The sequence below is a fragment of the Cucumis sativus genome, chromosome 7, assembly GCF_000004075.3.
Source record: "Cucumis sativus cultivar 9930 chromosome 7, Cucumber_9930_V3, whole genome shotgun sequence".
NCBI lineage: Eukaryota > Viridiplantae > Streptophyta > Magnoliopsida > Cucurbitales > Cucurbitaceae > Cucumis > Cucumis sativus.
This window is the reverse complement of record NC_026661.2, coordinates 17,610,225-17,676,532: the sequence shown is the minus strand read 5'-3', so window position 1 is coordinate 17,676,532 and position 66,308 is coordinate 17,610,225. Positions and strand designations below refer to the sequence as shown.

General features: G+C 31.7%; 8 protein-coding genes across 21 annotated transcripts; 5 read left to right on the top strand and 3 right to left on the bottom strand.

Annotated features, from left to right (window-relative positions):
* The first annotated feature begins 12,057 nt into the window (after nucleotides 1-12,057).
* Nucleotides 12,058-17,663, top strand: LOC101210206 (protein TIME FOR COFFEE). Of its 2 annotated transcripts, none has more exons than XM_011661000.2 (12): nucleotides 12,058-12,374; nucleotides 12,452-12,823; nucleotides 12,983-13,119; nucleotides 13,212-13,521; nucleotides 13,640-13,889; nucleotides 13,969-14,020; nucleotides 14,108-14,188; nucleotides 14,286-14,502; nucleotides 14,615-14,684; nucleotides 14,803-14,869; nucleotides 14,953-15,330; nucleotides 15,420-17,663. In XM_011661000.2, exons 1-12 carry the CDS (start codon nucleotides 12,269-12,271, stop codon nucleotides 17,178-17,180), a joined length of 3,801 nt encoding a protein of 1,266 aa, XP_011659302.1. In that variant the 5' UTR covers nucleotides 12,058-12,268; the 3' UTR covers nucleotides 17,181-17,663. The 2 variants fall into 2 exon arrangements, with proteins under 2 accessions (XP_011659302.1, XP_004147004.1); XM_004146956.3 differs by having other exon boundaries at nucleotides 12,947-13,119.
* A 1,336-nt stretch (nucleotides 17,664-18,999) lies between these two features.
* On the bottom strand, nucleotides 19,000-22,102 carry LOC101204632 (fatty-acid-binding protein 1). Its single transcript, XM_004146934.3, has 4 exons — nucleotides 21,671-22,102; nucleotides 19,813-20,059; nucleotides 19,605-19,696; nucleotides 19,000-19,409 (listed from the first exon to the last, which is right to left on the bottom strand). Exons 1-4 carry the CDS (start codon nucleotides 22,047-22,049, stop codon nucleotides 19,270-19,272), a joined length of 858 nt encoding a protein of 285 aa, XP_004146982.1. The 5' UTR covers nucleotides 22,050-22,102; the 3' UTR covers nucleotides 19,000-19,269.
* A 1,011-nt stretch (nucleotides 22,103-23,113) lies between these two features.
* On the bottom strand, nucleotides 23,114-27,272 carry LOC101204385 (N-terminal acetyltransferase B complex catalytic subunit NAA20). 2 transcript variants are annotated; one of them, XR_004218318.1, is made up of 7 exons: nucleotides 27,115-27,272; nucleotides 26,894-26,984; nucleotides 26,446-26,578; nucleotides 26,270-26,339; nucleotides 23,781-23,841; nucleotides 23,531-23,696; nucleotides 23,114-23,304 (listed from the first exon to the last, which is right to left on the bottom strand). XR_004218318.1 is itself a non-coding variant. In XM_004146933.3 (6 exons), the coding sequence occupies exons 1-6, from the start codon at nucleotides 27,190-27,192 to the stop codon at nucleotides 23,605-23,607; spliced, it is 525 nt and encodes a 174-aa protein (XP_004146981.1). In that variant the 5' UTR covers nucleotides 27,193-27,272; the 3' UTR covers nucleotides 23,339-23,604. The 2 variants fall into 2 exon arrangements, 1 of the variants encoding a protein (XP_004146981.1); XM_004146933.3 differs by lacking the exon at nucleotides 23,114-23,304 and having other exon boundaries at nucleotides 23,339-23,696.
* A 765-nt stretch (nucleotides 27,273-28,037) lies between these two features.
* LOC101204146 (pre-mRNA-splicing factor 18) lies at nucleotides 28,038-32,073 on the top strand. The gene is made up of 2 exons (XM_004146932.3): nucleotides 28,038-28,985; nucleotides 31,017-32,073. The coding sequence occupies exons 1-2, from the start codon at nucleotides 28,140-28,142 to the stop codon at nucleotides 31,431-31,433; spliced, it is 1,263 nt and encodes a 420-aa protein (XP_004146980.1). The 5' UTR covers nucleotides 28,038-28,139; the 3' UTR covers nucleotides 31,434-32,073.
* Nucleotides 32,074-38,028: 5,955 nt separating this feature from the next.
* Nucleotides 38,029-45,620, top strand: LOC101203898 (F-box protein SKIP17). Of its 4 annotated transcripts, XM_011660999.2 has the most exons (13): nucleotides 38,045-38,453; nucleotides 39,032-39,207; nucleotides 39,980-40,153; nucleotides 40,232-40,342; nucleotides 40,875-40,960; nucleotides 41,042-41,163; nucleotides 42,411-42,475; nucleotides 42,555-42,627; nucleotides 42,701-42,763; nucleotides 42,861-42,925; nucleotides 43,134-43,208; nucleotides 44,194-44,458; nucleotides 45,043-45,620. In XM_011660999.2, exons 1-12 carry the CDS (start codon nucleotides 38,121-38,123, stop codon nucleotides 44,405-44,407), a joined length of 1,557 nt encoding a protein of 518 aa, XP_011659301.1. In that variant the 5' UTR covers nucleotides 38,045-38,120; the 3' UTR covers nucleotides 44,408-44,458; nucleotides 45,043-45,620. The 4 variants fall into 4 exon arrangements, with proteins under 4 accessions (XP_031744886.1, XP_011659301.1, XP_031744887.1 ...); XM_031889026.1 differs by lacking the exon at nucleotides 39,032-39,207 and having other exon boundaries at nucleotides 38,029-38,453; XM_031889027.1 differs by lacking the exon at nucleotides 43,134-43,208 and having other exon boundaries at nucleotides 38,113-38,453.
* A 1,063-nt stretch (nucleotides 45,621-46,683) lies between these two features.
* LOC101209956 (COMPASS-like H3K4 histone methylase component WDR5B) lies at nucleotides 46,684-49,579 on the top strand. Its single transcript, XM_011660998.2, has 2 exons — nucleotides 46,684-47,418; nucleotides 48,888-49,579. Exons 1-2 carry the CDS (start codon nucleotides 46,768-46,770, stop codon nucleotides 49,176-49,178), a joined length of 942 nt encoding a protein of 313 aa, XP_011659300.1. The 5' UTR covers nucleotides 46,684-46,767; the 3' UTR covers nucleotides 49,179-49,579.
* Nucleotides 49,580-52,049: 2,470 nt separating this feature from the next.
* Nucleotides 52,050-53,798, bottom strand: LOC101203661. The gene has a single exon (XM_004146930.3). It carries the CDS (start codon nucleotides 53,185-53,187, stop codon nucleotides 52,228-52,230), a length of 960 nt encoding a protein of 319 aa, XP_004146978.2. The 5' UTR covers nucleotides 53,188-53,798; the 3' UTR covers nucleotides 52,050-52,227.
* Nucleotides 53,799-59,127: 5,329 nt separating this feature from the next.
* On the top strand, nucleotides 59,128-63,907 carry LOC101209713 (pentatricopeptide repeat-containing protein At2g03880, mitochondrial). 9 transcript variants are annotated; one of them, XM_011660997.2, is made up of 3 exons: nucleotides 59,128-59,425; nucleotides 59,938-60,056; nucleotides 60,732-63,907. In XM_011660997.2, exon 3 carries the CDS (start codon nucleotides 60,756-60,758, stop codon nucleotides 63,723-63,725), a length of 2,970 nt encoding a protein of 989 aa, XP_011659299.1. In that variant the 5' UTR covers nucleotides 59,128-59,425; nucleotides 59,938-60,056; nucleotides 60,732-60,755; the 3' UTR covers nucleotides 63,726-63,907. The 9 variants fall into 9 exon arrangements, with proteins under 9 accessions (XP_011659299.1, XP_011659298.1, XP_031745037.1 ...); XM_011660996.2 differs by having other exon boundaries at nucleotides 60,714-63,907; XM_031889177.1 differs by having other exon boundaries at nucleotides 59,938-60,079; nucleotides 60,730-63,907.
* Nucleotides 63,908-66,308: the final 2,401 nt, after the last annotated feature.

Genomic DNA, 66,308 nt, shown 5'->3' with positions numbered 1-66,308 from the left:
AGGCGTAATTATTAGTTTTAGACAACCGATACATTCTCGACAATTAAGATATAATAAATGTTCTTTTTTATATATCTTTTTATTGGTATCATTTATAAATTCACAAAAACATACAATTGCAATCAACTTGAATATATCTCAAACTAACCTCAAAGTTAATAATATATATATATAGTATATTTATAGTGTCAAAATATTCTCTTATTTATTTATTTATTGAGTGACAATGATGAAAAAATCAATTTGTCAAAGTAAGCTTAACTCAACGATAAAAAATGACATGGCTTTCTTTTCAAGACTTCAAGAATTTGATTATGTTTGTTAATTGTTGGAGGTTTAAAATTAAATCAACCAAAATTTATAAGAACTAACCTTGATTTAATTTGGTTAGTTACCATTGACTCATTTTCCTTCTTGTTCTAAAATCATCACTAAAAACATATTGTTATTATTATTATTTTGAATTTATTAATATTTTTGGTCAACAAATTGATTTTTTGATGGTAAGGTCAAATTTAAAAATTTTCTTGCTCGAAACTAATTATAGCTAGATTTGAGTTAAATCAATCACCCTCCTATAACAATAGAGGAGAGACTTTTCTCTCATTTATTTTTATCCTTAAAAAAATATATAATAAATAATAAACTCCCAAATCATGCTCTTTAATTTTTTTTAAAAAAATTGTAGACAATACTTTATAATTGATTGTTTGTTATTCTTAATTATTTCTTCATTTTCTTGATAATTAACTCAGAGAAAAATGGTGTAACAATTTTCCCTCCTTGTAATTAAAATGTTACCTTTCCTTTAATTTTAATTAACAACTAATCTGAACTTGCTTTGGTTAATTAATTCAAGTAGGTTAGAGGATAAGCTTTATTAAAATAAATTGCAATTACTCGGTTATGACATCATTTTAGTCCATACATGCATTTTGTATAATTTAGTATTTTAAAGTTATTTTTTCTTTTATCAAAATTGGTCAAAATTGGTAATTTCAATGGTAAAATGGTAAGTAACAAATAGGACTTTGCCAAGATGAGATGTTCTTATATTTATAAGGCACTAAATTTAGATACATTAATCAATACCCTCACCTTCTTGTTTATTTTCCAAAATCTAAGATTTTTCTTTTCTTTTTTTTTCTTTTTTTAAAATATAAAATTGACAACTTTTTAACAATAATTCCATATATACAGATATAAAAAAATATAAAGGTAAAGTTGAAAATAGAATGATTAAGAAGATATTGCATGGATTTTTCCTACTTTAGAGGGAATATAAATAATGCAAATGGGGGAAACACATAACCTTTTCTTTTTTCTCAAAATGTTTGGGTTTCATTGGCTAATATTTCCTCCACTTCTTTTATGCTATTCATTATTCCAAACAAGGTTAAATTATGATTCCATTACCAATCAATGGTTAAAATTTTATTTATTTATATATATATATATATATAGATCCAAAAGAATTATATTATTTAAAATCAATATCATCATGATAATAATAATAATAAACAAAAGTGGTGTTTTTCTCTTTGATATTTTTCCCAACATGGAAAAAAGGGAATTGATGCTTAGAAAAGCCATCATTCTAGAGAAAGAAAGATACATAAATAAAAATTCTAAATTCATCTAATCCTTTGTATTTTTATGTTTTTTTTCTTCCTATTTTGACCCTTTTTATTATTAATTGCGTGGAAAAACTAAAATAATTAAAAATATAATAAAATTTTAAAATTCATTGTGTGTATCATAAATAAATTTCAATAACAAAATCAAACCTATTTATTTTTTAAAAAATTAACATAATTGTGCTATCAATAGTACGTTTATATATATATATATTAGAAGATAAAATATTGATAGTGAAAATACAATTGAAAGAATATATATAAAATTTGAAATTGTGGAATGGAGTTTCTAGGAAGCTTCCATTAATCAAATGATGATATATAGTTTTATATAGTGATGACAAAAAAGTGGTGAGTTGCTTCAATTCTAATTAAAGCTATTTTGAATTAATTAAATCCTTAAAAGTTAAAAGCCCTTTTATTAGATTAAATTAAATTAATTGGATCTCTCTCACTCATACAATATATTTATGGGGTCCAATTATAATATATATATATATATATTCAAACTTGTATCCATTAAAACGGTAAACTAACAAATTTAATTATTCACCTACTAAATTAGACCTAAATTAAATTAATTCTATATAAATTTTAAAAGCTTTTACCGTATTTAAAAAATACATTAGTGAAATTCGATCATCATCATTTTCAATAAAAACTATAATGTTGTATATTAGTGACGATCGAATTATTCATGTATTGAATGATAATGTTTCGTAATAATGTTCTATGAACTTTTTTTTCTCGATAAATAAAGTTGTGAAATCTTTTTAGAAAGAAATTGATAAGAAAAAGCATCAAATGGTTATTTGAAACTAAAATATTGCATCGCATCCTAGATTAAGTTTGGTTTAATTAGAATATGTTTTAGATTGTTTTGCATAACTTTATTTAAATATTTATTCAATATGTATAGTCTAACACAACAACAACTTACGCTATAAATTTTCTATCCATTAACAAAAGCAACCTAAAAATCAAAATTAAGAGGTCTTTGTTCAAATTATCTCCCTCTTATTTATACTTTTAAAAAACAAATTAATCTTCAATTAAAAGTCTGTGAGTTGATTATTTCATATCTAATGTATGATAGTTGAGTATTATAATAGTTTATACATAAAATGTAATAAATATAAAATAGTAAAAATCGCACCAAATAAAAGGTTTTAAAACATTGTTTACTATAAACTAATTTGAAGGTATAGAACAATATTTACTATAACAAAAATGTGGTTATTACAATAGTTTTAGATATCCATTTACTGGCTTAGAACTTAGTTGACAATGGATTTATTTAGTCCCTACTGTGTAAAATATTGTAAAAATTTTAAGTACTAATTGAAAATCAAATTTATTTATAAAATACAAAAATCAATTACATATAATAAAGTTTGACACCTAATTCTCACCATATAGTACAAATTTTAAAGTATAAAAATTAAATTGTCATAAATTTAAAATTACATTGACTAAACTAAAAGTTTGACTAAATAAATGTTGTTTAAACAAATTAACAAAAAAAAATCAATCTATAATAATAAAAAAATGACGTTTAACCTATTAAAAATGATTGTTTAATTGGCTAATTAGAATGTAAGAATAAAATTTTAGATTCAAATTTTAACTTTTAACTTCAAAAATCTATAATTAAAACATACTTTTAAATTACTTATAAGTAAATATTCTAAGCCAAAAACTACATTAGAAAAAAAAAACAATGTGATTAGTTTAGAACAATTATATATATATAGAAATACATAGAAAGCAATCATGGGCCATTATTGCAATATAAAATGAAGATTACAAGATATATATCTAATGGTAACTGAATTCTTTTTTTAATTATTGAATAATCAATATTTTAATAGAGTACTATTAAATAATAATATGGTCTTTCATATAACAATGATATAATAAAGGGAGGCTAAAGATCACAATTTGAATAATCATATATATATATATATATCATATATGTATGTATGTATATTATTTAACTTTTTTAAGTGGAATTGTTTATGGCTACTTGCCCCACCACTATTTTTTTTTTTTTGTTGCACCATATTATATAATCTTTTTTATTTGAATATTAATATAGTGAGAATATAGTGTAAAATAATAGCAATAAAATATGTTGCCCCATTTGAATATGTAATAGAGCCCATATCCCAAGTCATTGCATACCAAAATATTATTAATAAATTGAATAGTACTCAATAATTTATTCTTTTACACAACTTTGGCTAATTCTATTTTTTAAATTAAAAAATTTATTGTTCTTGGAATTTATAAAATATTGAAAAAGATTGACATGTTAAGATTTATTTGTTTACTTAATTATCATATGAATAATAAAGTATTTGTGTTTTTCTTAATTTTTTTAAAATTTTATTTTAATCCATCATCGTGAACAATATTATATACAATAAAATGAAACTAAAATATTTATAAAATATATCAAAATTTTATATTTTACCATTAGACTTCTATAATAAATTTTTTTTTATATTTGATAAATATTTTTATCAATTTCACTATTTACAATAATTTTTCTTTAAAATATTTACACGTGTTGTAAGGAAAAAAATGTTAAAATTAAATAAAACGAGAAATAATTTATAGACATTTACAAAAATAATAAAATCAATTAAACTGTTTGCGGTCTTATTTTAATTTTTTCCCTATATTTTGTAAATATTTCTTTATTATTATATAACACGCATTTGTTTTATTTATAAAAAAAGTTATTATTTTGAGTATAGTTTTTATTTAATTTTTATGTTTTAAAATATTATACTTTTAATATGGTAGTTGCTTTAGTTTAGTTTTAATTTTTTGAAATCCCAATTTATATTTTTGTTTCAATTTCATCCTATATTTTCACATCTATACTTTCTTATATTATTTTTTCACACCAAAACTAAAATAGAATTCTTTCTATTGATGCTTATGAGCTACTTACAGATTGAAATTGAAAAGTTAGATTGTTTGTTCGTGATCGTCAAAATAATTGTGATAATTCTAAACTTTAAGGTTATATCTATATTAAATTGATAAATAAACGTCAACCATCAAAATTAAAGTGATTATTTAAAGAAATTTTAGAGTTAAAAACTTAAAATTTTTAAACCTAGATATCAAATTAAAACATGGAAGTTAACTATAAATCTAAAATGAATAGGGATAAAAGTTTAATTTAAATAAAATAAAACTGGAACTTTTATTATGATAATACTCCATGGATATGTGTGGTAACAAACAAGACAACTTGCCAAAAATACAAACCTAAGGTCCAATTTATATAATACAATATAACATAAGAATAAAATAAGCTATTAATATAGTTTCAATTATTTTAATATTTTTTTGCTCTTATGAATAATATTATATGATAATGGTGAATTTGTCTCCATCCACTAATATATAAAAATATTTAAACTCCCTTCCAGTCCTATATATGTATTAAAATAATATACCAAACCAAACTTAGGTCAAAATAAAATAATTGAAATGATTACATTATTTAAAAAGCAAAAGGAAAAAGAAAGGAAGAAGATAAAAAGTAATGGCATTTGTAAATAATCACGTTTAGTTGAGTTGAAATCTATTATTTAAATACTAAAAATCTGATCAAGATGCGCCTAAACTCCTTTACTAAATTTAATTAAGGATAATTATATTATAATATTTGTTCAAATCCCTTTTCATTATCTACGTATACAATTAATTGATATTTATGTTATTTTATTGTCCAAGTGTTCGAATTGTTTTATTTCATTTTATTAAATTTCAACTCAATACGAATTTAGTTCAATTGAAAGATTTTGTATCGTTAACTTCTATATATAAGGTTCAATTCTTCAACTACATAGCGAGTGAAATCTATTTTAAAAATATCACATATATATATAGCTTTATTAAAAGTGATTTACAAATATTGACAAAGTATATGAATACAAATAAACACATGTTGATATAAGATTATAAAGATTCATTTGAATACCAAAATATATTATCAAATGTATACAACGTCATTAAAGTAAGGTTGTCACTCTAGTCAAGCGTGAGTGGTTTTCATCTAGACGAGCTTTTGGTTGTGTTTGTTGGTGAATCGTGGCTAATCGTCATTTAATCTAACTTTTTAGAAGTATTCATCGTTTGAATTGAAATGATGTTAGTGTTGCCAACGCTCTACAAAAATATATAGGATTGGTAGATTTTGACCTAGAAAATGATGTGCCTGAATGGCGTTGCTAATATGGTGGGTTGGCGAGGACTATGCAAACTTGGTTTAACAATTGTATTGGCTTTTGGTCTTGATTGATGGGGGATGTTGTGGACTTGATTTAATTAGCATGCATGTCGTTTCTTTATCTATTATATTAGTACAATTTGTGTGGAAGATTTATTCATTAACACATATTTATTGCCAATTAAGTTATCCTCATCTTGAAACATCGTTTATTTATTTAAAAAACAATGAAATTAAAATATCTATTCCAAAGCAACATTTATTTTTGTGGACAAACTACAATTGTAAAGGTTGATAATTAAATTTAGTCATATAATTGTTGAAGAGAAAATAAATGTATGTAAAAATATTAGAATAATAAAAGTATGTTTGAAAATTGGGCAAGTGGGAGAGAGGATGGATTCTTTTGCCTACTGTCTTGTTTAATTCATATTAAAAATTACCAATAATAATAAAACCCTAATGGGATGTTGTTTTCTTTTCATTTTTTAATTGAAAAAAATATATTGTATTATTTTTTTAGTGAGAGGAAACATGGTAAGAGAAAAGATAATGTTTGTACTTATAATATTAATTATTGAATAAAATAACCATTTTTTAATATTATCAATAAAATAATGTCTCTTTGGTCATCCTTTTTTATTGCCCAAAAGACAAAGGAAAAAGATAATATTATTTTAAATACTAAACAAATTGTCAAAGCTAATCTTTCTTTTTAGTTTTTATTCATTCCTTTTATTTTATTAACTTATTCAGACTTTAATATTCCTCTTTCTTTTTTTCTTCTTTTGAACCATGAGACTTTAATATTCTAAAAAATAGTTTTTTATTATTTTTTGTGTAACCATGACTTTGTTTTCTCCGAGGCATATTTTGAGGCTAACAAACAAGTTCCTTAATTATTAAAAGAAAGAGAGAGAGAGAGAGAGAGAGAGAGAATTATTTTTATTTTTAGGTAATCATTTTTGACCCATTCGAAAATCTCTACCCAATTATTTATTATCTTTTACCATCACTTTATTTATTGATTTAAATAAAAATAAAGAATGAAAATAGTTGATTTTTATTAAATTCAATCACTTTTTTATTCTTATTATGTGTATGTGTGTGTGTATATATATAGTGAGAATTAAATAAGTGAAGAAGATGATACGATAACGTAAGTTACGAGTATTGTATTTAATATAGTATAGCTTATAATATATAAATACTATACAATTTAAATATTCATCTAATTACTATTTAAATAGCTGCAATAGTTATTGTTTATCTATATTCATTAGATTAATATAAAACTTATCATAGACATCATATTAATATACAATTTTTTCAAGAAAAAAATACCTCCCATCTCTAAAAGAAAAAACAATACATTTTTCAATATGCTTAATAGATGATTGAATTTTAAACATTTAAAAATTAATTAGATGATTTTTTAAAAAAACTGCAAATTTATCAAATGTTTTTTTTTTTTGGAGTTTGTTCAAATATGAGAAAAATAAATATTTACACTAAAAAACTTTGGTCAATTTTTTTGTATTTTTTAGATACTAAATAAAAAAATTTACCTCACTTTTAAAAACTATATTGGAGAACAAATGAAAATGTGAAGTTGTAATAGTTTGGATCAATAATAAATGTTTTAATAATTAGTCTAGGCTTAAACATACTTTATATTGTGAGAATTAAAATTGGTTTTGACTACATTGAATTGTTTTTTATTTGACTGTTATTTATTAATGACTACAACTATTTGTCTTCTAAGTGATTTATTTATTATACTATCCAACATTAAATTCAAATTTTAAAAACTAAATTTGATTATTAACTATGAATGCTTCCTCTTAATTGTTTCTACTATCACGAGTTTCACTTTTTTTTTTTATATAGAAATATTTGTATAATGGGTAAAGTTGGTAAATAAAAAGAAAACCTGCTGTTGTGTTTTTTCTTTCTTTCCGTCTCTAAAATATATAAAATGAATCCTAATCCAATATGGTTTGTTTGTAATAATTTATAAGTTTAAATGATTAAATTAGAGACCTCACACAATATCTATTAAACATAACAAAATGTAGTAATTCATCATATAAACTCAAATTTTATGAGTTAAATTGATACAATTATTTATTTATGATTTGAATCAATATAATTATGAAAAATTAGATATATAGGTTGATATTTGTTTAAAAGTGCATGTATACGGATAAGAACAAACAAAACCAAGAAATTCCACGAAGGAATATAAAAGAATGAAAATATAAATGTGGAAATGTAATGGATTCTTGGAAAAGCAAATAAAATCAAAATGAGAAATATAGGGACATGAGTATATGAGTGAAGTTCTTTGAATGGAGAATATAAAATTCCACAATTAAAATGTTAAGGAATTACACAAAAAGAAATGATGCTTTGGAATGGTGACGTGGGAGTTCCTGATTGGCCAAATTTTAAGAATTGTAATAAGACAAAAGAAAAGGAGCGGTTGAATTAAATGAATGTTGAAATATCAATAATAATAATAATAAAAAGAAAAGTGGTGGGTGTCAATAGCAAAAGTAAATAATAAAAAGAAAATATTTCTTTCTGCACACACGCCATCACTCAACCAGCTTCCATGCTGTCAAAGCGACACGTCGTGATTGACGCCACAGTTCACGTCGCTACTTCCAGGTGGCAATAAATTCCAATTCAAAGACACGTCATATTTAATCCCAACCGTGAATAAAGATTGACTTATAAAAAGTCAACGAAAGTCCATGGCCGTAAAATGTTCACACCCACAGGCTATGGTTATCGAGTTCCAGGGCTCCCATCCCCGTCAGCTTTTTTAATACGAAGGGCGCGTGAGGATAGAGAGTAGACGGCTGGGTAGGCGACCAACCGGGACCCACAATTTTTAATTTGATTCACTGAGGAGGCAGGTGGTTGTGGCTGCCAGTTCAGAGACCTTTTTTATTTTCCTTCGTTTTTATAAGCATGCCACGTCGGATTCTAATCTTACGGTTTATAAACTCCTTTTTGTTGATTTAAGTGATATCCTCCGTTGGTTTAGTAGTTAACCGGTGGTCCCCTGTGTAGATTTTGAGAATGGGGAATTGACCCGGTGGACCGGTCATCTGGGCCCGCTTGATTGTCTCTGAGTGGCTTTGTGAAAAAGTTTTGGACTTTGATCGTACTGCTACCGGCTAACACCTGTTGCAGATATTTCTTTTCTTCCACTGTTGAATTTCACGTCACCAATGTAAAATATATAATAATAATAAATATCATTTTCATGGAAATCTGATTATATTTATTTTATTTCAAAAGATAATTAATTATTTGTAGTAGACTAAAGGGTTGGAATATTTTTAGTGATTGGTTTGTTTTATGTATATATTCTATGAACTACCAATACTTGTCAACATAGTTAATTTTTAGTCAATCTCGAATTTACAAATTTTACACCATTCCATTTTTATATTTATTACGTATTTATATTCTCTTTTTGGAGTTTAACATGTTACTCAATTTTTTAATTTCTTTTATTTTTTTATTTTTACCACAAACTCATACATTTACTAAACACGCTAAGGAAGTTACCAAGTTTATCTAAAATTAATACATAAATTAAGTTAAATTTTGGATGCGTAAAAAATAAAATTAGAAAATATTTAAAAGTTGAAGATGTCCTTTTACTTCATGAATTTTATAGACTTATTAAAAATGTGCTTTTCTAAAAAAAGAATAATAATTTTAAAAAAAGTAAAATATTTACCTTTATGCCAAAAAACCTCAAGGACAAAAATCCCATTTTGTCATCATAGATATTTTGTTAACTTCATTTTGTCATTTTTTTTTCTAATTTCTATTATAGGCAAGATTATAGAGACCAAATTGATTTACATTTAATACGTACACTTTTAATTTAAGGTTTAATAACCATTTGGATTTTGATTTGATTTTTCTTGCCTCAAATATTATAATTTACCTAAATAATGGTATGATTTTTTTTTATCACTCGAGTATCAATTATCATTAAAAATGCAATAATCATGTCGTTAACGTATTTTTTAAAACCAACTCGAAATTTCATCGTGTAAACTATAAATAAAAGTCTTGTTGAATGAATGATATCTCTATTCAGTTGAGAGAGATGTTTATTAATTATAGGAATGGATTAGTACAACCCATCAATTGTAATCCACAACCATCAATTCTAATATAAAGTGAGAAAGATTTTGACAATGAGAGGGAGACCTTGCAAGCAATTTTCAATAAGGAGATTGAGAGAGGATGAGGGTTACATCGGGTAAGAGCATTAAAGAAAATAGGTTATATATATTTGAGCGGCTATAGATGATTCTTATAAACTAAAAAATAACATAAATTTTTTAATAAAACCTAACTCAAACCTAGATTGGATTGGACTAGATTTGTACTTTGTTGGGTATGTTGTTTTTTAACGTCCTATTAAATAAGCAACAAATAAAATGTGTTTATATAGATTTGTCTCATTCTATGGACAATATATGAGATTTTTGAAGCTTTGTATACTCAAATATGAAAGAATATGTTTTACAAAGGAGGAATATGCACTAATTTGTCCTTTCACCAGTACAAAAATATACTTTCTTAATTTAACAACTATTTATGCAATAAAAATTTAATTATCAACTTTTAAAATGATAATAGGTTAATTTACGAAAAAAAATAAAAGTTATAATAGTATACAAAAGTTATAATAATATTCCTTAAATAAAAAACATTTTCAATTTAATACCTTCAAAATATAAATAGAATTAAACCAAAATTGAAATCCACAATGAAATTAAATTATTAATTTTCAAATTTATGTAGCCTGTTCAATCTCATAGAAAGCTTTATCTATTAAAAAATCAACTAGAAATTTGAGTGTTTTTCTTTTTATTATTAAGATCAACATAGTTTACAACATAAAGTTTCAAGATGAAACTTTAAAACTTCGAAAAGAAAACATTATTAAAAGAAAATTTAAATATTTGTTTATCAAACAAATTCACTGTCATAACTTTTAAACTACTGGAATATAAAAAATGAAACTATATATTAATAAAGTGTATATATATACAAATATAATAATAATTTAAATATAGATAGGTGTTCCATGTGGCACCAAAAAATAATCTCCAAATTCATATGTATTCCAATGTGATTAGCCACTAATAATTGTTTAATTATCTTTCCTAAAAAAAAACTTTTAATTATTAGTGACACCATTAAATATAAAGTATAAAGGAGAGCATACGTTTGTCTTTATTAATTAATAATTAAATATAAGAATGGAATACTCATTCATTCATTTTTTATATGTATCGTTTTTTGAATTAAATTTGTATTTAAGTTTTGAAACTTTCTGAACTTTAATACTTATTTTCATAAACCTCTCAAATATTAAGAAGACTTAAATATTTCAAATATAATAAAAAATAAAAGTATCAGTATTCTTTAATTATGATTAAACGATTAATCTAATTATAATGAGTTCCATTGTTAATAATATTAATATCAACATGACAAAAATTAAACACAAAATTATCAATGGTTACTAGTGGTAAGATTAATTTAATATATTTATTAGACTGGTCACGTTTGTTAAAAAAACACATTTAGTGCACAGCTAAATCAAATAAATAGAATGATGAAAAGTTAAATTTGTAGCGTATGAATATAATAACAATAAAGAAAAAAAATGGTGTCGTCATTTTACATCCACGTCAGCAACGGTAGAAGCGTCTTCTGACCGAATTGGAGAATCGGGAATTGAGGAGAGATTATCCGTCACGCTTTATTGAGGCGCGTGGCAAGTTAAGTGGAAAAATATTAAAAAAAGATATATTTATCGATTCGGATAAGTAAAAAAATAGATTAAAATAAAAAAAGTTACACGTGGCTTATGTGTGCAAAGTGGCAATATTCCATCGAAAAACGACCCTCTTTCTTTTCTGCCTTGCTGGCGCCGGCCAATCACAACCGTCCGATTTATTTTCCATTCCAATGATTTTACTCAGTCAGGCAGCCCTCTTGCTGCAATCTCAGCCGTCTATTTTCTCCCCCTTCCAAAGCAGGTTTTGCGTGAAAGTGTCAAATTCTCCCAAACAAAATTTTAAAAATAAAAAAATAAAAAAAGAATAGAAGAAAGTGATTAGATTAAAAGCACATAAAAGCACACAAAAATAAACACAAGGAAGGAAGCTAGAGAGAGGATTTTGCTGGGCATTTCGTCATCGGGAGTTCGCCGGAGTTTATGGTGGTTTCCGGCGAGGTTCGGTTTGATTAGATTGTAAGACTCTGCAAGACGTGAAGAGGAATCTCGATTCATTTCCGGTGGGAGAGTTTGATTTCATGATTGAGACGCATGATCATGGAGAAGAACAGAGAAGCGAGGAGTTCGTCCAGTATAGTGGCTGCAAATGGATCGTCAAGGCGACGTAGTAGAGCTACGGCTTTCAGAGATTTACCTGGTTAGAACTTCGATTTCGTTGGTTCTTTTGACTTTTGTTGTGTTGGATTCTTTATTGACGGTTGTTGTTTGTTGCAGAGGAAGGTCAGGTGGAGTTGCAGGAGACTGTGCGGTTAAGGGATAGAGGAGGGAAGAGGGATCGAGATCGAGAGTTTGTGAGTCGTAGCAAGCGGAGGAGGGAAGGAGGAAATAGAGAAGAAGAGATGGAGGAAGAAGAAGGAGGAGATACTAGTGCTGAAGATATTGTTGCTGATGGAGATATTGATGAGGTTGAAGACGGTGGTGGAGGAGTTTCTCGGATTCTTTCTTCTACTACTACGGCGTCTTCGGTTTCGAATCAGCATCAGAATCAGAAGAGAACCTCTCTTCCACCGAGAGTTGTGAAGCAACAATGGAAGGTTGCTGATGACGCGATGATTGGTGTTCCGGTTCCGAGAAAGGCTCGCTCAGGTATAGTGTAAAGCGAAGGAAAAAGAAAAAAGGAAGTAGAACGATTGGTTTCTTATGTTTGTGGTTTATGGAATCATGCTCCGTTCATGATGGTAAAGTTTGTTTTTAATTCTTTTTGTACAGCTTCTGTCAAAAGATCACATGATTGCACGGTTTCAGGAAATAGTGGTGTTGGTGGAGCCGGAGAAGATATTGCAGACGACCACAGCCATCGGAACCAGACTGATTCACCGGCAAGGTCGTCTGCCGAGGTTGTTTCGCCTTCAACATCGATTATTTCGGCTAAGAAGAAGATGGTTAGTTCCCTCCCTTGTAATCATTGTTCAATACATATATTTTGTTGAAATATTGGTGTGACTTGATTTTCCTTTTTCCCATGAATTTTCAGAAACCAACTGGACCGAAGACTCGATCAATGAAGACGTCAAATGTTTCTTCTGCGTCTGCTAAGGAAGGGGATATTGAGATTGAGATCGCTGAGGTTCTTTTCGGACTAAAGAAACAACCACACTGTTCCAAAAAGCAAGAAGTTATTACGAAGCAATCATCGAAGCAAGAAACAGAGAATTCCAGTGTTCTTCGTGACGGTTCCAAGTCTTCAGTTACATCTACAATGGCAAACTCTGCACAAACTGCCTTCAATAAATCAGTTTCGCTTCAAAAGAATGATGTTATCTCTGATTTGTCACTTAATGTTGGTGGGTATTCTAAATCCTTGAGCTAAAGCAAATATTCCCAATTGGAAATTCAATACCCTTCTCTATTCCGATTATCCTGTACTGACAATGTTTATTTTCACTCTGTTTTTCATTTTAGCTGGGGAGAAGCAAAAAGTGGACAGTTCGACATTGGATTTTGCAGGGAAAGGAGAATCTGAAAAACCTGCAGAGATTGCAATTTACCCTTCAAAGTTGGAAGGAGCGTCCGAGGAAAGTAAACCAGCAAAGGAAATTTTCACTGGTGGAGATGAAAATAAGGGGAGCAAGAAGACCGGTCTGGCACAAGAAGATATAACTTCATGCTTAAAAGGGGATGTTGATCCCGAAGATTCCCCACCAAATAATTCGTAAGCGACATAAGATCTTCATTTCCTTCAGTAGTTCCTGAAACAATTAATTTGAATATAATGTTGTGTGCGTTCTTAGGATTCCGGAGGCTGTGACCCAGAAAGAAGAGAAATTCAAATTTGACTTAATGGTCAGGGTCTTCAGTTTTGCTTTTCAATTTTGATTTCCTCTATTTTTCTCAGTGTGAAGATTCTAAAAAATGATTTTGTTTGAACAGGCTCCTCCAACATCTCCAGAAAGGGATGGGTTGGCTGATATGGTATTGGATACTAAGCCTTTGAGTCTGGGAATAGAAATGGTAACAAGATTTTTGCATTTTTAGCCCTATACCTGGTTTTCTGTTTTCGAGCTTTTGATTAATAGATGTATATATTTTTTTCATTAATCTGGTGTAGGGGAAAGAGACTTCGAATAAGGTTGAAAATGAAGTAGAAGGATTTAAGGAAAAAGAAAAGGTGATCAATGAAGATAAGATGGTGACAAGTGGGACAAAGTTTGAATTCTTTAAACTGGATTTGGAGAAACCACAATTAGATAGCAATAACATCACAATGAAAGAACAGAGTCAGAAACAGCAACCTAAAGGAGCCGCCAGCACAGTTGAAAAAAATGGTACCCATCATTTCACCTTGAAACCTCTGTTCATTATGTTGATTATATTACGATTATATGCCAAACTGTCTTTTTAAACTGTTATGAATTATGATAATTGTTTTTTCCCCAGAACCATCCACTTCAGTGCGCTTGCCCATTATCCTGGGTGGCTGGCCAACTACCGAAATTCCTTCTGTCGGGTTAGAAACCATTTCTTTAGAACCTTTAGCCAATGACTGAGTCAAATGTATTTTGTTGTATGAATTTTCCTATTCAGACCAAAGTGAAACGTGTTCGTTTACTCTCCTTATAATACAGGTACCTGCCACCCTTCCGGACAGTGCTACCTGTGGATAGTATTGACAAATCATCCACCAAACTACAGGTACTTTTCAGGATTTTTCTGAACATGAAGTCCATCTATGGATTCATCACTGAATTTTCCATGGTATGTTCAATATCTTGCAGAATCTAAATTTTATTCTCTCACACCCTCGACCGAAGAGATGCTTGACCCATTACGACATTGCTCGAAACATTTACTTACACCAGCAATTTACGAAGACGAACTATTTCCACCCAGCAGGTGATGCTTCGGCATCTCTTGTAGAGGCCAAACTCAAAAACATCTCCTCTAAAGAAGGCATGCTTTTGAGTAACCAACTGAGTGGAAATCATTTGGATATGAACCTTAATTCTGTGCAACAGAGAGAGCAAGGTGAAGGCGACTTGCCTGGTAATGTGGTAAATGATAAAAGTTCTGAGGCTGCCAACTTTGCTGATATTGCTAAAAGCAAGCAGCTTGTATTTCATCAGAAACAGGGAGTGCCTTTGGGTAACTCAATGGTACGATCTTCTTGACAAATTTTCTGCATTGATGGGTCAGTATATAACAAGAAATGACTTATTTTTTCTCCCTTTTCTTTCTCCTGCAGCCTAGTTCTGGATTCATATTCCCCATCGGTCAGCATCAAGCTCCGATTGCACAAGCTACTGCAAATCAATCTGGGTCCGCCAAATCTTCCAATAACCAATCAACATCTCTGTTTAGTAATCCAGAAGCTGGAACACTTGTGAGCTTTCCAGCATTTCCTGCAGTATCTACTAACATGAGCTACAGTCATCCCAATGTGGTTTCAGTAGAAGCTCCATACTTGGCAAAACTTCAGAACAATGGTTATCCATTCACCTTTTCTACTCCAGCAGGAACGAGCGCAACATATAGAACAAACAATGCACAACCCTTGCCTCTTTTCAATGGATCTTTCTATCCATCTCAGTTGTTCCATCCATCCCAAATTCAGCCAGCACAAACTCAATCTCATCACCAACCTAGTGGCTCCCATAAACAACCACAAACTCAGCCGCAGCAATGGAGTGTGCATGTACCAGGGAACAATGTGCTGCCGTCAAATGGTATGCAATTAAAGCAGTCGACAGAACAGCATTTGCCACTGTCTAATCATTCTCGCAAGCATGAGAATGAAACCAGTGGAGAGGACACTACATCCCTTTCCGACAAGAGGGCAGCTCCAGTTCAGAAAAATGCTTATGGACAAAACTACATTTTGCCTGTTCAGGCATTGGGTTTCACATTGATGCCATCTACAACATTGAATAATGGCAATAGTGGAAATTATGGTGAGAAGAAACAGTCTCATACCCAAAATTTGAAGAACACAGTTGCCTTAGTTCCCTCTCAGGGACTCACAATGTCCTTTGCTTCATATAATGGAAATGGCACCCCATCTAACCTCAACTTCACTCCAATATCGCAAAACACAACCGTCTATCAGAATCTTCCTGATATACAGCGGACAGGGTTTCAGGTAGCGCCTGTGCCCCAAGCTACAAAGCAGAAGAATCATCAAACGTCAGAAGGGAGAAACGGAGTTGTTCTATCTGGTGCCAGTGATAGGAACACTGGAAATTCTTCTACGAAGCCTTCCACTGCAACTTCAGGGCAGACCCTAGTTTTTGGTAATCCTTCAAGGACTCTTAACTTCATGACATCTTCTGTCCCTGTAAACTGGCCCTCACCCTCCAACAAATCTGCTGCTACAACAAACCGTCCCGCCGGTAGTTCTTCAGGTAACCAACAGCAGCAACCACTGCTCCAGCTTCCACAGCAGCAGCACATATTGCAACAGCAACAAGCAGCCATGGGGCCTCGGATGGCTCCACGTACTAAAGTACCAACTAATAATACCTTGCCTTCATCAGCTACAACCAAGTTTCCTTGTAATCCTCCTCCTGGTTTCTCACAGCCTTTGATACAATGTGACAATTCTATTCAGTCTCCTGCGCAGAAGAACTCGGGAAGAATGACAGCCTCTGTCGTCCCTATGACATCTCTCCATCTTTCATCCTCTAGTACACCAGTCCACAAGAGTTCCATTCAGCAAAAAGGAAGTAGTACTCCTCAAGGTCAAACCCAGATATCATTTGGGGGAGGAGATTTCAAGCCAGCTTATACACCAATGCAACACATTCCAACTAGCGGTCACTCTCCATCTAGCAGTGGAAAATTAAGGAACACCACCAGTAAGACCAATCCCTCAGTTACTCCCACGCAACAGAAACAGGATGAAAGCTCATCAACCGGAGCTGGCCAGAAATCGTCTCCAGTGTGCGGTAGAAACGTGCCTTCGATCTTAAACACATGCCCCAGTCAACTATCAGAACTTAAATACTAGACCTCCTTTTTGTTCCAGCAGTTATAGAAAACACTAACATCGAGCTCAATTAGTTCCAGCTTCTCCTCCCCATTAGATGTTCCATGGCCTCCTTGTGATGAAAGAACAATCAAGAATGGATTAAACAAAGCGACACCTTCTGGGGGATCGAAGGCCCAAGAAGTTTACAACCACCAAAAATAACATTTCAATACATGATCATTCACCAGAAGCATGTCGAGGAGCATAGCGATGAATGGGGCATGGATTCTTTTTTGTCGAAAAATCACAAGAACTTCCAAGTTTTTAACTCTAGTGGCAGTAAAATCTGGTTGGGTTAGGCTATAATGTATATTGTAAGTCATTGCATATTAGTAGGGGAAATTTTTTGGTTATATATTGTTTATTCCTAGACAGACATGTGAATATGATATTATACTTGGAAAAAAAAAGAAAGTGTATTCATTATTTGATTAGGTAATTTAATTATTTCATTTTGAATTTTATGGTATGGAACAGGGAAAGAAGATATAAAATATATCTGGAAGGAGAGGAGGAAAAAAAGGGAAGAAACAAGAAGAATCTTGGAGATAGGTAAGATTGTTGAAAAGGAGTGTCAAACTTTTGCACTTTGATTCTTAATTTTACGTCATTTTCAGTGGTGAAAATTATAAATAATATACAGTTTGATGCACTGAGAAAAGTTGGAATTATTGGGGAAAGCACATGGAACTGGAAGAAAAGCAGATTGTAGAGTTGAAAAAAAAAATCATTTTTCTGCTGGAAAAGTGATTTTTTAAATCATTTTTATAAAATGATAATCAGATGGGTGATCTAATTATTTGATGGCAAAATAACAACTAATAAATGTCAATAAATGTGGAAGGTGATTTAACAACCATCTGTTTTGTTTTAATTATGTGCACTTTATGGCTTTTTTAGATGAGAAAAGTAATAGCAATCAATCTCATTTTCTAGTACTATAGGTTTTAATTCTAACTTTATTCCAATAAAGATTAAGTTTTTTTTTTTCTCTTTCTATTTTGGTTTCTAAATCTTTAAAACATTATTACTTTCTTCACTAAATTACCAAATTTGTTTCATTTTTTGGCTCTTGAACTTATCTAATCTTCATTTATCAGTTGTTTTTCTTTACCCTATGTTGCTTCATTATTCACTCATATCAACCTACCAATACACATTCAAAGCTGTGATATTAATGGGCTAAAAGTAATCTAAAGACAGAGACTAAAATGAATTTTGGAAGGTTTGACAACTTAATTATATATTTTGAAACTTCACTAAAACAAATTTGAAAAAAGGGAAAAAGAAGAAAAGTTGGATAATCATGTTTTTTTTTATCATTGTCTTTATCCTCCTTTAATGAAAGTAGCAATTTAATTCAATTTAGTCCGTTTCGTTCAATCTTCCAATAATTTAGTCCATGAAATTTACCTATATAACAATTTGAAGTGCCGACAAAAATAACAAAAAAGTATATGATAGTAAGACCTACTTCACTAATTTAAAAGTCGATAATGGCTAGTTCTTTTGTAAATGATTTTGTTATCTAATGTAATTTTTGTAATTTTCTTAAAGTTTTAGCCGTATCCTAAATTTGTAACGATTTAATTTCTATTATTTGTAACGATTTAATTTCTATTATAGAAATTAGTGTTAAAATTTAATTAAATCTCGTGAACAAGTAAATTGACAAACTAATTAGATTTCAATATTTTTATGAAATACAAAGTCAAAATTGAGATCTAATTTTAATGGTTTTTTAGCCAAAGTTTGAATAATGTGGCTTGAGTATTAAATAAAAACATATTTGCACGTGTAAGGTACAACTACAAGTAATTAGAATGCCCCACGTAAGATAGAAACAAACTTCAAATCAAAGTGTCAAAAAACAATAAAACTTGTACAATATTAATTACTAAGTTAGAATTTCGATTCTCTAAAAAGAAAAAGAAGAGAATGAAATTAAGGTTAAAAGAGGGCACAATGCAAATTGACCAAAAAAAATCTCCATTTTAAACATCAGCAATATCAAAACAAGAAGGAAGCACCAATCTCCTCATTTTTCTCTCCCTTTGTTTTTTGGCTATTACTTCTGAAGAATAGAAGTTAACGCTTGTCTGACGTCTTCTTTGGCTTGTTTATCAAATGGATCTTCACCAATATAGAGATCTAAAATGGCTCTACACAACAGTTGGCTCTGGATGCTTCCCACTTCCTTTCCATCAACTGCATATGAATTTAATTACATTCCGTATTCAGATTAAAAAGTAAAATGTTTGTTAGTTGGTTGGCAGATGCATTCAGATGTGAGATGTTTTTCAAAAACAAAAATCCAACACACCAAGCAAATGCATGAGTAATGGTTCTTCATAAGATGCAATCCTACATTGCTGCACTAACTAATAAGGATCGAAATCTCACTGATTGTACGGAGGACATGCCCTCGTTCTTTTGAGAGATCGATCACCGATCCTCGAGGTATTTTGTACTCGTCTTTGAATTGGGAAGTGAATCTGCAAAGAAACAAAGCTATAAGGATACAAGAGTAGGGGATGATAGAGACAGCGTTATAATGACATGGTGATGGCCGAGATAAAACAAAAACCACACAACTCATAGAATGACTTACTTGTCAAGCAATTCTTTGTTGTCTGAACCCCCAAACTTCTGGAGTCGGTTTCCAACAGACTCTTCAAATGCACTTCGAACCGATCGGATGCTCAGTTTTCCATAGACAATTTGAAGTCTAACAGTCATGCATATGTCACATTCCATGACATCTTTGTCAAAGTCCTTTTCTTGTAGTTCAGTTACAGTGAGTTTCCCATACTTCTCACTCAGTGATTCCTTTATGTCATCATTGTCAGCATAAACACCTACACGCAGTCACTCATTTGAATAACAGATAGCTTAGGACGAAAAAATGTCAATAACCCAAAAACGGAAAAGCATATGCACAGTGACATAATGGATTTAAGAAATTTCATACAGATTGGTTCGCATCAGAAAAGTTTCTCTCATAACAAATATTGTAGATCGTGAATCTTGGCAAATCTCAACCACTCACCTTTCCACCATCTTCTGCTCAATTGGAAGTTCATTCCATCGTTCTCCCAAATGTTGTAAAATCTGTGAACTCTATAGATTACAGTTCAACAAAGAAACTTAATGCAAAGCTAGAACAATAGGATGTTAAAGGAAAGGTTGGCACAAATTTGAAGTCTAAGCTCGGTTCATTTCTTTAGAACTCAAAGACAGTTGTACAACCTATAGAAAAGATCGTGTTCAAATAAGGTTGTAAACTCAGATCATTTCTGACTTCTATTGAAGCCAAAATGACTCCCCACAGGGTTGGAGACAGTCAAGCCCAAGCTTACTATCTTAATCATAAAAAGGATGATCTGATTGAAATGGAACGACCACATTAGCCATGAACTTCAGCTTATATGAACTAAGGTACACCCACTTTTTCAAGAGATATAAATACTACAGTAGCTTCAGTTATCCATTTAGTAAATTCTATTACAGTCACTTCCCTTTTTCAAAATTAAATAGGAGAAATAATAAAGGCCTGGTTGAATATCATTTGGCTTTCTATTTATAGTTTTTGAAAAATTATATTTGTTTTTTTACAGCTTCTTTCTATGGTTTTCATCTTTTTGAATTGAACACTAGAATCCTCAACTAAATTTCAGAAACAAAAAGTACTTTTAAAGTTTTCAAACTTAGCTTGATTTTTTAAAAACACTCCTAAAAGGTAGATAATGAACAAAAAAATCAATAGGTGGAAGTAGTGTTTATAAGCTTCAGTTTCAATAAGCACAAACCAAAAACTGAGCATGAAATTTATGGTCTATTATCTAATAATGGCGATTCTTGTGGTTAGCTTCTTCTTCTCCTTCTTCGTTTTTAGTTCAATAGTAATATACAGGATGGAAAATTCGAACCCGACCTCGGTGGTTGAGCTATGCAGCCTATGTTCCATATAGGTGAATCCTGTGGTTTGCTTTTAGAAATGGTTTTCAAAATAATCTTGCATTTTTTTCCAAAACAAAAAATCAGTGAAAGCATATTTGAGTCACTGTCTTGTACCAGTTATCTATCTTATGTTGCTTTCCTATCTACTTTGAAAGATTTTTTTTCTTTTGTTCCCTTCACTTTGTTTGATTTGTTTTGAGAAATACTGAAGAAGTTACACAATACAAACCTTTCAAATTCAAATCATGATTTCAGCTGGAAAAGAACACAAAAGTATATCTGGGCCATCCAGTGTCACTGTTAAAAACGGATAAGAGAAGGAAATTCTTTCCAAAAACAGTCTCCCAAAGCCCTAGACAGTCACGAATAAATGCTATTTTCGAAAGTAACAATAAAAACTTCTTAATTCAGTGAAGATCACAAATGCCCATCTGCTAAATCAGCACAAATTCAACATCCAAAATCAAATCACAAAAGCTCCTCAAAAGTAGAAATGTGCGATAACATACCAAATGCATAAACGTTGATGTTCTTCAGTCCCAAAATGGCTTTTCTTCGCAACCCAATTCCAAGAAGCTGCTGAGAATCTCCAATGACAGAGGGAAATGAAAATCCAGTCTTGGAATCAACAACTGAAGAGGCGGCCGAATTTTCCGCCAGAGAGAGAGAAGCCCACAAGGGAGATGAATGACTTGAGAAGAGCAAATTCAATGCGCATTCAAGAAATGGGGTTTGTGGGTTGGTCGAGTTCCTAGCTGCAGCGACAAATCCGACTGCCGCAGCAGCGCCGCCGGCAGCGACAGCGGCAGCGTAAGAGGGACGGAGAAAGGTACGACGGGGGGGCTTTGGTGGCTGAGGAAACGAGAATGGGAAGCGGAGAGATACCATTTTTTTCCTTTTGGCGGAAAAGTGTCTTTTTTAGTTGAAACAAAATAGCAAAAGTTAATTCTTTTATTTAGTATTTATATACTCTTTTATTTATATATACACAAACAATTCTTATTACTTAGGTCCTCATGATATATTTATTTATTTTCTATTCTCTTCTAATTATTAAATCTTACTAAAGGTCTATAATTTTTCATACTACTTTATCAAACAACTCTCTTTCATAATTTAACACATCATTGAATGTTACATAATCTAAGATATCTATTAACTTATTTCATAACCCACCCCTCACTCTTTCTTGTTTTCTTACCCAACAAAACATATATATATGTAAAGAAGGGGAAATAAACATACCTTTAAACTTCTAGTCAATTAATGATGAATGGTAAGACCACGAAGAGGATGGCGAAAGTTGCAGACAAGGGGAGATGGGGGATTTTTAGGCAAAATGGGCTGTGTGTAAGGTTTTAAGATGGATAAAATCGTGTACTTGATCTATGATGACCGCATGTTGAACAACATGGCAACGTTGATTGCCACATGAAATAGACAAATGAGCCAAGTCGTGTGTTGTGTAGTGTGTACAAAACTTAACTATTCTATTTTTGTCAATAGTTTTTTAAGTAAATTATTTTTTTCATTAACTTTTTAATTAACATTATTAAAAAAAAAAGTCAAACGTTCCACCCTAAAATAGAAATTCATGTTAATTGTCATCAAACTAACTATTATTAATTAATTTACAAGACTTGCTTTTCTAAGTTAAAATATTGTATAGTTATCATGCTGCAATGTCACATAATATACAACATATTAATTTAACAAATAATTGAACTTATAACACAAAACACTATACTTTTTAAAAGTTTTTACATTTCCTTAGATAATTCTACATTTTAAAATTTTAAAATTTAAAATATGAAGGCACTAAAACATAAAAATATTATTTCCAATAAATAAATAAAAACATAATTCAGCCAACCTACCAAACACATATTCATTCAACTCAATAAATAGAACACTACCAAACAAACAAAGTCCCAAGTCCTAAACTATGTTGATTGGCCTTTTTAAAAAAAAAGTTCATTAAATTTTATTAAATAATGTGACTTATTACTTCTCCAATTGAATATGACTGAATTTAGGTTCACAACTTTCAACTAAACTACAACAATTGCAAATCCTTGTGCACATCAAGAGCAGCAGCTTCTAAGGATATTGAGGTTCATCTATCTTTTGAAGAATTCTTCACCTTAAAACACAAAACAAGAGAACCAGAAAAAAGAGTACCCAAAAAACATTAAGTGATCATTGAAAAAGAATTGGATGAAACTAACAGTTTCAAGTTTAAGTACAAACTATTGTATCAAATAGTTGAAGAAAAAGGTTCAGCTTGATTTTTCATTTGAATTATACAAGTTATATAAACGTTTTTAGAATACAAGTACAATAGTTTTTTCAAGATGACGATTGCTAACCTTGCTAGCTCTTGTCAACTCATGCGTACATGATATGTCTTCTCCATCAATGATCATACTTCATTTCTCTTGAGTTAATCGTATTCTAGTTCATCAGGAGTCACTGGCCTTTTTAGCGGGATGATGGACTTCTTATCGACATCCCGCGATAATGCTTTCCTCATATCTGAATGTAAACCATAATGAAGTAAAGTAAGAAATTAATTAACAAACAAATTTGTTTAGTTCTCTTGGGGTAGTGTAGACTTACCTAATCCATCTTCCTCCCCTGAATAATAACGAAGCACACGCCGATAGATAATATAGTCAAGCTGGTCGAGGGAAAAAAACAAGCAAAAAGAATGGTCAAGGTAAGTATCACCTTCCTCAATATGAAGATAGAAAAGTTATGTCAACAGGGGAACTTATAAAAACACAACTGAGCATCAAAATAAAAGGGTTATGTAACGTAAATAATATCTTATAAAATGAAATATGACCAAAAACTCATGCTCTAACTGGGAAAAGGAAACCTATGTGAGGTTGCTGTAGATAACACTATAGGACTCGGGAATGTTTTTGCATTTTTCTTTACTTTTCTACTGAATACTTCTCTTCAAACCAGCATTTCCAGAGTTTTAATTTTAGATTGTAAATTTCCATTTGGCATATAATACGATATATATTTTAATCACACATATAACATCACTTGGGGTGGGGGTGGGTGGGATCTATGAAGTATTATCGCTATTGCAAACTTCGACATCTTTCCGTCCCTCCTTTTCCATCTCCACTGAACAAATAACAACTAGACCAGATGGTAATGAATTCATATGCAGAAATACTACAAACGGAATACCATATGATTCATTTTGCAGAAAAGTAAAAAATTAGGGGCAGAAGAGCTGAGAAATCTACACTTAATCCCAGGAGGGTATATGAAAATGAGCAGGAATTTCCTTTTTTTAGATACTTATTACACTACGAGAAATTAACATCTTAGAGACTACATAACATTAAAAAAAAAATCCACAACGAGGTCGTTGTAAAATTGGAATAAATCTGATACAACTTTCAGAAAGTTGATACAGAATAGCAGTTTAGCTTTGAATGAATACATATTAGGTGATAGAGCAAGGACAAATAAAACAGTAATTGTATATATGTGTGTGTGTATGTAAAGATAAAGTACTCGCCAGTTGCACCCCACCCCACCCCACACACAAATTTAGAGTTATCTTGCTGACCCCAGGTAACCAAAGAGTAACTCTTCTTCTATCCAACATTACCTGTGAAGTGAAATTAATGCTTTCTCTCTTCTTGCTACAAGAGAATTTTCCAAACTTGGATATAGTTTCCATTCTTGAAAATGTGGAATGTTCTGCTATTCAAATCACTAGGGTATCCTAGTTTTGGAAAAATGCTTACAAATACTTTTAAGGTCCCATCTCCTAACTTGAATAGAGATTCTCACGATCAAGTGGAATGTTGCCACATGACCAAAAGAGTATGGGGCTAGGCATTGGAAATTTAAGAAAATAAATGTGAACATCCTTGTTAAATGGTTGTAAAGGTTCAGTTAGATACTTGGGCACCTTGGAGAATCACACACCAAAAGCCAGCTATTGAGGTGGGAGAGCCAAGCCACTTAAGTACCACATTGGTCATCCCACTCTAACCAATGTGGGAAAAAAGTAGCCCATACTACTTTGGTTCCTAATAGGTTCCCATTGGAAAGGGAGGTACAAGTTGGAAAACTGTTAGGTTACTAACCAGCAATACATCAAAGTTTGGAAGTGATTCCTCAGCTTGTTTTCACCTACCAAGATTTTTACTCTATTCAGTTGAGATCAAGGCTGGTTTTTCTTAAGAATTACGTCTGATTATGTCATATGGAAGCATAACCATCTAAAGAAGACCAAAGTCTTGACGTGGAGTCTTTTGTTAGCACTAACAGCCATCAGTCCTTAGAACAAAGTTCAAACAAAAAACTTAAACTTCCTTCTCCCAAATTGGTGTATCCAGCATATGAAAGCAGATGAGAGTTGAGACTCTTGATCCATTGATCTTTGCTTTTAACTATTTTCAGCCAAAATATGGTATCTCCTAGGTTGCTTCACAACTTTATTCCTTTGATGCTTTGTGTTTTTCCCCTCAGTCCTGGAAAAGAAGACTAAAACCATTTGGGCGAACTCTAGTAGAGTGATTGAACATGACAATTGGGCCTAGGGGAAGGAGAGGGATATTATGTTTGGAAGCTTACCCTTCTTCTCAACCTAATTGATTATTAAGTAAACGACTTTCATTGAGATAAAAATGAAATAATGTAAAGGGCTACTGAAAACCATGTTCACAAAAGAGAGAGGAATCCCTCTAAAGAAACTCCAACTATACAAGATAAAACCTATAGAACAGTTGCAAGAGGTCTTTGAAAGCGAAGCCCAAAGGAAAACATGATTTCTACCAGACGAAAGATCCCTAGTTGAGTTGTGAACTCTCTTTTTTGTATTTATGTTCTCTCTTTGACTTATACCACCAGGAGGTTTTGCATCCCTGAACATTTCATTATTTCAAGTCATCAACAATATAAAACTTTGATGGAACTGAATTATTATTAAGAAACTAAAGTATCATAGTATGAGTAGCATGGAGCTCCGCTGGCACGTTTCTTAAAAAACAAAACCATCAAAGATTGAAATACACTTCAACTAAAAAAATTAGAAGACTAGATGAATGGCAGTCCTAGAAGAGGAAACCTACCTTCTCATACATCTTGATTGCAGTGGTGTTCGATGCCCTCACAAAGAGATCAACAAAATAGGCTTTATCACTGCCAGGAAGCGGGAAAAAAAAATCTACATTAAATATAAGGCTCAAGAAGAAGAGAAAAACTAAAATTACACTGTTGAACCAGAAATAAATTAAGTTCATCTTACACTTTGTCGCTAATATCCTCAAGCAAGTTCATAAGCTTCTTGGCTAATTGTTGCCTGCGATATTCTGGAGAAACACTTACAGCAGTTACATGACCATGCCATGACTCGCCTTGCCCCTCGACCTTTCCCATGACTGCAATGACAAATCATACAAAAACCAAAAGATTTTAAAGAGCATGGGTTGGCAGTTCAGGGACGAGAATGAACAAGAGTAACTCAACTAAAATTAACTAGCTTCGGAAATTCAAATCATTTCATAATTCTTTGGCTCTAAAGTTGAACAGAATCAATAATCCCATACAAATTATAAGTAACTGAAAATATGCCTATGCATGTCTAATTGTTCAAGAATCAATTTCCACACCCACAGCTCAAAAGCAAAGTTCCAAACCATTCAAACAAACAAAGAGACAATGCGATAAAGGAATTAGAGAGCAATGACACTCACTGTAACCCATTATGCGGTTCCCAGGGGCCTCCGCGACATGGAAGTAATCAGGCCATCTTGCCAAGTAGGTCATGTAGAAGGACATATTGAACTGCAAAAAAAAAAAAAAAAAAAAACGGGGGGGAAGAAGATTGCATCAACACCGAATTCAGAGGGAATTGAAAGACCGAAAAAATCCACTTTGAAATCAGGAGAAGTGGAATTGAAATAGAGAAAAATACGGTTTCTGTGAGGTGATCGAGATTGACGGAAGTGAAACGAAGTAGATCATTGCAGCAAAATCTTCGCAACGTCGTCATAGCTTTTGCTATCGCTCTGTGTTTGAATGCTCTGTTTTTTTCTTTTGACAAGAACGAAAAAGAGTGTAATTTGTTTGTTAAATGGTCCAAAAGCCCACAACAACATATTGTCCAAAAGCCCATAACAACATATGGTCCAATTTTGGATCTGAAATTCCCATATGGTCCCTCCCTTTCAAATTTATAAAGGTTCAAATAACAAATTTGCTAAATTAACTTTATGAAAATAACAACTTACTTTATGAATGTTTAATTGAAAATAACAACTTACTTTATGAATGTGTAACCAATTAAAGTTGTAATTTTTTTTTGTTGAAGTTATAAACATTTATATAATCACTTAGGGGTTATTTGTATGGAAGGAATTAGGATGAGGTTAAAATGGCCAGAAATTAATTAGCTGAAAACTATCTAAATTTCAAATATTATAAATAGATAAATAATAAACATAATTCAAAAAATTAAAATAATACAAATTTTAGAAGTTAGTTAAGTGGTAAAATAGTTTTTTAGCTATCTCTATACTCGAAATGTAGATTAAAAGAAAACTCATCGTTTTGAATGGATATAACTTACGATATTTGTTTATCAATCAAGTTATCATTCTACATGTTTAAGAAACTTGTTGACATACTAATCGTTGCAATTTTGATAAGAGTAGCTAAATCATTAGAAGAGGAAATTGATGTGCAAAATTGACACTTGGAAGTTCAAGGCCTTTAAAATGTAGTATAAATTTGTAATTTGCTTATGGTTTGGCTTGGAGTAAGAATGTAATTTAGTTGAAAAGCAGGGACTAAAATGTAATTCAAACTCATATTTTAAGCTCATGCTTCGACCAACAAATCACAATTAAGCTTATTTTTCCTTCCCCTTTCTCATCCAATTCAGAGCACCGGCACTAAGCCCTAACAGGATTCCGGCGACCGAGAATCCCAACGGAATCAATGGATCTTCTCAAGCAAGAGCTTCTAAAGAAACGTCAAGCCCTAGCCACCGAAACCGGCGGCAAGCGCGTTTTCAAGCGATCCGAAATCGAACAGAGGCAAATCCAACAGCTACGCGAGAAAGAGAAGCGCGAATTGGAAGCTAAAGCTCTCCGCCAATCCACCACATCCGCTACCGCCGCGGAGGCCGTCTCCACATCTTCTAAATCCAATCCATTAGCTTCAGCCTCTACCACTTCCTCCTCCGTCGCAACCAACTCTACCACCACCACTTCAAAGTCCCTAACCGACGAGCAGAATATCGACAACCTCGTCCTTCCCAGACAGGAAGTGATTCGAAGACTCCGGTTTCTGAAACAACCCATTACGCTTTTCGGGGAAGATGATGATGCTCGGCTTGACCGTTTGAAGTTCGTGCTGAAAGCGGGGCTTTTCGAGGTGGATAGTGATTTGACGGAGGGGCAAACGAATGACTTTCTTCGGGATATTGCAGAGTTGAGGAAGCGGCAGAAGACGGGGATTTTGAGCGAGAGGAAGAGGCAGAAGAAGGAGGATGGTGCTGGGGAAGAGGGAGATGGAGGTGGGGCTGATGAAGAAAGTGCCGATGGAGGGTCGAGTGGGGTTGAAACTGACAAAGATTTAAAGAGAATGAAAGCTAATTTTGATGAGTTATGTGAGGAAGATAAGATATTGGTGTTTTTTAAGAGGTTGTTAAACGAGTGGAAGCAGGAATTGGATGAAATGCCTGAAGCAGAGAAGCGGACGGCCAAAGGGAAGTCTATGGTAGCAACATTTAAGCAATGTGCTCGTTATTTACATCCTCTCTTCAAGTTTTGCAGGAAGAAGGTACAATTTTTGTCCCTTTAGTTACGTAGTCGATTTGTTGAACGTTCAATTCTCTTGATGATTCTTCATCTTGACATACTTAGACTTCATGGTAGGTTCGAGAATAACCAGATTGTCTTTTTCTATGCAAGTTAGAGATGTTTAGAAATAGCCCTTCCAAGTGGCTAAGAGAGTACTAAATGGAAGAGTTAAAAGTAGCTTAGAATTTACACCAATCTAAAGCCACAAGAATAAGAGAAGCCAAAAGATTGCTTAAGGACTTGCTTTTGTTGAATGTTATTATTCATCTCTAGCCATAGTAGTCAAAAGTGAGTTCTAGCAAATTCTGTATCCAAATTCCATATAACTCTCTCATTTTGAAACGATGACTATCAATCATCCAAGGGAGTAGGCTGTTAATGTTAAAGGGGAGAACCACTTGGGACTAGAAGTTCATTTGCATGTAATTCGGCAGTTCCTCAGCCAACTGGCACATGAAGAAGAGATGGCTTTTGGATTCGCATCTTCCACTACTTGGGTCTTGAGTAGTGGCATCAATTTGGAAGTCTTTTTTGTTCTTTTTTTGTTTTTGTTTTGTTAGTCTTGGTGCTCTCATGAGAGAGCTCCTACAAGTAAACCTCAGCTTCCTTTGCATATATTTTGAGTGGCATATCATCTTATCTTTGGAATTATTTGTCTACCATATCCTTGAATAGGAAGTTGGAAGTAGAAAAAAAATGTATTTTTCAGACAGCCGAATTCACATATTGGAAAAGCACAAGTAAAAGTTGGAGAGCAAGTATAGGAAAGAGACCCATTCTTTATTTTCAGATCCAAAAAAAAAAAAAAAAACCCTCAATTCAGGGTCCTAGCTTCAAGTAGAGAGGTTTTAAATGTGTCTTGGATAGAATCAGTTTACCAATTGTAGATAGAGGATCTCCTTGGGAAAGCATTTGAAAATGAAGCTTGTAGGACCAATTCAAATCGACATTTTGCTCCTATTGGAGTTCAAATCTTTTTAATCAATAATAGGTAAACGATACAACAATCGCCAATAGAACATAACTCAAGTGGCTATCAACCTCGACCTCTGAAGTTCAATCCCATCCCCCCACCCCACATATTGTAAAAAAAAAGAAGTAACCATTTGGCAATTACCTTTGGAAGTGTGGTAAGAAAATAGATACCGATAATAAACCATTACTTCATTTGTCAAGTCAGATTTCTTATGATTACAATCTTGGACTATGGCTACCCATTTACTTTACGTAGTTGGTTGCTGGCTGTTTTGTTATTACCAGGGCTGCCGGCTGAATGCTTAACTTATGGCCCGATAGCCTCTTTAGTTAGACCCTTGGCTCTGGCCACCTGTGTGAAAGCAACTGCCCCCTTCTTACTGCCACCCTATGAATCATATATTACAAGTTTACAACTATCTAACCCCATTGGTGTTAGTGGACCGTCCTTGTTAATTTCAATTGCACTATTTGACTTCTCAAGCTCCCCTTCCCCTCTCCTGGGATGGCTGTGGAATGTACATTACATTTTTTGTTTTCATATAATTGAATAAAGTGCTGTTTTTTGTATTTTACCACATGCAAGTGTCATTCTCGAACTTCCTTCTTTAAATCTACTATTATATACTTGTTCATTCCTCTTGGTTTTATTTTTTACTTGTTCATTGCAAACCGCTACATCAGTTGACAAATGTTCTGTATGCGACAAACATTTACTTAAGTAGAAGTTATTTGTAAAATTATTTATCTGAGGCTAGGTTCTTCGGGATAAAAATTCTGGCATGCATCATGTTTGTATGGAATGAATTATTGCATTGTGGTGTTCTTAAGATTCAATTATCTTTTATGTTTACTGCTCTCTCTGTGGCTTGCAGCCTTGCAATGTACTTAGATATAAATGCATAACTTGACATTTGTGAATGCTGAGAAACAAGAGAACCATAATGCAAGTTTGCTGAAATCAATTGATTATCTTCCAAGATTTTCTTTTTTAGCAGATAATTTTCATTAACGTATTATTATAATTTTCTTTTAGGTTCTTCCCGATGATATTCGGCAAGCATTGTTGGTAGTTGTTGAATGCTGCATGAAGCGAGACTATCTAGCTGCCATGGATCAATACATTAAGATGGCCATAGGAAATGCCCCATGGCCTATTGGTGTCACTATGGTTGGTATTCACGAACGTTCAGCTCGTGAGAAGATTTACACCAACAGTGTGGCTCATATCATGAATGATGAAACAACAAGGAAATACTTGCAATCAATCAAGAGATTGATGACGTTCTGTCAACGGCGCTATCCAACGATGCCATCCAAGGCAGTAGAATTTAACAGCTTGGCGAACGGTAGCGACCTGCAATCTCTGCTAGCAGAAGAGAGAGTTTCTGGAGGAGGCAAGCTGGGTTCTGATGAGAGGCTACGAATCATGCCTGCCCCAGAAGATAGCTAGGAAGTTAGAGTATCCTCGCTTCTCTTCTTTACTGTCTTCATATATGTAATCCATAATGTTCTTCAGCATAGTTTGGTAATCATTGAGTTGATTCCGGATTACTGTTTGAGATTGAAGTCTGTTGACGTCAAACACTTTCTAGCGATGTTTTGTCTACAGCTTTGCAAACGGTAGTAATGATGCAGTCCATGCTATCTGAGGAGATTTTGGGGGGAATCAATCAGGGTGTATGGACGAAGTGCTTTGAATCATGCCCGTCCCTGAAGACCTGGTAAGAAGATCCTCTCGTCGCTGCCATTTGTTGTGTCTGTATGATAAGTAATTTGAATCTAGGTTGGTAGTCAGTAAGTCAATGTCCAAGTACTGATCGAGATTTTTCTTTTCCTTCCAACTTCGACAATATGTGGAGTGAGAGATCTTTACTTAACTTCTTGGTTGAGCTTATATAACTGATACAAATATACTCCCTCCTTTTTGTGTAAGGATTGAGATTGAAGTATTTACCTAATATTCTTGTTGCTTTGCTAAGATAGGTGAGTGAGTGCAATCTCAAGCTTATGAGTAGGGTGACAAGTGTAATTAGGAATAAATAAAAGCCAATATCACTGTAGTGGATTCTCAATTGAAAGGTTTTTTCTTTCTTTCTTGTTCCAATCTACTGATCTTTTTAAAATATAATTTAATTACTCAGAAGGGAAAAAGAAAACTTTTGAACTTGGAAATGTCAAGACCATATTATTCTAAATTTTATTTTTGATCTGATTATAATTTTTTTCTAATATGAGAATCAACCTACTGACCAAATGAAAATTCTTAAAAAATTATTATCTTATAATTAATTTGTTGTGTCAGCGATCAGTTAAGAGTAATTAACATATTTGTACAAAACGTTGAAGATTTTGATTGTCCAATTATCAAATTTAATAATTAATTTGACACCGACTTTATATATATATTTTTTAAAACGGTGGGAATTGTGCATTGCGCAAAGAAAATAAAAATAAAAATAAAATAACTAGTTTTTTTATTAAAAAAAAACAAACTTAAAATAGTTCATCGTGTGAATCAAGGTTATTGATATGGTCACTTCTCTAATAAATATCGAAAGAGAGCCTAACCTGTTCCAATAGATCAGATTTTGCAAACTAAGAGGCACAATTTTTTATAATTTTATAATTTTAGATAGAAATACGAACTTAAAACAATGCGACGATGACCACAATCATAATTTTGAAATGGTATGGAATTTTTTGAGATATGTTGGAACTCTTGAGATTGACAAAATTTGAGAGACATCCTATTAATTTTCAATTTTTGTCTAAATGAAATTTAACCTCTAACCTACCCCAATTACCTTTCCATACATAGCAAAAACTATTTAATTCTTTAATTATATTCATGATATTTTGTAATTCGTGACTTAACATCGCTTTCAAGAGAAATTAATAGAATTAAAACTTTTTCGATAAATTAAAATGTGGTGTATTTTTTTATACAACAAAAAGAACTGAAATTATGATCATTAATATCCAACCTAAGAAAGTCTACCACATTTTTTTATACATCATATGCCGAAAAAAGAACAAAAACAAAAAGAAAGTAATTATTTGTTTTTAACTGCATAATTAAAATGATAAGCTTAAAGTATGTAATAGCACTCCCTCATACTAACTTTTGTAAAAAGCATTTAAATGAAAATGGTATTTTTTTAAAAAAGAAAAAACCCCTTTTTTGTTCTTGGTCAAACTAAACAGATGAGACCTTGTCATATCACATGATCAACAATCTTGATATTCACTAACAATATATAAGGACGTGATTGAAAATTGTTAAATCAAAAGGTTGAATTTCTCTAAACAACCTAAGATTTTTTTTAAAACTTTTATTTTTTAGGAAAAAAATTCAAAATGAGTCATAAGGGAATATGGAATGAAAACTTTGAGTTACTGTTCATACAAATTATACAAAAAAGAGAATAAATACTCAATTCTATTTTTTCTTTCTTTCTTTTTCTTTTTAAATAACTTTATGCCCTGATATTATTTGAGGATTATTTATTATTATTTTAAATTAGGCTTACAAACCTCATTCCACTCTTAAAAACTGAAATTTTAAAACTAACAAAAAGTAGTTTTTAAAAACATTTTCTGAGATTTCAACTCTTACCCTTAAAAGAAAAAATGAAAAATCATTGTATGAAAATTAGAAAGATATTTTTTTCTTAATTTCAAGAATCTTCTAAAAGTTTAAACTTATTAGTTTTAAGAAATTTTAAGTTTCTTAAATATTTATTATACATAAAATTAAAACTCTCATAACCTAATAATAAAAAATTTTAAAATTAGAATTATAAAAATAATTTTTTTGCCTTATCTTGTTCAAATGTAAATAATTTATCTTTACTTTTTTTAAAAAAATCCAAATTAAAAGGGCATAAATGAAATAACTACAAAGAAAAACTTTTTCTTCTTGTCTAGTATAACAATTATTAATTAGTGGCGAGCATCAATCAATTGGAATTGATTTTTCGATCGACTATGATTTGTTTAGACTGATAGTTATTTTAGGTAGGTTAAGTCTTTGACATTTTTTTATAAATGTTGTCAGTTTGAATTTTTTTTTCAAACCAATATAATTACACAAACCAAACATCTTCTTATCTTCAATCTATCACCTTCAATTTGGTGGATTGATTAGAATTTTCAATCTTACAAACAAAGGAAAAGGAAGCAAATATAATTGAGTTTAAAATATGGGAAAAGAAATATAGAGTTGAAAGTTAAATTGAAGACATATTTAGAATATGAGGGGGAAATATATATATTATATATATGTAAAAGAAAAGAGAGTGGGAATTGGAATAATTATGAGGGGAATATACACGTAAGCGCCAAGCCGAGAGGGATTTGTTTTTTAACGTTGAAAAGCATATGGGCATATGATGCTGAATCCCTGATTGTGATTTTCCACATTCCTTTTCCTTTCTTTCTTTTCTCAATTATTTTCACCCTCTCTCTACTTTCCTTTTTATTTCTTTTTTTCTTGTTTTAACTCAAAAAAAATCTATCTAACTATTTCTGTTCCATGTTTTGATTATTGGAAGCATTTATGAAAAATTTAAGAAAACTTCTTTATTGTTAAAGTTTTTATATGAGGAATTCAATTTAGGTTTGATTGGCATTTGAGTCCAAATTAAGTTGGACCAATTTTCTTCTACCACAATTCGACAAATGTCCAAAACAAAATGATGATTTTAAAAGATGCCCAAAAGTGTTTTCTCTTTGTCAAAATGACACAACTATCCCTACAACCTTATTTTGTTATATTTTGAAAAATAAAACTAATTTAATATTTTATAAATTCTAAACTTAATGTCTAAAATAATATCACCACCGTCAAAACTAACTAAGAGATGCATAATCTGAACAAATAATTAAAAATTAAAGTTGAAAAGTAGAGCAACTAATCTATAATTTTCCTCCAAAAATTATCTTTTAATCATCAACAAAATTTAATTATAATTAATAACTAATAAGTAAATGTCGTACTCAAATTGAGTCATTCAAATAATACAAATAACATGAGTTAAAAAATCATCTACTTAACCACACAAATATCCTATACTCAGAATCTCAATTCTATATCTTTGTTTAATTTTTTCTAATATATTTGAAATAATTAATAAGTTGCCAATTTAATGAATAATGAGTGATTATTTACTCTTTGTCTATTTAAAAAAAAATTTGTATTCAATTAAAGTTTTTCAAATTTTCAATGACTTTCCATATATAATATAAAAGTTGTTAGATTTTTTTTCAAATTTTTAATTTTTTATTTTAATTATCACCGATGATAGGATTTGAAGGTTATTATAGTAATTCTCATATTATATAAAAATGTTTGTATGCAGTGTGTTTTATATAAAATGTTAATTTTATATCCAAATTTGACTTTTGTACAAATTCTAATTCGCAGTGTTTAATTTAGTTCGACAATAACATTTTATATAATATGAGAATTACTATAAACTCACGTACTTCCTCTTCCATAATCATTTAATGGAAGAATCAATTGTTAATATCTTAAAAGGTTTTGTATCAATTACATATAATAGTAATTATTTACTTTTAATTTAATTATTTGATGTGTGACCAATAAATAACTAACGACTTCATGAACGTGGATGAATCGTTTTTTTTCTTATTTTAGCTTCGTAATTTTTTTATATATATATTATACTCCCTTTAGTTGTAACTTCTATATTCTTAAAGGTTGAAAATTGTTGTTACTTGTCATATATATATATCTATATATATATATATATCATATTTTGTTTGGTTACATAAACAATTTTTTTTTATTAATTATATTCTTTTACCATTTCTTTATTTGAAATAATAAAAAAAAATTCTGATATTATTTTGTAGGCACCTTTAAAATTGAAAAATAATATTTGATTTGAAACTATTATTTTTAACCTTGAAAGCTTGATGTTAATACTCGTTTAATTTGTGTTGGCACGTAAAACTTGCATGTGTTGCAGCCTTTTGTGAATTTTATATTGACCTGTTAAGATGCATGAGTACTTACATCAATTTGATGTCAAGCCAACCACAAGTAAATGCTTTAAATTACTACATTGAATTTTTAATTTAACTAAAGCATACTGAAAATGATTAGATCTCTCGTTTTTCAAAGTTTAATTACTTAATTATCATATTTGGAAGTTTGGAACTATCAAATATGACTATTTATTATAATGTTTTTTCACTCTAACACTAAAAACATCATAAAAGTTACAGGTTGTGGAGCATTATAATTGAACCCAACTTATTTATTTTGTGATTAGTATAATTCATTCATGTAGATTGACTACACAAAATTCAATAGTCTTACTTCATTCTCTAACGTCGCTTCCTAGTTTTTTTCGACTTGGACCTACCTTTAAATCTTGGATATTGCATCAGATAACCTTGCACTTTATAAAGTGGGGTTAAGAGGGAGACTTTTTGTTTGAAAAATATATAAACTAGAAGATGAACTTTTTTTTCCTCTTTTAATTTTGTTCCCTTGCTAATAATATAACAATCAAATTGGAGTGTGATTGATATAATCAGCCCATAAGTGGATGGAGCAACTTCAACACATAAAGATGAGTCACAAAAAGGGTAATTTGATATCGTGTATTCATTTATATTGATGACCTCTTTATTTATCTTTTTTTATCGATTCAACTCATATTGTTAATATTTATTTTTAAAACAATAGCAATAAATTTTATTTTAAATTGATAAAACTTTAAAAAATATATATTTATAAAATATACCACAATATATTTTTGATAAATTAATTATGATAGACCAAAATAAATAACCATCCATGTCTACGTGATAAAAATAATAATCAATCTTGATCTATTATCAATCAATAGTAAGTAATCAATCATGTTTTGCTATATTTAGACTAAACGTCGTCGAGTGAGATGTTATAACTACTTCAAGTTTGGAATACCAACTATAAATAATGATATGTACAACTATTGATAACCAACAACAAAATAGTATTATAGTAATAATAAATACTAATTTTCAAAATTCTATTTGCTAGGGTATTTACCATTTGTTGTAGTATTCACTATTTTTCTCTTATCCTCTCTTTTCTTTTATGCTACATGTTTATTATTAACAAAAACAATTTACACTTTTAAAGACAAACTATTACAATAACGAATAACTATAACAAACCAACTAAGTCCTCCAAATACTCTCTTCAAAATTAAATTAAAACCAAACTAAAAATCTAAATAATAAGACTCAATTTATTAACTATTTATTATTTTTTGTTATAGAAAAATTAAACATATACACACTACTTCCACCTTCAACTTATTTTATTGGTTATGTATATTCTATGGTATTTTGTAAACGTAGCAAAGCAAAACAAATTTATGATAATAATGTGACGACCCTCGGATAGCTTTATAATTATCATATGATATCTCTCCGATAGCTCTATGATTACTGTTTAATATCACTAATTTTGCCATATTTGCAATATGAAAAAAAAAAATGGTATCATAAGTTGTTTTTTTCTAAACGTTTTTTTATGCAATTTTCCTAAAATTTATTAATGATTTAAAAAACAAAAAGAAAAATCTAAAAACCTAGAAAAATAGCTTTCCAAAATATTGCGTTTGTTTCTAAAATTTGAGTAAGAACTGAATATTTGTATTTAAGAAAATGGGAAAGTAATGTAAGATATGATTAAGAGGGTGCGAAGGACATTTGAAGTAATTAAAAAAGATTAAAAACTGAGCATCAAGTAGAGAGCACGTGGCATAATGTGGGCGCCAAATCTAATTACCTCAGAAATATAACTACTTTGTACTTTCTAAACAACAAATATATATATATATATATATATATATTATATAAAAGTGACGTCACGTTCCAAATTTTTAAGAATTATTTTTCTTGTTTTCTTGAAATTATGAAAAAAAAGGCTCAGAAGTTGGTGTTTTGATATTCTTACCCCCAAGTATCGCATTTCTTACATGCCACCTACTTTCTCAAGCCTAATTTCCAACCTCATACTGACACGTGGCACTCAAATGCTCGTCCGTGTTCCCTCCTCCTCCTCCTTCTTCTTCTCTCTCTCAGCTCTCTCTCGTGTCCACCCGCTGATGCTATGGATGCTCTCTTTCAAGTCCAAACCTCGGTTCCTTCATCCATGGCGAAGCGGCCATGTCCATCACAAAACCCTAGAATACCAACTTTTACTCAGATGGACCTTCTTCTCGAAGCTTTTCTTGGCCTTTCAGACTCTTCTTCCATCTGTATCGACTTTTCATTCGAGAGACTTCTTGACTCCTTGCCTTCTGACTTGGATCAGACTCGTCTCATCGATCGCGCTCTTCAAATGGGCACCTACTTGCTCGAAGCTGGTAAACGTTCTGCTAGGAAACGAGCTACTAAGCATAACTCTGTCGTTTGGGCTCTTCCTCCTGACCTCACCATCAAAGTATGTTATGAAGTTTTTTAAATGTTTTTTTTTATAACTTTTTGAATTTTTATTTTAGCTTCGGAATTGTTTGGGATTTGTTGAGTTTTGGAAATGAGTGTTCCTGTTATTGAGTATTGGATTTGGTGTTTTCCTTTGTTTGGTTTAGTTGTGTTGGATGCTGAATGTAATGAAATTGTAGTGCCTTCAGTTGAAATTTGAGCGAATTTGAAGTAAGATTGTAGTCAGCTATGTTTTTGAGAGTGAGATGTTAGTTTGGTGATGGTTGAGAATAGAATTTTCCTAGCCCTAGTTGTATCTGTTCATTGGCAATAGGATTGAGAAAACCTGCATATTTTAGTTCATATTTTTGTATGGACGTAATCAGGCGGTTTGGTTGAGAGTCTTCAAGACAGATAGTGTATAGCTTATAATTCGTTTATTTCGAGCTCGGGAATCATTGTTACCAGCTTCCACCTCTTCAGCTCATCATCCTGTTATTTATGGTTGGTTCCATGCTGTGTTCCAACATCCATAACAGTTGATTAAAAAATGATGGGTTTTGCTGGAGTGGATGATGACGAACTGTGGATTTTCAGGTTTTTTCCATGCTTGATGCACAGAGCCTTTGCTTTGCAACAGCTACTTGTTCGATGTTTCACAAGTGTGCAATGGATCCTTCCTGCTATTCCAACATTGACTTAACAACAGTTTCTCCAAGAGTTAATAATGCAGTCGTTTCTACAATGATTCACCGAGCTGGAAACTCCCTTCAGTAAGATATTTTCTGTTGAAAGTTCATTATCAAATGTTGATAACATGAATTCTAATGAGGTAATATGTTCATTGAGGATCTGAAACAGAAGGATGAATAGTTGATTAATCTCGTTGGTGATTTGGTCTTTTGAATCTTGTCTTTCGGCCAACATAGTTATTCATTTTGCATTAGACATTTTGACTATTAGTATTCACTACCCAAGTATTGATGGTTCAGCTAACTCTTTAAGCTGATGTAAGGAGTTTTATCCTTCTTAATCTTGTGTCTCACACCACATCTGTTGTAATGTTAGTGTCTGCGGGAGATGCTAAATTATTCCCCTCTGTGGTCTAGCATTATCCATGCTGTAGTTAGAGCAAAATATGAAACAACTCCTTACTTCTCATTCTATACAATAGAATGCAATATATGTAGGCATACATGGAAACTCTAAATAGAGACTAGTAAATTACAATAAAGGACAGAAGACTAATAAGCTCCTATAGTTACATATATACTATAACTATCCAAATTCTGTTATTTTCACTTGTTAAATGAAAAAAAAGTCTGAATCTTCTTATCCATATAATTAGTTTTATAACGTTAGTTTTCTTTATTTATGAACCAAGTCTATTCTAGGTGCCTGCAAAGGCATGTGAATTAGGTTCATTGATCATCAATTCCAACTGTAATTCCTTTTACCCTCTGCTAGGAAACACTGGAATTGTATTATTTTTAATTTTCTAAGCTTTTATTGACTTGTCTTATATGTCCCCCACATTAATTTCAGATCTCTTAAGCTTGGTATAGTTCCTGGCCCAACTTCATCCCCAGGTTCTTGCCAACCGTTGGTATACAATGTCAGTAGCTTCTCATGGAATGACAAAAGATCCAGACAAGGGAAGGAGTCATCAGTACTCACAAGATCATGCTTAAACCCTTTGGGTGGGGCCAGTACTCCTGGGTATGGGCTTACTTTTGAAGTCTAGAATGTGCTAATTGTGAAAAAGGAGTTCTGTTTCTGAACTGTTAAATTTTATAGGATGCTCTTAAAAACGCTGCATCTCTACAACATTGAAAGAATGGATAGTCCATCACTTCGTGCTGCATTATCTACTTGCCCGTCTCTCCTTGATCTGGAAATTGTGGGCCTGTAAGTTTCTTTAGTTGACCAATTTTGTGGTTTTCTAATAGTTTAAGCTGGAAGATAATGTTTTTGTTTTAAAATGTTGTTAATGGTGAACTGTAATTCAGATTCAACCTTTTGGAAAAATCGAGGACTAAGATTTCTTCAACTCTTGTCCTGATGTGTCTCACCTTTTCTATTGATATCACCAATTAATTATACTTGTTCTTGTCATTTTTCAACTTCATTCATTATTATTTTTTTCCCACTCCAATGAACTTATTCTGTTTTTCTTTTTAATAAACAAATATACCAATCATGTTTTCTGGATAGGTTCATAACTTTATCTTAGTGTATGGTGCTTTTGACTGGATGATAGTATTGTCCTTTCTTTAAGATTTAACAATCAGTTAAGGGCATGATAATTGCCAACAAATTTAGAAGGCGATGCTCTCTCTTGAAATTAAACTCATTGTCTGCTTCGTTTTTTGCCTGCTCCTTTGGGTTGCTCCTTCTATTTATTTATTGTAGTTAATGATCCACGTCCTTCATTGAACAGTCATGTGGAGTTGAGACAGACATTGATGTCTGTGATTGAAAACTGTCCACTGATCGAACGTTTGTTCTTTGAATCCTCAAAAACAGGTTTATTACCTATCTCATTTGATATTCTCTTTTAAGTCTTAGTAGTCATCTGCTTATTCATTCCTATTTTGAAAATGACAGGCAGAGATGACAGCTTGAAATCACCAACATGTGTTGATCTAGTTCAAAAGTGTCCTCGTTTAGTGTCTTTAGCCCTTCGGGGATTTAAACTCCATGATTATAAAGTCCGCATACTTGTTAAGGTATTCTCTGCAATTACAAGGAATTTTCTGATGCATGCATACATAAAATATTTCCACTACTGATTTTAAATTCTTATGTTGCAACAGTATTTAACTACTACTACATATAGTTATTCTGAATTTTGGGACATTGCTATGAAGCTGCCATGTATAACATATCAACATATTTTTTTTACATACTTTAGTTAGTTGAATATAATAGGTAATCTAGATAAGCTCTTTTGCTTTTGATTTACCTACTATATATATAGCTTTATTTTTAGAACTCAAGGACACTAATATACAACCTATAGAACAGATCCTGTTCAAGTAAGGTCGTACTATATATACATATAGCTTTATATATTTACTAGAATTATTTTGTGTTCCATCTCATAGGATAGTTGCAATTTACTTGAAGTTCCAAGTCCTGACAATAACTTGTGGTATTTTTGCTTGCTTGCATCCACTCACTTAGCTATTATCGTAACTGGACTTATTTTCTATTGTTGGCGGATTCTTCAACAAGACACATCCCGTCTTCTCCTTCTCTTATCATACTTGGAATATGTTCTGTTGTGGGGGTTCTGAAAGAGAAAAGAACCTTGAATGGCGAGAAAAAATAATTATTTTCAAATTGGCACAAAAGTGCATATTCATTTAAAAAATCAATATTTTTATGCCTAGATCTTTAAAAATGTTAGAAATATTGTGTTTATATCTTTTAGTTATCCCCTTCTTTTGTAATCACGTTCACCATATCACTTAAATTATTTCTTTCTAGAGAAATGGAAGGAACAAAGAATAAGGTTTTTACGTTTAGACTAAGGTCACTCCAGTTAGGGTAGAGAGCACAATGGGGAAACCTTCTTTGAACTCTATTTCAGGTTCTTAGCTGATTTGAGCAACATCTCTTAAGGAAAACTTTCACCATCTTAGGAACTTTAGCTTTCCAAATCTCCTTAATTAAATCTGGACCAGGAGACCCCTGTTCCTTACAAACTTGGAGCCTTGGACAGTGGAAACTAATTGGAGAAACGGCACCACTCTCGGAGCCCAATAGTCAATTGGAATTCTTAACTAGAGGTTCCTTGTGTCATTGTCATCTAAAAAACAACATTATGTGTAGCTGATTTGCTTGTGTGAATTGTTTCTTTCATGATCTTTTTGGTCATTGCTGGTAGTGGTTGTCTCGGATACTCTTATCTTGTGTAATTCCACGGAATTTTTTAATCTTAGTGAAATTATTGCTTTGAAAACTTATCCAGGGACTTCGAAGGTTGAAATATGTTGATTTTTCAACATCTTACTCAATTACTGGAAGTTTTCTTAGGTAACTGTTGTTATTGGCCTATCTATAACATTTTTTTTATGCAATGGATAATTAAGAAGGCCGTCTATGTTTTCCTCAGAAACCTTGGCAACAATATAGGTGGTAATTTATTGGAGGTCTTGATTTTAAGAGACTGTATGCATCTCAAAGAGGTCAGGATCGTGTATTGTTTTGATACCTTATTTCCAAAGATTGCTTGTAGGCTAATAATTTTTTCACATGCAGATGGAAGTTGCTCGTTTTATGACATCATTACTTGCTGGAGATTTCAAGTTTCTTCGACATCTAGTGAGTTTGATGGAAATTGACAATCATTTTCTTCTGAATATCTGGTTAAAGGTTCATTTTGAACATTTAATTGAATGATACCATATTCATTAAACAGGATATATCCAATAGGGAAGGGTTGGCATCTGAGGATGATTGGTATGAGAGATGCTACAATTCAAGGTGATATTTCATTGAAAAAATCTTACTATAAGGCTCAATATTTGTTTGGATATTCCACTCAACGTCAACTTTCATCCCATTTTTTGGTTATAGTTTTAACTATTTATTTATCTTCATCCTGTTATTTAAGAAAATATTGACCTAGGTTTCTTTCTACAATACACTAAGATTCTATCAACTAGTTCTTATTTACTATTTTAATGGACAGTATCATTCCAATTGAGCAAGTAGTGAAGGAAAGGCCTGATGTATGCTTACTGGCTGATTTTCCATCGGAAGGAAGGTAATCACTGGTTAGGATTGTCATTGAAGGTATAATAGTCATGATTATTGGCTGAGTTTGTTACAACTACGCAGATTTATATAGAGGAAGTGGAATTGGGTCAAGGCAAATTTTGTTAATGTTTTGGTAGAGAGCTGAGTTTTTATTATTTACAAACTCTTGTTTTCTTTATATTTTTTGTTCAGGTTGCAATCTCCCATTGGAGGAGAAAGAAACCAGAAAGTGAAACTAACAAGAGAAACCTAACAAAATATCAAACAAGAGCACCAATAAGATTAAGCTTAACCAAAACTAAATTTCAGAATTCTTTTGACATGCTTCTGAATTTCAGAGAGAAGAAATTTTAATGAATCTAGCAGCTAGGTTTTACTGATACATTTTTTTGGTGGGCTAAGGGATGAGTATCTAGAGTTGTGGAGGTGTATAAGTAACAGAGGTTTTAGAGGTTTTAGAGGTATGGAGAGGGACCCTACACCAGTAAAAGTATTTTGAAGGAATGTGTACGAAGGTATACTGATATACGCTTTGGATTTTTTTGTCACTAGATGTTGACTTTGGGGTGCGTTCTACGGTATGGATAATGGGACATTGGTATCGTCAAACTATGGCTTCTTTGCTTTTAGTGTTGTACTAGAGCAACAACAAGATGTGTTTTAGCCTTTAGAGGTGGAATAATGTTATGATTTGAGGGTCTAGTAGTCACGCTAATTGGTTAGTTTGTTTTTGTTATCGTCAAGTGTGAGTTGGTGGGACCGGGATTAGGTAGATTATGTGAACAGTGTATGTAGAATAAGGAGTCGAATAAAGGCATAAAAACTCCTTGTAATTTTCCTCTTCCATATTATTATGAATCAACAGTCCCTTCTACTTTTCCATTCTTATTCCGGCCACTATGATCTATCCTTCAAAGTTTTACGACTGAAATCCTTAAAGCACTTCTAAGTGTGTTATTTCTTTTCTGTTTTTCTTTGGGATCTCTTTGCAGTTACTTTGAAATTGAACAAATGCTGGAAAGCGAAGTCAACAGTGACACTAGTCTGCCAACACAGCTGAGTAGCGACACATCTGATTCGATGTTTATAAGTTCTTCAGAAAGCAGCTATAATAGCGATCAAGGTAGTGGAAATGAGGATGGTCGAGATGCCGGCTATGTAATATTTGAGGAGAGCTCAGATGAGGTGGATTATCTTGCTCTATAGGAGGAAAAGTTTTAAGCACACGCTGGTAGTTGCAGCAACCAAATGAAATCGGTAAAGATACTCTCTTCTCCATTCTCCCAAATGCATAGACACAAATATAGTTATAGTAAAATGGGATTTGTCCATAAAGCATCTGTAATTCTAGTTTGGGTTTGGGTTCACTGCGGGGGGTTTAAGAACTCCTAGGCCCAAAAAAGGAGTGGAGTCTCGGTCTCCACTCCTCCCCACCCAACATTGCTCTCCAAACACCCATTTAACTTGGATTCAGTGATTTGGTGTTGCCACAATTTTGATAGATTGATAGCAAAAGAATGTGGCCACTGAAACAAAATAAGTTGACATAGTCTATAAACTTACTTTTTGTTATACGAAGTGATGCTTAAAGCCATCTCATTTTCTCCCACCATAAATTCCATTCTGCCATTTGTTGTATACATGCCAGTTTGTTCGATGTTACAAATAAACATGTTATATGTCGTCGCATTGTTTAGTTAACGATATCAACCGTTGGGAGTACATAATATCATAAAGATCATAGGGCATCATCACAAATTCTCAAAGTTTAGAGATCAAATACAACCATCAAACTTTTGATTTTATTTATATTCTATAACTAATGATAGTTTTTTCTGTAGGGAGGATGGTTTGAAGTTACAATCTGCGGGTGGGCGGCATGAGTGATTCGGTGTTTGGATCTTTACCAAAGACTGAAAATTTTTGAATTAGTAGCCTGGTTGCTTGACATTCCCCATTTATATATATACTGAGACACAACCAACAGCTATAATATCCCAACTAGCTTCCTTCCTTCCAACCCTTTCTCTAGCAGAGGAAAATACAAGAATAAGAGGAGAGAAGAGTGGAGATTTAGGTATTCTATCCCCTTTCACTCGTTATTATGTTGTTGTAGATCATCACATATCATTGTCATCGTCGTTTCGTAGAGAGCTCTCTAGTTCCTAATGATGATGCTAATCTGCCATGAATGTAAATTTTGTTGTACCATTGCTTTTGTAGTGCCATTTATCCTTGATCTAAATCAATAGGAGTTAGAAGTTACTGTACTAATTGATAATATTTTGTATTTGTATGCATCAGCTGTTCAAATTATAGCATCGTCTGAGGAATGTAGTTATGACGTTCTTTTCTTGTATCATTTTGTTTAAGAAAAGTGCAATTCTTGCTAAGGTGGTTTGGTCTGCCTTTTTCTTCTTTGATTATTTGATTATGGAATCGCAAGATTGTTGATACCAATTCAAAATTTTAGTCTTATAGATATATTCATGAGATATCGACGTGGATAGATCTTTTGTGAACAAAAATAATTATTTAAATTCTTAATTGAGTTGTGTTTATTTTTAAACAATATTACGAAAGACATTGATTATATTGATTATATCTATGTTTGATTTACGTAAATCTTTAATTTATTTTTATTGAGTGCAATTAAAATCTAGATTTGTTTAGAAAAATAATTGTATTACTTGGGGTTAATAATTTGTTGTAGATTTGGGACTTCTACCATGTCTTAGAAAATGAAGCTAAATGTTGGAAACTAAAAAGTATAGTTTTAAAAACTTGTTTTTGTTTATATCTTGCATATAAGAATTATATTTCTTATCTCGAACGGAAATGACTCAGTTTTTTAAAAAAGTATTAAATATAAATTTTTAAATTTGGTTTGAATCTTTAAAACTTTTGTAAAAAAAATTAGTTATAGTAATTAGATTGAAAGTAGTTATATGTAATAATATATTTTTTTTAGATTTGTAAAATAGTTTATGAGAGTTCTATCAATTTATTTGGCTTATAGCCACATAAGTATACAAGATTGTCAAAGGATTTAACTATATTTACAATTCTTTTATACTCTTTATTGTTATTTTTACAATTACTACATATTAAGGTGATCCAACTGTTAGTCGGAGTGTTTTCTGGTTAACTACAAGTTGGTATGGAAATAGGCAAATCGATCTTGGTGGTCATTTCTAACCAAATTGATCAATTGAGTTTTCGATTTGTCAGTTTTGTTAGTTAATTAATAAAAACATAAAAAATATTTTCATTAAATTTTGATAGAAAATAAATAATATGTGACAAAAAATTTTAAACATACCAAATGAATTTAACAAGATTAATAAATTTAAAATTTGAAAAAGTAAATAAATAAAATTAATTGGGAAATGACTCCACCCTAAACATAAAAAATTACTTATATATAGAAATAAAAATTATTTTGCTAATCAATCCAAATAGTTGGAAGACACCAAAAATAATGCTTATAACATATAATCTTGGAGGTTTTTGAGAATCGCTTTGTACCTATTGTTTTAGAAGGCAAGTCGGGACGAGTAAGTTCCATGGCAAGCGGCGGCACGCAACCGTACAAACCCTACCGGCACCTGAAAACCTTGACGGCACACACTCGCGCCGTCTCCTGTGTCAAATTCTCCAACGATGGAACTCTCTTAGCTTCTGCCTCTCTCGACAAAACCCTTATCATCTGGTCTTCCTCTTCCCTCACTCTCCGCCACCGCCTCGTCGGCCATTCTGAAGGCATCTCCGATCTCGCCTGGTCTTCCGATTCTCATTACATTTGCTCCGCCTCCGACGATCGCACTCTCCGTATCTGGGACGCCCGTTCTCCCACCGGCGAGTGCGTCAAAACCCTACGAGGCCATTCCGATTTTGTATTCTGCGTCAATTTCAATCCTCAATCCAATCTTATTGTCTCGGGCTCCTTCGATGAGACTATTCGCATTTGGGAGGTGAAGACTGGGAAGTGTCTTCATGTTATAAGGGCTCATTCTATGCCTGTTACTTCTGTTCATTTTAATCGTGATGGTTCGCTTATTGTTTCTGGGAGTCATGATGGTTCTTGTAAGATTTGGGATGCTTCTAGTGGGACTTGCCTGAAGACTCTTATTGATGATAAAGTCCCAGCTGTTTCTTTTGCTAAGTTCTCTCCTAATGGCAAGTTCATACTTGTTGCTACACTCAATGATACCCTTGTAAGTTCTCAAACTCAGGTCTTGTGCTTGTTGTGGTTTTAGTTTTTTTTTTTTTTTTGTGTGTGTGTGTGTGTGTGTGTGTGTTTAAATTGTTTTCTTGATGATACGATTCTGTCGGCTGATTGATTTTTGAATCCAACTCAGTGAGATTGCTGGTAATGCTCAAATGGTATCTTATAGAATGAAATTTGATAAACCTTCCTTCTGTTTTAACCCCATTGTATCCTGAAATTCCAGTTAACCCCAAACAGTGCAGACTCCACCTATGAGATATCGGGATAGTTTATTTCCTAACGCATTTGCATCTCTTTGCCATGATCTGATGATCTACAGTTGGGAAAGAAAATAAAAGGTTATTGAATGAGTTCTTATTTGAATGTCGAAGGGGGAACCATCTTTGGGTTGGTTAAGTCTCTAGCAACCGTGCACATTGTCAACTTCTTAGGAAATTAGATGAGGATTGATTTCTTAAAGATTTTACCTTCCCTAGCGAAATTAGGTTGGGATTGATTAAAAAATTATGTAGTGGTGTGGTTGATCAAACCAGTTACTGTGGCATTTTAAGATCAGAGGTTTTGATGTAGTACAGATAAATTTGGGGTTTTGGGAAGAGTAGTAATCCCTTTGTATTCTTGATGATAAGCCAAATTAGAAGCCTAGGAATTAGGATAGTAAGGTTTTATAGGAGTAGGATGTTCGAAAATCCTGGATTAATTAGATTCTGAAATCATTGTAAACTTATTATATCTGCAAGATATGAGATTATGACCACTTACTGGCGTTTTCATACTCTATAGTATTTGATAGACAATTTTTGGAATATCAAATCTATCAACACTATAACATCTAGCTAAAGTTTATCCTGTCTTTAGTCAATTTGAAGATTTGCAGTTATGTTAGTTCTAGTCGTCTTCTTAATTTGTTCTACAAGAGCCCATGAACTATATGCAGTACATAGTTAAGACTATATGGTTTTTTTATGTGAAAACCAGCTTCCGTGGAGATAAATGGAAGAATATACAAAATTCAACCAAAGAAGCCACCCAGAAACTAAACCAATTTTACAAAAAATGGGCTCCAATCCAGAATGCCAAGGCCTAAAGGATAGGCTTTTTCCGAAGTATAAGATGGGAAAACTCAGACTATTTGGTTATGATGGCTAATTTCTATTTTATTTTATATTTTTTTAGAAAAATTTTAGGGGCTTGTGACTTTCATGGAAGTAAATATTAATTCAGAGTTGTGAATGTTCTGTTGCCTAGATCAATTTAGCCCTTCTTTGCAACTTAGTAGGAGCGGAAAAACTATTAAATTTTGTTGGGTGAGGATGTCATCACATACTTTTGTTTGTATTCTTAGACTTATTAAATGCAACTTCATGTTCGTATTTTGAATACAATTGTCTATGCCTTTTCTTATTAGAAATTCACATTTTCTGTTATTTCATATTTTTGTTTTTGTGGGTGCAGAAGCTATGGAACTACTCAGCTGGAAAGTTTTTGAAGATATATACAGGACATGTAAATCGAGTCCATTGTGTTGTGTCCACATTTTCTGTCACCAATGGAAAATACATTGTTAGCGGATCGGAGGACAAATGTGTGTATATATGGGATCTACAGCAGAAAACTATGATTCAGAAACTCGAAGGTCACACGGATGTTGTCATTTCTGTGTCTTGCCATCCAACGGAGAACAAAATTGCATCTGCAGGACTTGATGGGGATAGATCAGTTAGAGTTTGGGTTCAAGATCCATGACATCCATATTTTTCATCATCTTTGCATATCTAACTTCCGAGGCAAGTTAAAGAAACAAAACTAAAACCAATAGAGAAGGTTCGTTTTCATGTGAATTTGATGCTGAATAATGTTTTCGTCGTGTACTGGACAACAACTGGGCATCGCTGATCAATTTCACTGGCAGTTGTATATACGAAGACTAAAGACACACAGGTAAAGAGTTTCATATGCTTAGTATTAATTGTATTTGTAGAGGAAAAACAACAAAGCTATAATAAAGTTGTAATTTTAATTCATTCTTAGCCCAGAATCAGACAGAAATTGGGCAGTACTTGTTATTTGAAGAAATTAGGAATGCTTACAAATAACTTTTCTAAGTATAATATTCACCTAATAAATGATTCTATGTTATTTACAAACTTGGAAGTTTTTAGAAGTTTAATAAGAGCGTGGTATTACAAACTTGGCTCATATTTTTGGTTCTAAAATAGGATAGGACATACTATAGGATAACATTTCCTCATGCATATAGACTATAGTCAGTCTTCTTTTTAGAGAAAACAACCTATCTTTACTTTACTATATGAATGAATTTTCTCTATATTTTAAACCTGCTAGATTTTCTCTTGTTTATTTTTATTGAAAGTTTATTTTTCAAATACTAAAAACACCTATTCTATTTTATGAATTTGTTGATCTATCTTTTATTTTATGTCATTGCCTTAAAAAATCAAATAAGTTTTTAAAACCAAAACTTTATTTTATTTTCTAACATTTTCAAATTAAATTTATTTTTTTCAATTTCTTAAAGAAGTTTTAGTCACCATCTAAAAATACAACCAAGTTTTTAAATATTTTCTTTTACCAAATTTGAGTTAAAATTTGTTTTTCAAAACATGCTTAAATAATAGATAATTTCGATTAGGATCATATATAATTTTTATATTTATTATTAAATTAAAATTGGTGTGAGTTTTAGAAGAAGGTTAGTTGGGAAAAAATGATTAGGGGTGATTGATGAAAAGAGCTTTGTTTTTGTTATTTTAGGTAGCCCACTAAAATTTCTCTTTTATGAAGTGGTTGTTGGCCGTTTAACTACCGCATAGGGTGGCGGACTCCGTCGTTCATTAGAATGGAGTGAGCCTTTGCATCAAAATTAAAGCCCAATTGACATATGGATTAGATTAAGAAAATTTGGTTGGATTGAGTTTACACTGTAGGAGGTAATGAAATAGGTATGGTTCATAAAACTATTATATTATGATAATTAGGTTTGAATTATCATTATTATAGACGTTTTAGAATACAATAAAATTAGCTTCTTATTTACATATATAATAAAAAAAATTATTTTCTACCTGCTAAATTTCAATATAGATTTATTGCAATCTATCTTTTAAAGTAAAATTTTCTTCTATTCGTAAGTATTTTCAATTTCGTTATCTAAAACAATTTTTCTTATTCTCGTTAGTTTGTGAAATTGTTGTCATTCAAACCAACAAAATATATCCAATTTAAATTATTGAAGCAAGCAAATTTTCTTATTTTCATTTATAATAAAATTTTAAATATTAAATAAGTTTAATAAAATTTTAACATTTTTTTTTTGCCAAATAAATCTTTAACTTTTTATATGGTACCGTTTTTAAAATGGGCATTTTAAAAATTTGATCAAAAAGTTCAATATTATAATAATTTAAATGTTGGAAATGTAACAATAAACAACATGGTATATAAAGAAAAAAAAATACTCATTTAAGCTTTATGATTTATTCTTTTTTTTTAATTTACCACTACATACTCATTTATTTATTTTAACAAAAAAAACGAGTTCTCACTTAGGCAAATTAAAAATTTATAGTTTCTTAAAGCGAATACTCTGTGTTTTTAAATTTTTAGGATACTACATGTTGATTTTAAGCAACATCAATGTGAAGTCAAAGCTTCATGTTGAAGGAATTTGTACAAAAAGATTAGAGACAATTATGTTGAAAATTTTATTTCACAACCAAGTACAAATTGTTTTGGAAATTATTTTAAATTACAAAATTGTTGAAATCTTTTCCAAATACATAATCAAAGTATTATTCTTTTCTATTTTTGAGAGACTACATTGATCAATATTGAAAATGGTCTAATGGACTAACGTAGATAAACTAGATTATTGTTTCTTTCGTTTTGAAAGCAAATCCAATACAAACGTTTTTGCTCTAAAAAATATTTCTCGCTCACCTTTCAGGCTCTTTAATGTTTATGAGAAAAAAAAACCTTTAAATGTGATTTTTCTAAGCTCTTCTTGATATTGATTGTATCTTTATCTGAAAGAATTTCTAAATTTGTCAAAAGTTTAAAAAGTTTAGAATTTTTTTTTTCGAGAAATTATAAAAAGTAGTAAATTTGACAAAATATTTACAACATATAATAAAATATTTAAATTCTATAAATAATAAATACGGATAGACACTCATAAACATAATTCAACCATAAACAAAATATTGATAGACACTCATAAACATAAATAATAAATACTGATAGACACTCATAAACAAAATATTTACAACATATAATAAAATCTTTTAACGATTCAAACTTTGAGTGAGCTTGAGATGAGAAAAAAAAAGAACTTACTCTCAAAGTTGTTGTCGGTGCTATTAAATTAGGAAGCATCACTCAACATAATTCAACCGGTATAAAATATAACTTAACTAAAAAGTTCGAAATTCAAATCTATACACTGCCATCGTGCTATTTTTCAAAATTATTCTGATTTTCATAGAGATGTGTAGGGAATAAGGCAAACCTAAAATTTAAAATTAAAAAGTAAAAGGTGTGAAAATGTGGGTTAAGATGCACTTTTGTTATGCAATTTAAACCCAAATTAGAATAAAGAGTATGCAAATTTTGATATCATATATGTATGGAATCAATGAAAATTTAATGAGAACTATAACACAAACACACACCATTTAATTAAGGTGTACAAACAATTTATAACCCTAAAAAAGATAATAATTTTTTTAAAAAAATCACTTTGTTTATCAGTGATTGATAAAACTATTTTCTGTATTCATTCATTCCTCCAAGCATATAAAATCAAGGAGAAATCTAAACCTTGCAACTTTGAATCCTTAATCTGTTGTTGACAATATGAAGAAGAAGATGAAGAAGATGAGGAAGAAGAATTTAAGAGAGATGATGATGATGATGATGATGATTGGGTATGGCTTCCACTACTCTTGTGTGTTTGAAACATGAACACAGCACTACTGAGAGCACCAGAATTCCCAAACAACCAATTATGCACATCCCACATCACCTCTACTGGAATTCCATCCACCACAATCCTATCATTTCCTCTAAATTTCCATTTCAACCTCTTGATCTGCATCGCCGTTTTGCTATCAATTCGTATCACCAGACTCGGTTCCTTCAAACCCCCACTTGTATCACATTCAATCGATACATTATGTGTTTCCCCTCTCTCGCTGAATTGCGCCTTCGCTGAGTACAATTTCTTCCCGAATACATGTTCTCTCCTCGCCACAAACACCGCCGCTGCGGTGGAAACAGCCGCCGTTTTCTTTGAAGCTTCGGATGGTGAATCGCCGATGAAGAATATGAGTTCTCGATTGAATACTACAGCCACGAAGAATCCTTCCTCTGGTTCTGGTCCACAGCCGAATTTTGCGTTTGTTAAGTCCCAATGTATCTCCATTTTGGTGGAATGGACGTCGAAAATCTTAGAACCTTTCTTCTTGGAGAACAGCCATGGCTTGATATCGAGTTTACAGAGGGATTGATTTGTGGAATTTTGGATCTGAAGAGAGAGGGCTTGTCCCATCAAATGCTTGGTCCATGTTAAGACGATGAAGCTTAATTGGCTGTGTAATCTGCACTGGTAGACGCAGGTGACTAAGTTTTGAGCGGCTTTGGTGATACTGGAAGAAGAAGAAGATGAGGAGGAGGAGGAGGAGGAATCTGCAATTTGAACACCATTTTCGCCGAAACAAGAAGGAAAATCCTTCATAGTAACAAGAGAGATAACAAAATTAGAATTGAATTGTTAAGAATGTAGTTGTGGGTTTGATGAAGTTGAGAAAGGGGGGAATTGGTTGAAGATTAGGATATGGGTTTCTTGGGAAAGATTGAGAGAGAGAGAGAGAGGGATTTATTTATATGAAGTGAAAGGGAAATGGGAGCAAAAAGGAATTGGGATTTTTCCCGAATTTTACCCCTTTTGTTTTTTCTCTTCTAAAGCTCCAAAGTCATTCTCTCAATGCACTCCCGATGTACCCCCACTTTTATGAATGAATATACCTACTCTGCTCCTTGATGCTATTCCCATTTTCAATACCTCTTGATACTACTGCTCTATCTCCAATTTTGGGAAACCCAACTAAGGCTTTCCAGCTTCAATCTTTTGCTCACGACCTACTTGGCTGCCATTTCCAAAAATTTGAATACTCCCCAACTTAGCTTCAATACCATCCTCCATGCCTCAACTTCCCACTTCAATTTCATTCCCTTTTTTCCTTTTTTACAAACCAAACCTTAACTATTTCATCCAAAACTAACAATAAAAATATTCTTATTATGGTATTTTAAAAACTTTTAAAAGTTTAAAAATATATTTCACACAAATTACAAAATCTATAATCTAAATGTAAATGGATATTAGTTAAATAAACTTAAGATATATTAGCAGAACATAAACTTATATATATATATAGATATATGTTAAGAGAATAACTAATGGAATGATTATGAACATTCTTTGACTGACATCAACATATGGAATTTAAAAGTTTTTTCATATGTATTTTCTTTAATCATTTATAGCTCTCAAAAATAACATCAACTATATAGAATTTAAACTCATAAAATATCTTGGAATTTATTTATTTTTTGAAGAGAAAAGTTAGGAAATAGTTAAACAGAGCTATCAAAGTTAATTGAACCAAAATAAAATGCTATTGAAGTGAATAAAGTTGACTCAAATGGACAAAATCAATCAATACCAAACCAATCAATCAACCATCTAAATTTTTTTGTTTTCAATTTTCGAATTTATAAATTCAATTAATTCACACTTTTTTAATTCTATCAACACACATTGTTTAATATATTTATCAAATTTATTTTATCCTTCTTAGTCAAGGATTCAATTTTTTTCGATAAATAAAAATATTACAAATTGAAAAACTTTTAAGTAAGTTTTTGTTTTTGTTTTTGGCATAATTCTAAAAGAGAAAAAGAAGAGCTTATCATTTTCCCACCCTTTGAAGTTTTAATAATCTGTCATTAGATGTAATGATTTCTATTGTTTCCCAGTTAAGGTAAAAGAAAAAAAAAGCATAATAATTACAATCAAAACATAGAAAAAGATTACGACTTTTTGTCCATTTTCTTAAATTTTCTTTTTAGTTTTGACAACTAAAATCGTAAAACGTAAAACGTAAACAATATAATGTAAAACGTAATAAATAGACACAACTATTCACTTAAATAATGTAAAATGTCATTCCATAAATTAAAAATGTTTTTAAATTTTTTCTATATATTTACAAATCTAAAAGTATATATTTCACGTGCACGGCACAAATTATCAATTAGTACACATCTTGCTTGAGAAAACTATCTAAAACACGATTCAAACATGTTCTCGACAATAGATGACCAACTCTTAGCATCAATTGATTATATCTATCCATACGAGTGAGAGAAAGAAATTAAATAAAACGAAGTATTCTCACTCTAGAAATTGAACATAAGCCTTAAACATCAACATTAAATTTTGAAGACATAGTGACCTCTTTTCTCTCCATCTAACACTCTCCATTGGGCCATATCTTTCAAATCCTTTTCCCTTGTTCAACCAATTCAATTAATTTAACGTGGTTCAATTAGTACACATAATTAAAGAAAAATAGCTTTTACCCCTAAACCTTCTATTCAAACCTAATAATTATTCCTACTATTTATCAACAACACATCTAATTTTATCTTTTAAATATTAATTCGGTACATAAAATATGATACTAGTTTATAATTTCGTGTGTTGTGGCAATTAAGTTTTAATATATTATCTATTTTCACGTTAATATGTATCTATTGTGAGGAATGAAAACCACTTTAGATTTTTTTTTAGAAAAAAGATTAGACTCTAAAATACTATTATCCCTTTTTTGGCCATAATTTTTTTTAAGAACTATTTTCAACCATAAATTTTTATTCTAATTAAACGATTAATTTGGTGATCTATCTAATTTTGATTTCTTTTATCTTTTAGTTATTAATTGGGTTGGCAGATATTTATAGAAAATGACCCTAAATAAATTATATATATAAATAAATATATGGAAAAAGAGTTGGTCTTTTAAGTTTTATTATTTAGAAAATAAAATAAAATAAATAAAAACTGGAAAACTAGAAAATAGAAATCCATTTTGAAATTTGAATAATCATTTATTTATTTTTGGGATTTTCCTCATCAAACCCAATCAATTTTGGAGACTGTTGTTGTATATTTAATTAAACATCTCTCGTAAAGTTACAAACACTCTTGAAATTCAAGAAAGTCTTCCATCATTCACATATTCATGAACATCCCTCCTTTATTCTTTAAATTCAAGGAACCCTCTCTTTCTCAAATTAAATAAAATAAAAGCCCTTCTCAATTAATAAATAAAGAAAATTATAAATACATATTTAATTAAGCTATTTAGAATGAAAAAACTTGTGTAATCCCGTCTCACGAATTACTAAAATTTTAATTTCAATTGTGTTCGTACTTCTTCCATTCACAATTATTTAGTATAGTATCAAGTGATATTTTGTTTGTATATATTGTTATTATTTTATAAAGATATTAAATTACAATAAAGAGAATTACATTTAATAATCTAAAGTCAAAACACAGACAAAAATCAAAAATGGAAGAACTAAGAATTTAAGATTTAACTTAGAAACGATCATATTGCACTCCACACAACTTAAAGAAAAAGTCGTCCCCAAGGAAAAAAGCTACCGTATGTACTTCTCTCATCAAAATCTACCTCCTATCACATTTCGAACAACAAACAAAAATGTGACATTGCACAATTGACTAACTTTACTTAGCTAGTAAGAACATATATACACGAGGTATAAGTTTCATTAGGAGTACAACAATCACATTCTCTTTAAAATATAATAAACAACAACAAATAATACACTGAAATTATTTTTACTTTAATTTTGGGTCCACAATAATCCTAAATAGTGCTATTGTGACAAAAGAAAGAAAAGAGAGCATGAACATATGTAGGTATATATGAAGACATAATCTTACTATACTACAATTAAATATAATTCTTTTTTTACAAAATGAATACAACGACAACAAATACCAGTTACATATATCAATCAACTACCAAAACAAATCAAATTTAAAGATATGAATGAAAGATTGTAATTGAACAAATTTTGAACGGAAATCATAACGAACATATGAAAATTATTATCGACCCAACCAACAAAAACTACAAATTAATTGAAGGGTTTGAAAGTTGCAATGGGGTTTGCCCCAGCCTATACACAGTTCCCCCAACCCCATAATATTTGTTTTCATACACACAAACAGCTCATACCACATGTGGGTTTGCCATGTGAATGAAAGCTCCAACTCCTCTCTCTCATTTCAAACATAACATGTGACATTCAATTCATCTTCAAGGGATGGCCTCTCTCTGCTTAAATAATAATAATAATATCTCATACATCTATTTTTATGTTTCTTTTTTGCATTTTCCATTACCTTTTCTGGCAATCAACAACTTGGGTTTGGGTCAATTCCATGCATATCTCTAATGTGTGAAGTCAAGTTAATTAAATGTTATGTTATGTTTTTTCTTTTGTCATATTTTCTTTGTTTCATTTTGATTCCTTTTACTAATGTTTTTGGGTCAAACTAAATTAATTTCATTACTCTTTGGAAGATATATGATTTTGATGATGATCTTGTGCTTTTCCTCTTTTCCTGTTTTTTTTTCCCTATCCCCTCATGTTTTGTTTTATTGAGAGAATTTTCTTCTTTTTCTCTTGTTTAGTGTTTTTGCTTTTTGGTAATATGATCAAAATAGAAGAATTTATCTTCTGTGTTTATAACAAGTGGATGAAAGTTGATTGGATAATGGAAAAGGGTTTGATTTGAGATTTATTCCCACTTGAATCAAAGGATAAATTTGAAATTTTAATTTAATTCCCACTCCCACTTATATATATATATATTACCTAATCCAAAAGTATGTTAAAAAGGATCACTTACCTGTGGTTATGGCGTGTCTATTTTTAAAGTAAAAAAAAATATCACTTTTGAAAAGTTGAAATTAAAAGGTCTACAATCTCACAAAAGTGAGTATATTTTTACCATTATTTAAATTAAAAAATTAATTTGTGTCATTGTTGTAGGTAAAAGCTTTGAGTATTTAGATGATAATGTGATGCGTCTCAACCATGATATGTGGAATAATCAACAATGTTCATCCTAGCTCAAATAACTTAACACGTTTGAATGAGAATATATAGTGTTTAATACGACAAGTTGTTTTATACTCATCTTTAGAATTGCAAGACTTGAGAAGTACCTACAAATCTCAACAATAATGCAATATTCTAAATCATGTGATACAAGTTGAACAAACTTATCTAATATATGAGAATTATGGTTGGTTTTTAAGATAAAACAACATATAGCAAACAAACATATATATAAACCGACGATACGATGAAAAATACGTTATTAATACTCATTTTAAATATGGCGTTCTGTTGTAACAATACAAAGAGTTTGATATGTTGGACAACAAATAACCCTTTAGAACACTTTCATACTAAACAAGTCAAGTCAAAGGAGGGCACATATTCTTAATTAGCTTCTAGAATTAATATTGAATTGTGTATTATGTATCATACAGGTATTTTAGTTATGATAAAAAGTAATGCCATTATGATATGTCCTCTCACTTTTAAAAGTAGTGGATGAATATTGTTGTGGTACCTAATAATTCTTTACCATATAGTTTTGCCAACTCACTTAAGCATCTAAGAATTTTATAGGCTTTGTTCAAGCTTTTTTTCTTCTTCCAATTTTATTCTTTTACATGATAATGTCATTTATAAGTTTTATCATTGTCCTGCTTCTTTTACATGGTATTGCAATTAAAGTGTGAGATGAAAAAATTGATTGTTAGTATAAAAAAAGTACATTTATTTAAACTTAATTTAAAATTTTCACATAATTTCACCGTAAAATTAAATAAATTATTGTGAATATATATTTTTTTTACCGTCCAAAATTTTCATTTTCACTCCATTTCAGATAAAAGATATTCTTAAACTTTATATTATTTTGTAATTATAAAGTAGTGTGAATGTTTTTCCTTCTTTACACAAACACCCTAACTCATCTACTTTTATGAAATCTATTTAGTTATTTATTGAATTTTCAAATATCTTGTTTAACTTTCAAATTTCAATTTCAATTTGAATATATTGTATTTTACTATGATTCATACTTGAAAATTCTTCATTCCTTTGACTGATTATGGCTTAACTATACATATATAATATATAAAAATACTTAAATTAGAATCCTTGCCGTTCACCAGAATTTCTTCCATTATTACAATTAATGGCTTCTAGATTTCACATTACGGTGTGTTTTCGTCGATGAATAAATGATCATTTATGATTTATCTGAAAAAGAAAAAGTATCTATTTTTTTTTCTATAAATATAATGGGCCAGTAGTGGCTAATTTAAAGGCCCAATTATTAGTTAGAATTAGGCTGTTGAGTCCAAATCGTAGTGGTTAATGGGCTAAACAAGCCCATTTAATTAGTTGGGGAATATACATAGATATGTTGCCAGGATTTGGGTTTTGTTTGAATTTTTATAGCTATAATAATAAATAAATAAATAAACCTAATTTTTATAGCTACAACCTCCTTTTCCTCCTCCCGCCATCAACCGCCGAACATTGTTGTTCCCATGCCCAAACTGCCGTCGTCGTGGATCGTAGCTCCCTGCAACGAACGTTTCTCCAACCCTTCCTCCAGTTATATTTCGGTGGCTAACCCTCGCTCCTACAAGTCCCTTCTTTCTCTCTAATATTACAATGCGGCGGAAGAAGACATATTACCGCCCCATCCTCCACTTCCCTTGCCTTATCCTTCGACTGCTCCGTTGATTTCTCTCGCTTACACACACCCAGTTTTGTCCCGCCTGGTGAGGATTTAAATTTAACCCGCCGGTTTGGTCTGCTTGGAAAATTAGTTCGGTTCGGTTCTCTCTCTTTCTTTGATAGGTTTAAATATCGTGTTTGTTTTTTGGACTTAAACTTAATTAATTTAGCTAATTAAAAGCATTTAAAAAATATAATATAATTTGTAGAAATTCATATTCATCCTGATATTTCTTTTCTCTCTTCAAAACATTGTATTCATTTCCCTCTCTTCCTCCATCTAAGCTTCGAGCCTTTGCGGTTCATACGCATAATAGATGATAATACTACTTATCCGTCATTCATCATCTTATTTCACTGCTCATTCTTTTCTATTATACTTCTCCTCGCACTGGTAAGCTTAAAGTTTTCAACTCTTTTATTTCATTAATTTCTGCTTCATTGATTCTCCCAATTTCTAGTTTCGGCCTCTGCCCCTCCTTTCATTTATTGGTTAAATTTACAATTTTATTCACTTTTTTTCACCATTTACAGCTTACCCTTTTCTTCATTTCAGAGTTAAAGTCTCCCAAAGAGTTTTTGAATTCCTGTGGTGGTCTGGTTTCTCTGTTTTGGAACAATCCTGTTTTTTATGTCACTTCTCATTATTGGGTTTCTGGAGTCATAACGAAGGAGGTGATCTTCTACCTCTTCTCTCGAGACTGTTTAGAATTAGTCGAAAGCTTCCTATTACCATGAAAAGTATTGCAACTATGTGAATGTTTGCTGTTTCCAGTAATGAACTTTCTCTTACCTTACAATAGAGTGTTTTTTTTTTTTTTTTTTTTTTTACCTTTATTTGCTTTTTCAGTTTTACAAGTTAAATGAATGGTTTGTGGGTTCAGGAAAGGTTATTGATGTGGTAAACACGTTTGTTTGGCTTTTTATCTATTTTAGCATTGATATGTGTTCCTTGAAGTGTATGAGGTATCTATCAAGAAAGCTTTTATAAATTAGAAACATCACTACATTTCAATTCTGAATTTTTGGGCTTAAGCAATCTGTTGTCGAGAAGCATTTGTTGGAGAGTATATCTGATTTAGGTCTTTTAAGAATGGTGTTTTTTCTTTTTACCCACTTCAAATAGCTTTGATCTATCCTGTCGCCCACGTTACTTGATAGACACGATCATGCATCGTTTCTAACAAGGATTTTGTATGATTGCGTTGGTACAGGTAAAGTTGTTCTTTGTAATAGAACCCTAAAACACCATTAGTTGCTCACATGTCATTGTTTTTTCTGTACTTGAGCTTCAAAGTATTGATATTTTTCCTCTTTGAATGATGTTTGCAGAATTTGGTTTTGTTGTAGGAGGAATTCTTTTTGTTTGAATTGATGGACCGAAACTTCATCGCTATGAGAATTCATGGTTCACCTCTTCAGTTTCAAAATCTGTTGATATCAAGTTGGTTACACAGTTCGCCTCAATTCTCCAACAAGTTTCAAAATACCACTAGATTTTTGTTCTTTCCCATTCGACGGAGTAGTTTCAAGGTACAACTAGATCCCAGGTGTCCTTCCGACTCTATTGGAATTTCAATGTCAAAAGGCCAATTTGGTTGTGAATTTAAAAATGTGGTTCATAATTTCCCATATAGATTTAACTTTGAACACCAAAAGACTGAAGATGCTAAGGGAAATCAAGTATGCTGGAGTAGCAAGAAGAAGTTGAAATATTATTCGAGTATGTTGCGTGAATGTGCATCAAAACGATCTTTGGGTGTTGCTAAAGCCATTCATGGGCTTATTGTGAAGGATGTAATTAATCCAGATTCCCATTTGTGGGTTTCGTTGGTGAATGTATATGCAAAGTGCAGGTACTCTGCATACGCTCGATTAGTGCTTGCTAAAATGCCTGATCGTGATGTTGTTTCTTGGACGGCATTAATTCAAGGCCTTGTAGCAGAAGGGTTTGCTAATGATAGTATTTATTTATTTCAGGAGATGCAAAATGAAGGAATCATGCCCAACGAGTTCACTCTAGCTACTGGATTAAAAGCATGTTCTTTATGCATGGCTTTAGATCTTGGAAAGCAGATGCATGCCCAAGCTTTTAAGCTAGGATTGTTACTAGATTTGTTTGTTGGATCTGCACTTGTTGACCTTTATGCTAAGTGCGGAGAGATTGAACTTGCATCTAAAATGTTTATTGGTATGCCTGAGCAAAATGATGTGACATGGAATGTTCTACTCAATGGTTATGCTCAAAGGGGTGATGTAACTGGAGTCTTGAAATTATTTTGTAGTATGATGGAATTAGATGTGAAGTGTAACGAGTTCACTTTAACTACTGTTCTCAAGGGTTGTGCAAATTCCAAAAATTTAAAACAAGGGCAGGTAATCCATTCCTTGATTATCAAATGTGGGTACGAAGGCAATGAATTCATAGGTTGTGGATTGGTAGATATGTACTCAAAATGCGGGCTTGCAATTGATGCAATAGGAGTATTTAAGACGATTAAAAAGCCTGATATAGTGGTTTGGAGTGCCCTGATTACATGCCTTGATCAGCAAGGACAAAGTGAGGAATCAATTAAGTTATTTCACTTAATGCGGTTGGGTGATACACTACCAAATCAGTATACTATTTGCAGCCTTCTAAGTGCTGCTACAAATACGGGAAACTTGCAATATGGCCAAAGCATCCATGCTTGTGTTTGGAAATATGGATTTGAAACTGATGTAGCAGTCAGCAATGCATTGGTCACGATGTACATGAAAAATGGATGTGTGCATGACGGTACGAAGTTGTATGAGTCAATGGTTGACCGAGATTTGATTTCATGGAATGCATATTTATCGGGTCTTCATGATTGCGGAATGTATGATCGTCCGCTTACTATCTTTTATCACATGTTAGAGGAAGGTTTTATTCCGAACATGTATACTTTTATTAGTATTTTAGGATCATGTTCTTGTCTTTTTGATGTGCACTATGGGAGGCAAGTACATGCACATATAATTAAAAACCAGCTGGACGATAATAATTTTGTTTGTACAGCTCTGATTGACATGTATGCCAAATGTATGTACTTGGAAGATGCTGATGTAGCTTTCAATAGGTTGAGTGTTAGGGATCTTTTTACTTGGACGGTTATCATTACTAATTATGCACAGACAAACCAGGGGGAAAAGGCTCTTAATTATTTCAGACAAATGCAACAAGAAGGTGTAAAGCCAAACGAGTTCACACTCGCTGGCTGTTTGAGTGGTTGCTCTTCTTTGGCTTCTCTAGAAGGTGGACAGCAACTTCATTCTATGGTTTTCAAGAGTGGACACGTAAGTGATATGTTTGTTGGTAGTGCCCTTGTTGACATGTATGCGAAATGTGGTTGTATGGAAGAAGCTGAAGCGTTATTTGAAGCTTTGATTAGGCGAGATACAATCGCATGGAACACCATTATATGTGGATATGCACAAAATGGGCAAGGCAATAAAGCTCTCACGGCCTTTAGGATGATGTTAGATGAAGGCATATCGCCGGATGGGGTCACCTTTACAGGCATTCTTTCTGCATGCAGTCACCAAGGATTAGTTGAAGAGGGAAAAGAACATTTTAACTCTATGTACAGAGACTTTGGTATTTCTCCTACCGTAGATCATTGCGCTTGTATGGTTGATATTCTAGGCCGAGTGGGAAAATTTGATGAGCTTGAAGATTTCATTCAGAAAATGCAACTATCACAAAATGCACTTATTTGGGAGACTGTCCTTGGAGCAAGCAAAATGCACAACAATTTAGTACTGGGGGAGAAAGCTGCAAACAAACTCTTTGAGCTTCAACCGGAGGAGGAGTCAAGTTATATATTACTCTCAAATATTTTTGCGACAGAAGGAAGGTGGGATGATGTCAAAAGAGTTCGGAGTTTGATGTCTAGTAAAGGAGTTAAAAAGGAACCAGGGTGTAGTTGGGTTGAAGCAAATGGACAAGTTCACACATTTGTGTCTCATGATTATTCACATCCGCAAATTCAGGAAATACATCTAAAGCTAGATGAGCTTGATAGAGAGTTGGCATCTATACAATATGTGCCTAAAACTGAATACGTGCTTCATAATGTTGGAGAAACAGAAAAAAAGGAAAACCTTCGATTTCACAGTGAAAGACTGGCCCTTGGTTTTGCACTTATAAGTACTAGCTCAGAGAAAAAAATTCGTATTTTTAAAAATTTACGTATTTGTAGAGATTGCCATGATGTCATGAAGCATATATCAAGTATCACCAATCAAGAAATAGTTGTTCGTGATGTTCGTAGATTCCACCATTTCAAGAATGGTGCTTGCTCGTGTAATGATTTTTGGTGATGTGGCTTCCTATAGATTTTTTTGTTAGATTTAGTGGCCTTGGCCCAAAGATTTAACCTAATATTCTTTTTTTTCCTTGTAGTCTATTTATTTCCCCCCTTGTATAATTTATTAACATAATAAAATAATAAGAGAGATTTGCACCGTGGTTTTTCTCCTTCAACTAGGATTTCCACGTAAAACTTGTGTTTGTTCTTTGAAAAAATAGTTTTAATACTGAGGAAGGTTGTTCAACCCATCACAGTTTCTGCACTTAAGTAACTTGGTTTCTTTTAAGGGTGATGTCTATCCAGGTATATTTTTTGTGAGCTCATTTTTCTCCTACTATTTGCATTTGAATCCTCATCCACAGTCTTGTGAATCATTAAATAAATTATTTGTTACAATGATCACTTAATGTACAGTAAGTTAATGATAGCTGAAACTCAAATTCCTCCTCCATTTATGGAAAAATTTACTTAACCAGTTGTTTCATATTGTATGCTTTGGCAGGTTTTTACAGTGAAACAAGTTCAGAGTACAACTTGGCTCTTTCGTTGAGGTACTACTTTTGATTTTTTTTTTGTCAACCATTGATAGTAGAAGCATGGTGGTTTCTATGGGCAAGGTCGAATGATTCTGTTGTCTGCTCAAAACAATTCAATATAATTGTACCTGAACACATTCAATGAGTGAAATGATTTGATTGAGTAGAAATTATATGCAACTATGTAAACAATAATTTCATATTTCATCTAGGTCAAGTTAAATTGAATTGCAACAATGAATTTTTGTGCATTTCTTAAATTTTCTGATAAAGTAGACATCTTAATATGTATATGATCAAGTAAACATTTTTTACTCTCGTTATTTTTTTTACTCTACTTGTAAAGTGAATGATATCTGGACTGCAACATGTCTTAAATTCAATGGGGTATAGTTTTGTACTTGATATTGTTTATGATCCTTATAAAGTAAGTATGATTAAAAGTTATTGTTAATGAAATTGACATGCATGGTAGCTGGGTTAGATTAGTTTCACTTGTTTTGTGCTATGCGTGAGTTCCTCTTGAACTATGCATGGTTCTCTGAAGAACATATAAACTATGTATTTTTCGATCTATTTGTTGACGCTTAAACCATTGATTTTTCACCTTTTCAACTGTCAACTTCTTTATCTTGGAAAGTGCATGTTACTAACCTCTCTGGACATTTGAAGTTAGAGAGTGCACATAACAATAGAGCTTCATGCTTTCAAGTGGAAGCTTAATAAAGTTGATCTTTTTTTTTTCTGTATAATCATAGAATCATTTGTAGTTTTCTAGAGCTTCGTTCTCTTTTTTATTTTAATTCAAACAACTGCTTTGTGCTTTCTAGAGTTTAATTCTCCTCTCTTTGCACTTCTGGTGAAAATATTTGCTCTTAACTCTCTATCACTTTTGTGAGAGACAAATCTGCTACTGGCAACAGTAAAAAATGGTTCTGTCATGTCAACTCTAGAGGTCATTTTGTCCTCCGTTCTTCATTTGGTAGTTGGAGATCTTGTTAGAAACCAAGGTAGTTATCGGATGCCTTTACCCATATTGGTTAGAATAAGATGACCCACATGGTACTTAAGTGTCCCGACTCTCCCACCCCAATAACTGGCTTTGGGCTGTGGTTCCCCAAGGTGCTTAAGTACCTAATAATGGTATTTGTTGACATTTTGGAGTGGAACCGATGAAGTAGCCGCAAGGATATCAGTTTTCTAGGGATGGGTATTGTTAGGAACCAAGGTAGTTATGGGATGCCTTTCTCCCACATTGGTTAATAGCTAGCTTTTAGGGTATGGTTTTTCAAGGTGCTTAAGAACCGAACAGGTTTACACCATCATAACAAGGATGGAACTTACAGAGACATTTGCTTACACTGAAATTGTGCAGCCAACACTATAATCTACTTGATAGGGCTAATAGAGAAAAGGTTGCAGAATGTGATTAATTTTATGTTTGACAAGTCGACATAAAACGATACCCGTAAAGAATAAAATGAAGCATGTCTAATTGGGATGAGAAACGACCTTCTTTTACAATTCCTGATGGACTTGGGCTCTCGTTCCTGGTGGGGATCGGTCATACTCTCTTTGGGTATCCGTTTGTGAGGCTTTTTGTAATTATCCTTTTATGCCTTGTTTTGTTTGATAGGAACTCACTTTTAGGGCGTAATTGGGCTCCCCTCATGGGAGGCTTTTGTTTCAAAATTTCCCTTGTATTTCCTTCATTTCTTCTGAATGGAAATGTTATCTTTTCATTATATAAATATTTAGCTTTTGGATTTTTGATTTCTCTCTAACTAAACAAACCCTTTCCATTGTGGCTATAATCTTCTTTTAGCTGCTGGTATATTGATATGAAGTCAGAATCTGAAGCTGTGGTTCATCAGTTTATTCTAGGGTTTCTAAAATTTCATAAAAGTAATTTATCATTTAGTTACTCAACTTTGGTACGAATTAGTGTACTCTTAATTTGGTATCAATTTAACAATATAGTCCTAGTATATTCAAATTTATTGTAATAATTTAGTCTCAAACAAATACAAAATTCATCAAAATTTGAGCTCAATTTT

What these genes read in the sequence shown, in the direction of transcription:
- LOC101210206 (XM_004146956.3), top strand. Translation starts at nt 12,269, where the DNA reads ATGATCATGGAGAAGAACAGAGAAGCGAGGAGTTCGTCCAGTATAGTG. An exon ending in TCCGAGAAAGGCTCGCTCAG is followed by an intron (nt 12,824 to 12,946) that starts GTATAGTGTAAA and finishes CTTTTTGTACAG; the next exon opens with CTTCTGTCAAAAGATCACAT. An exon ending in AATTCAAATTTGACTTAATG is followed by an intron (nt 14,021 to 14,107) that starts GTCAGGGTCTTC and finishes TTGTTTGAACAG; the next exon opens with GCTCCTCCAACATCTCCAGA.
- LOC101204632 (XM_004146934.3), bottom strand. Translation starts at nt 22,049, where the DNA reads ATGGTATCTCTCCGCTTCCCATTCTCGTTTCCTCAGCCACCAAAGCCC. An exon ending in CATCAACGTTTATGCATTTG is followed by an intron (nt 20,060 to 21,670) that starts GTATGTTATCGC and finishes GACTGCGTGTAG; the next exon opens with GTGTTTATGCTGACAATGAT. An exon ending in GCATGTCCTCCGTACAATCA is followed by an intron (nt 19,410 to 19,604) that starts GTGAGATTTCGA and finishes ATTCATATGCAG; the next exon opens with TTGATGGAAAGGAAGTGGGA.
- LOC101204385 (XM_004146933.3), bottom strand. Translation starts at nt 27,192, where the DNA reads ATGACGACGTTGCGAAGATTTTGCTGCAATGATCTACTTCGTTTCACT. An exon ending in TCGATCACCTCACAGAAACC is followed by an intron (nt 26,985 to 27,114) that starts GTATTTTTCTCT and finishes TTTTTTTTGCAG; the next exon opens with TTCAATATGTCCTTCTACAT. An exon ending in AGGGGAGGAAGATGGATTAG is followed by an intron (nt 23,697 to 23,780) that starts GTAAGTCTACAC and finishes GTTTACATTCAG; the next exon opens with ATATGAGGAAAGCATTATCG.
- LOC101204146 (XM_004146932.3), top strand. Translation starts at nt 28,140, where the DNA reads ATGGATCTTCTCAAGCAAGAGCTTCTAAAGAAACGTCAAGCCCTAGCC. An exon ending in TCAAGTTTTGCAGGAAGAAG is followed by an intron (nt 28,986 to 31,016) that starts GTACAATTTTTG and finishes ATTTTCTTTTAG; the next exon opens with GTTCTTCCCGATGATATTCG.
- LOC101203898 (XM_011660999.2), top strand. Translation starts at nt 38,121, where the DNA reads ATGGATGCTCTCTTTCAAGTCCAAACCTCGGTTCCTTCATCCATGGCG. An exon ending in GGTGGGGCCAGTACTCCTGG is followed by an intron (nt 40,154 to 40,231) that starts GTATGGGCTTAC and finishes TAAATTTTATAG; the next exon opens with GATGCTCTTAAAAACGCTGC. An exon ending in ATTACTGGAAGTTTTCTTAG is followed by an intron (nt 42,476 to 42,554) that starts GTAACTGTTGTT and finishes TGTTTTCCTCAG; the next exon opens with AAACCTTGGCAACAATATAG.
- LOC101209956 (XM_011660998.2), top strand. Translation starts at nt 46,768, where the DNA reads ATGGCAAGCGGCGGCACGCAACCGTACAAACCCTACCGGCACCTGAAA. An exon ending in CTACACTCAATGATACCCTT is followed by an intron (nt 47,419 to 48,887) that starts GTAAGTTCTCAA and finishes TTGTGGGTGCAG; the next exon opens with AAGCTATGGAACTACTCAGC.
- LOC101203661 (XM_004146930.3), bottom strand. Translation starts at nt 53,187, where the DNA reads ATGAAGGATTTTCCTTCTTGTTTCGGCGAAAATGGTGTTCAAATTGCA.
- LOC101209713 (XM_031889178.1), top strand. Translation starts at nt 60,756, where the DNA reads ATGGACCGAAACTTCATCGCTATGAGAATTCATGGTTCACCTCTTCAG.